This window comes from Phacochoerus africanus, chromosome 13, assembly GCF_016906955.1.
Source record: "Phacochoerus africanus isolate WHEZ1 chromosome 13, ROS_Pafr_v1, whole genome shotgun sequence".
NCBI lineage: Eukaryota > Metazoa > Chordata > Mammalia > Artiodactyla > Suidae > Phacochoerus > Phacochoerus africanus.
Genome location: NC_062556.1, coordinates 7,531,053 through 7,602,319, shown reverse-complemented (window position 1 = coordinate 7,602,319; position 71,267 = coordinate 7,531,053). Strand labels below are relative to the sequence as shown.

General features: G+C 46.0%; 2 protein-coding genes across 5 annotated transcripts; both read right to left on the bottom strand.

Moving 5' to 3' along the window:
• Positions 1-17,742: 17,742 nt before the first annotated feature.
• On the bottom strand, positions 17,743-44,991 carry TEX26 (testis expressed 26). 4 transcript variants are annotated; one of them, XM_047756322.1, is made up of 8 exons: positions 44,880-44,991; positions 44,667-44,788; positions 38,466-38,550; positions 32,808-32,973; positions 31,454-31,610; positions 24,539-24,715; positions 23,655-23,816; positions 17,743-18,057 (listed from the first exon to the last, which is right to left on the bottom strand). In XM_047756322.1, the coding sequence occupies exons 3-8, from the start codon at positions 38,513-38,515 to the stop codon at positions 17,975-17,977; spliced, it is 795 nt and encodes a 264-aa protein (XP_047612278.1). In that variant the 5' UTR covers positions 38,516-38,550; positions 44,667-44,788; positions 44,880-44,991; the 3' UTR covers positions 17,743-17,974. The 4 variants fall into 4 exon arrangements, with proteins under 4 accessions (XP_047612278.1, XP_047612282.1, XP_047612279.1 ...); XM_047756326.1 differs by having other exon boundaries at positions 38,466-38,547; XM_047756323.1 differs by lacking the exon at positions 44,880-44,991 and having other exon boundaries at positions 44,667-44,863.
• A 2,970-nt stretch (positions 44,992-47,961) lies between these two features.
• MEDAG (mesenteric estrogen dependent adipogenesis) lies at positions 47,962-66,694 on the bottom strand. Its single transcript, XM_047755841.1, has 5 exons — positions 65,990-66,694; positions 56,306-56,415; positions 52,770-52,882; positions 51,770-52,055; positions 47,962-49,769 (listed from the first exon to the last, which is right to left on the bottom strand). The coding sequence occupies exons 1-5, from the start codon at positions 66,265-66,267 to the stop codon at positions 49,645-49,647; spliced, it is 912 nt and encodes a 303-aa protein (XP_047611797.1). The 5' UTR covers positions 66,268-66,694; the 3' UTR covers positions 47,962-49,644.
• Between the last annotated feature and the right edge of the window lie 4,573 nt (positions 66,695-71,267).

The window sequence follows — 71,267 nt, the reverse complement described above, 5'->3', positions numbered from 1 at the left end:
AAAAATAGCTGCTGTGTGCCTATTTTCCCACAGCTCACTTAAATGTGTGTCGCCGAAGCCATGCCTTTTACTTTGAAGTGGCACCATCCCACATCCTCCTGCACAGCCTTGATTCTGCACCATCCCACACGCCCTTCGTGCCAGGAACTTCAGATGCTGTCACTATTCCAAGACGGCCATGAGGAGCATGTGGCCTCAGCACGACCCTGCCACACACAGCCCCATCACAAGTAACGAGGCCCGGGTTAGCGCAGTCTCCCAACTGGTCAACCTGATCAGCAAAGGGTCAAGACCCAGACTGGCCTCACCCTCAACTGGGAAACACCCCACATCCTCTGTCAATGACTGACACCTCCTCACTGAAGCCTGAAAGACTGGAAAATGGTTTGATGGGCAAAGCAAAGGTCAGAGTAAAACCTATACGTGTGACCTCTGTATGCACTGTCTTGAGAGGTGACCAGAAACAGATTGTTCGTGAAGGTCTGCAGTGGCTGAAAGTCTCATCACACAGGAACAACTAGTTTCAGACTTTTCTGACCCACTTTACATCATGACTCAACACACACTTAGGTAACAAAGTTTCACCATGCACTGCTTGTGCTTAATCCAGAAGATGCACTCTGAGATGAAGTACTGTCTGTCATTATTTTATTTTATTATTATTTTTTTTTGTCTTTTGTCTTTTTGTTGTTGTTGTTGCTATTTCTTGGGCCGCTTCCGTGGCATATGGAGATTCCCAGGCTAGGGGTCCAGTCGGAGCTGTAGCCACCAGCCTACGCCAGAGCCACAGCAACATGGGATCCGAGCCGCGTCTGCAGCCTACACCACAGCTCACGGCAACGCCGGATCCTTAACCCACTGAGCAAGGGCAGGGACCTAACCCGCAACCTCATGGTTCCTAGTCGGATTCGTTAACCACTGCGCCACGACGGGAACTCCAGTCTGTCATTATTTTAAATGCCAGCCATATTTCAGTAAACCAATCTCCTGATCCATGAATTGATCTCACCCTCTCTATGAAGATCTCTGCTAGGAGGAAAGCTCTTTTTGATATCTTATCTTCAGAGGTTACAATGGCTAAAAGAACAAAATCCACTTCTTAACTCCCCATCATGCATTTCCAGACCTACTGTTCAGCATTCACCCCATTTCTGCTCCTTGGGCCCTGTCTACGTCAATCACTTGTGCGTCTTGGTGCACCTTTTCCTCCTCATGGGGTGGTCTCTACTTGATATATAAGTTTGCAAAAACTCCTAGCCATCCTTGAGGGCACATGCCACTTCCTCCCTGGGGCCTTCCTTGTCCTCAAAGCCAGCAGTAATTCCCCTCCCTTCTCCCCATGAGGAGCACATGTGGATACACATTTCTCTCTCTTGTTGAGCTCCTGCTTTCTAAAAATTAGTTATGAGTCCAGCCTCCGCACAGATTTTTGTCATTTCTGTGTGATTTACTTAATATTTATCTTTAAACACACTTGCTTACTGTACACAGCACCTTCTTTAGCCCTATCCTAAACAACAGTAATCACCAAATCATAGACTTGATGTGCTTGTTAGATTTTCAGTCAACACTAACATATATTATTAAATGTTAAAAAATCTCATTTTGGTATTCTCTAAAACATTTTCTTTGAGGAGAAACTGTGTTGGTTGTATAGAGTCTTGAGGACTTTATTTTCTTTAAATTTGAGTTTTTCTCTAGGGCTCAGTATAGGATATTGCTCCATATATGTTTGCTGAATTAAAATCAAATGAAACAAATTGGAATTTATTCATACCCTTAACATATTAGCACAAACCTGATTTATCCAGAGAGGCAACTGTGACCTTGGAAGGCAAAGGATGAGACTGGAAAGAAGTTGCACTTAGGAAAATGTTGATCGGTATGGAAAGGGGAAGGGGGAGAAACGTGGAGAAGCTGGCCAGGGAGGTTAACAGGCATGCTCAGCGAGGTGTGTGTATGCGGGTGGGGAGTGGAGGGTAGGTAAGGAGCAGCAAAGAGCAGATGGGTCTTCCTCGGGAAGAGGAGGCCACAGCACCTCTGGTATGGACCCCAGCTTTAAACAAGGTGGTAGGCCTCTGGCCCTGATGGATTCCAGTCCAACCCCAAGCCCAGCCCGAGAGCCTGCGTGGCCCACGAAGGTGGTCCGCTTGCCATCCCCTCACCTTTTCCGCACACACGTTCCATGCCATGTCCACGTCGGGGGGCGGCAACCTCCCCTGGTCCAGGTTTTTGGTTCCCACTGATTGGCTGTGTATCCTCCGCTGGATGAGGCAGGCCCGCCGCAGCCAGATGCCAGATGGTGGTGTCCGTGAGCTGCCACGCCTGCTCCCCCAAAGGCTGTGGTCCCATGGGGCAAGTCTGAGCTCGAGGCATTGCCCGCTCCCCCAGGATTGCCACTGCTTTCAGGATGCTGCCGAAAACCCACCCCAAGACACATCCCGGTCAGGAGTCTTGGTAAGGAGACTGAGTCCTTCTCCACCCACTGCCGACAACCCCACATCTAATTCCTTTTGAGAAACTACCTTCTCGGAGGTGACCCCAAAGCGGGAGAATTTTGGGGTGTAGAGAAGCAGGATCTCTGCCTTAACTGACCAAGATGGAAGGCATCAAGCTGAGCCCTTCCCACTATGCTTTAAGAAAAGGAACACAATGGGGAGACAGAAATTTAAAAAAAGAAAACAGACCCCGATATAGCCCCAGAACTACTAGTTTCTTAAATGTTTTCCATTCTGAACAGACAATATAACTAACAAGTAAGCAGTAGACTATTAAGACAAAATGCATGGATGTTAAGGATTGTAATTAAATAAAGCTTACAACAAAGTGAATCTGTCATGATAATTTTTATCATAGCGTGTGGTAATTAGATATAAATGACAAGTTGTTTAAGCAGTAATCCTAACTACTATTAATTTGACAACACTGTTATGGGGGCTGCTCGGGAAGTCCCCAAAGGTGCCTGGGATTGCTGGTTTTTCCGTGTGTTTCCATCTTAAGGAAACAGAGGCAATGACAGATTTGCTTTTTTTCTGAAGTACCGTGCCCTTTTGTATTTGTACTCAGAGTAGCACTTGCTAGACTCTTGCTTAAACTTCCTTGATTTAAAGCTCTTGCTTACTGGATCTTTTTGAAATACAGAGGTTAGGGAGGAACTCATTTCTTTGGCTGCCAAATAAGGCAAAAGAAGTTTGTAATCTCACTTTACCTTATTAAGCCCAAATTAGGGCTCTGGGAAAAGGAACAAAAACATAGGTCAGTTAGCCCATCAGAGGCTCAGAGGTATGCTCTAGGGCAGACTGTGGGTCCTTGTCAGGGTTCAGGATTATTGGATGATTAAGAGGGTCCCCTTCAGAGCATCCTGAGTATTGAGTGTAGGAACTGAGTCTGCAGAGCACATGAAAATCTATGAAGAGTCTCTCGGTGCCCTGAAAATGTTATTTCATTGTGACCAAAATAACATAAAATCTGTCTTGGAGGAAAGGCCCCTGTAATAATGGCAGGCCTTACACGATAAATCAGGCTGTCTGGGGTCAAATGAAGAGAGGGGCAGAGAGCTGGAGGTGATCTGGGTACAGCAGGATTTGGATGACGTGGAGAGGGGAGGAGGATTAGGGACGGTTTGGACCAGGGGGCATTTAAACAAAGCACTTTGGACAAGGAAAATGAGAGCAATGAACCTCTGCAGGGCTGGGAGGGAGCTGAAAGGGAGAGAAGAAGTTAGGATGTAGAAGCACTGCTGACACACAACCTTTTTTCTGGGGTGGTAGAATACAGAAATATAGCTACATGGCTTGTAACATTAAGTTTCCCCAACTGACATGGTTGTAATCATATGCCATTTCATAGAGTGAAAAGTGAAGTAATGAAAAGATGAGCTGGACCAGTGTGAGCCTCTCTCTCTCTGTGTTTAAACTAGGACTTTGGAAAAGGGTTCTGGAAACAGGGAAAATGTCCAGGAAATGGTGGCAGGACAGGACAGACAGAAGCAGAAAGTGGAAAGAGCGGAGTTACACAAAAATGGAGGCTCCAGAACAAAGCCTTTGAGGTCTTGCTCACTGGCTCCCAGCTGGCCTCTGAATCCAAAGCCACTCCTGACTCCAGCCTCATGAAGATCCAGTTCAGAGACAGCTTCTTGTTCTAAGATTTCTATGAAATTCCCTGTCATTCCCTGTGTGTCCCCACCACAGAGCCCCTTGGCTTGAGCCACCTTGAAGGGATTTCTGCCTTGTGATCCAGAAAGTCAAAATGAAAGGATAAATTGTCTCTGATAGAGGGTCCACACATGGTTCCTATTTCCTTTTCTTTGTTTTTCTCTCTATTCTGTATTTTCTACAATGAGCTTATATTATCAATTTATACTATTCTTTTTGAACACTTATTTTGTAACCGGAAAAAAAAAAAAAAGCTTTTTAAAGAAAAGATTTGGCCCACACATTTCCAGCAAACAGAACATCTGTATAGGAAAAACCAATGAACTCTAAGTTGGATCTATGTTCAGTAGCTTTCTCCATATCTGGTCATGTGGCTTGGTCCCTAAAATGAGGAACTGGGCTAAGAAATCTCTAGGTTTCATTTTGGGTCTAAACATAGTTGTTATCCCACTTATTACCCAACTTAGAAGAACCTATATTCCCATATCTGCAGCTAGTCTGAGGATGGCGGCTTTCTCCTGAGTCACACTCAGAGTTCTGGAAAAAGTGACCCTTCAGAACGGGGGTGTGTACGGTGGCACAGAGTTATGAAACTCTTTGTTCATGTATTCACCCATTTTCTCACTTTGATCAGCATTTATCAAGTGCATGACCTATAACATACACTGAGCAGACTATGCAGACAAAACAAGACTCGCAGGTGAGCCAATAATTTTAACACTCTGACAAGTACCAGGTCTGCTGGAGCCTTGTGTGGTACTACACAGGAGAGGAAGCACTTAACTCTGGCTGGAGAGGTCAGCATGGGAGGCTTCTCAAAGAAAAAGCCACTGGGAAGATAAACATTAGTTTTCCAGGCAGACTAGAGGGGCAGGCTTCCATGACTCAGGAGGCTGGGGGAGATGGAAGGTGGCACCCGGATTCTGGATGACAGAAATGGAAAGAGGCTATTAGGAGAACATGGGGAAAGAAAAAAGACCTGCAATTTAAGAGAATCCATTCCAGTGGGGGTATACTGATCTCCTGTTGAGATATCCAGGTGGAGAGGTCCACCCAGCAACTGGAAATAGAGATCTGGAACATAGGAGAGGTCTGGGGACATCACTGCTGGGGTCACTGTAGAGTGAGGGGATCAGGGAAGCCTTGAGTGGAGGGTGCTTTGTTCTCAGAAATGTCAGTGTCACTGAAGTGCATGTTCATAGGGAATGATGGTTAAGGTAAATAATTGAGTGGAAATTGTGCACACAGGTTAATAAAGGATCAGGACTTGGGGTCCATAACAGGAAATATGGATCCAGGGGATTTAAGCAGGAGAGACAGGAGCAGGAGGCAAACTCTGAAGCCAGACCTCTGTGCTCAGCCTCAAATGAGGTTTGGGAGGCAGAGGTGGGGGTCCCTGTGTTCCTAAAAATCCAGGGCAACCTTTGCTGGCCGCAGAATCTCTCCTCTTGACCGTCTTGCTGGCTGCTGGCTCCTGGCCTGCCAAACACCACTCCAGCCTGATTTTCTTGGTTATTACTTCACCTCACGCTCAGAGACTGAAATCCTCTCCGATACTTTCTACTCCCCACTTTCCTGGAAACAGAACCACTCTTTGATCAGCTGCCCAAACTCAGAAGCTGAGTCATTATTTTCTTCCTTTTCCATCCTCCATCCCCTTTACCCATCAGTCACCATGTCGTCGGTTTTCCTGTTACCCTCTGTCATCAGGACCCCCAACCTGGGTGGCTTCTGGGTCTCCCTGACTTTTGCTCCTCTCATCCCAGGTCCCTCTTGACCCAGATCCACTTTCGAGAAGCCTACTTTCCTCAGCCCCTCCCCCCTCCTTGGAGCCCTGAGCTCCCCACTGCCCCACATCTCTACACACCTGCCTCTCTCTGGTTTTCTGACCCTGGACAAATCATTTAACTTAGGTGGATTTAATTTTCATGTCTGTAAAGTGAGGTGATTGGACCAGGTGACCTCCCAGGGAGTTTTTATGACTTCTCTGCTGCACTTTGAGGTCTCTCCTTGTCTCACATCTGTCAGGACGTCTATTTCCAAAAAGATGAGATACAAGGACTGGCAAGGATGCAGAGAAAGGGGGATGCTTGTGCTCTGTTGGTGGGAGTGTAAACTACTACTGCCACTATGGAAAACAGCATGGAGTTTCCTCAAGAAATTAAAAATTAAACGATATAGTGATTCCACTTCTGGAAAAAATACATATATCCAAGGGAAATGAAATCCTTGTCTCAAAGAGGTATCTGTACCCCCTGCTGACAGTAGCATACACACACACACACACACACAGACATATTACATGTATCTTTAATGGATTGTTATTCAGCCTTCAAAAAGAAGAAAATCCTGTCATTTGCAACAAGATGAAAAATGAAACTGGAGGGCATTGTGCTAAGTGAAATAAGCCAGACAGAGAATAACAAATTCGGCGTAGAGTCACTTACATGTGGAATCTAAAACAAAATCAAACTCATAAAAGCACAGAGTGCTGGTGGTGGGAGAAAATAGGGAGAGGCTGGTCAAGTGGTATGAACTTTCAGTTATAAGGCGAATAAGGTCTGAGGATCTGATGCATAACTTGCTGACTATGGTTGACGACGCTGTACTGTGAAACTGAAATTTGCTGAGAGTCGAACGTAAATGTTCTTACCAAAAAAAAAGGTAGGAAAGAAGGACTCTTGGGATGGGTTCCCACCCCAACTCACTCAAACTGAGGCCTCCAGGTCTCTTCACAGTCTAGGAATGCCTGGTACTAGTCTCAGCTAAGACCTTCTGCTCACACTGTCCCCACCCGAGGACCTCCCCATGGTAGTAGGTGTGTAAACTGAAGTAGAGGCCTCAGCTCTAGGTCAAGGAGCATGTCCTGCGGTGGCAGGTGTGGGTCAGCCTAGGTCTATCAGTCTGCTCCATCTGACCAAGACTAGTCAGCCAGGTGGGTTCGCATCATCAAAAATAACCTCATTCTTCATTGTTTTCATGACTCCTGTGAGTATCAGCGGCACTCTCACCAGGAACATCCCATAATTCACAGTTCATGTCCTCTCCCCCTAAACTCATATGTTGAAGCCCTCACTCACAATACGATCATGTTTGGAGATGGGACCTTTGGGAGGGAAGTAATAAGGCCTGTGAGGCTGAGGCCTTCATTTATGGATTAGCGCCTTTATAAAAAGACACACGAGAGCGGCACTCTCTCTTCACAATGTGAGGGTACAAGAAGTCAGCTGATAAACCAGGAAGAGAGCCTCAACGAGGACCCCACCATGTCTGCACCCTGATACCTGGGCCTCTAGACTCCAGAACTGTAAGAAAGAAATGTTTGTTGCCTAAGCCAGTCAGACTGTGGTATCTTGTTATGGCAGCCCAAGCTGACTAAGACAGGCTTTTTTGACAATGAATTTAGGTTTGTATTGACGTGTGTGTGTGTGTGTGTGTGTGTATTTTTTTTTTTTTTTGGCCATGCCACTGCATGCAGAAGTTCCCCAGGCCAGGGATCAAACCCATGCCACGGCTGTAACTATAGCCACAGTAGTGATCACTCAGGATCCTTAAGCCACTGTGTCACAAGGGAACGCCTATGCTGCCATATTTAAGTGAAAAAAATCATTACGGGCCATTCCTGTGTGCCCTCCCTTCTCCCCAGTCCTTTTAATGGGATCTGTCTGCCCTCATCCTACTCCCAGTGTTTGTATTTGTCCAAACCACCTCTTTCCTCTTCATGGCTGCCTACTCCTTTCTCTTGTCTTCCCAACCAACACACATCAGCCCCCAGCAGCTGGTTAGGCCCTCTTTTGAGGAAGACCCATTGGGGCCACTCTTCAGTTGACCAACGGCCTGCTTCCTGACCTCTGACCTGAGCACTGCCTTTTGCTGCTCTGACCTCAGACCATCAGTAGCCTAGGACAGAGTTTCTCATTGCCTGCTCTAGTGCACACAGCTCCGTCACACTGTCCCTACTCCATCCCCCAGCCTGCTAAAGGCAGACACAGAAGGGCTATTGAAGAAGTCCTGTGCAAACACGAGTTTTAAAAAGCTGCACAGTTCAGACAGAACTCATCCAAACCATCACAGGGGTGCATTTGTGTGGCGGCCAGATCAGAGCCAACACTAACATCCTCTGCTCTCTTGGATTCTGTCTGCAGAACGTGCTTACCAGGCTGAGAGACAGCGGCCTGTTTCAGATCACAAGCTGGTATGCCCTGGTTGCCCATGGCAACCCAGCTGCACCGGAGAGTTCACATTTGTAAATGTGTGTGGGCTTAAAATTATATTATTGACTCTGTCTGGAAGACGGCAGTCTGATTTGTATATAGCTCTGAATAAATTACTCATTATCCTTTACAGCCATCAGAGTATGAATCTTCCTCTCTCTCTCCCTTCCTCTCTTTTTTTTTTTTTAATTTTAGAGAGACAGCAAATTGTGTCAGCAGATGTGAAATGAAATGCTTCCCATAACAACCATACTAAGAAATCAACATCCAGGGCACCCGCCCAGCAAGGAGGCTGGGTATTACTGAACAGATAAAAGATGGAACGGATTTGCAAGGGATGGAACCTATGCAGGATAGTCTATTTCAAACTGCACATAAGGTGCAATTTGAATTACAGTGAAGAGCAGACAGGAGCAGAGGGAAATGCAGCCCCACCCTGGCCTTGATCAAGTCAAGCCTAACCCAAGCTTTCTCCTGTTTCCTTTGATGTGTAGCATACATTCAGGCAGACTGAAATATTTTTCCAATTCATCTCCCCTCCCTGACTCCACGCTTTTTGCCCTGTAGCTCTGTAGATCATCCCACAAAAGGCATCTGTACTGTCCTTGACTTTGGGCTTGATCTAATAGCTTGCTTTGACTAATTAGATGAAATGGCAGGGTGCCAGTTCTGAGCCATGGCTTAAGAGGCTTCAAGTATTTCCACTTTCCCTCCTGTGTTTTTTGTCATCACTGTGAGAAGAACTTCCCTTGGGCAGCTGCTGCCCCTTTAGCTGGGACCCAGGAGGAATACATGTAGAAGAATCACCTCCCCCACCCCACCGTCCAACCAGCCAGATCGATGGCTTGAAGCACTACCGCAGAGGAGCCACTTCAGCCACTCTGCAGATGCATGGGAAACAAATGCTCGTTGCCACCAAGATTTTATAGATGCTTGTTATGCAGCAGTAGATGACTGTTAAAATCCTCCATCTTTCCAACATCACAACAATCAATGTCATGGATGTTGGAAAAGTAAAGCACATCATCCCTCAGCTCTCCCGCAGTTTCAATTGTCACTGACCACAAGCCTTCCTGAGAGAAAATGCCGAGCATGCATCACAGTTTCGATTCCCGTTGGGCCCTCACTGTGCCCTGTGCCATCAGAGATGGCATGGCTACCAGCAGCTATAAGGAGGCCAATGCACCTGAGAGAAGCTCCAAGTAAATTGTAAGATTTCATCTCTACTCCTTTGCCGCTCATGGAAGTCCTGTCAAGTGACTGGTGGGGTTGTGTTTGATCTCGGGAGGTGGAGCGGCATTACAGTTCTCAGGAAGCACTGTCAATGTTTCTTTCAGTCAGTCCCCGAGTGAACACCTTTTCCAGAATGCCACATGTCATTACCCTCAAGCTCTTTCTAAACCTCCATGTCTCCACTCTCCAGTCAAGGGATGCACCACACAGGTACACTCAATCATTTTCAACAAATATTTACTGAGCACCTACTGTGGGCTGGATACCTACCATGGGGGTGGCATGCTAGATGCCATGCTGAATGAAAGAACAGCAGTTGTGATGGGCATTTCATGAGAGTCAGGGGCAAGACTGGCTCCCAAACATCTGTTCTGAGACACTGGGCAGATGGAGGTACCATTTACTAAGACGGGAGAGCCTGGGGCAGGGTTGGTTTGGAGGAATACAAAGCACTCGGTTTTTGGACGTACATGTTTGAGATGCTTCTGAGACATGAAAGCAGAGCTGTCAAATGGGAAGTCAGACGTCCAAATACGGAACTCAGAGGAAAGAGGTCTGAGTGGAAGACATCGATAGGGAGGGTTGCCGGCATGTAGATGGCATTTAAAACCACAAGACCGAGCAGAGAGCACACATAGAGAAGAGGAGGGGCCCCTGTTGAGTGCTGAGAAATCCCAGTATTTTGAGGACAGGCACAGGAAAGAGGAATAAACAAGGGGGCTCTAAAGGGAGCTAGGGAGATGGGAAGAAAAACAGAGATGGGCAGTGGAAAACGCTGGTGCTTGCGCATTGTTCTCACCCAGCAGCCATCTCCCCCACCCTCCTCCAGTTAAGGACCTCTGCCTTGCATTGGTCTTGGCGGTCATGCCCTTCAGGAGAGGCAGGGCTTCTACCCAGTCTTGGGGTGGGGGGTGGGAATAGTGGGGTCTAAGACAACCATGGTAACCTGCTCTCCTTGTTGATTTGGGTTTAGTCATGAGCATGTGACACAATGTGGCCCATCGGGGCATGAGTGGAGTCCCTTGGGTAGCTTTGGGAAAGGTTTGCATGCTATTAAAAAGTAAAGGACAGGAGAAAAACTGAGTTCCTCTCCTGCCTCAGATTTGGCTCTGGATGGAGATGCTGCAGCCATCTTGTAACCAAGACCAATGTGAACCCCAAAGCCCAAACAATGAGGTTACAAAGAATATTTGTGTTAAATATTTGTTAATTATCTTTGAATTGTTGAATTAACCAAACTTACAGCATTCTCTACCAACAAATTTATGTTGTCATCAATTTTCTAAACATTTGGGCATTGTGGGTCTTCCATGACCCATACATAGCACTAAGCATCCTAGCTGGTACCTACAGTTTCGAAAGACAGAGAGCAAGGTGACTCATGCCTGTTGGTAACATGTAACATGGTGATATGCAACTGCTAACATGTAACATTATGCCAAGAACTTGAGGGTGATGCTCAGCCTGGAACTTAATGGTCTCCTTTACCTTATTTGTGGAATAGTAATCCCCCCCGCTTTTTTTTTTTTTTTTTTTTACAGCCACACCTGCAGCAGCATATGGAAGTTCCTGGGCTAGCTGCTGACCTACACCACAGCCACGCTGGATTCGAGCTGTACCTGTGACCTACACTGCAGCCTGTGGCAATCCTTAACCCACTGAGCAAAGCCAGGGATCGAACTGGCATTCTCACAGACACTATAATGGGTTCTTAACCTACTGAGCCACAAATGGGAACTCCCTAATTTCACCATCTTTTAAGTGTATTATTTATCAATCTTAATACTAATTTGCTATTATGTTCACAGTTTGTTTCTTCCAACAAAAACCAAACCCTTCTGTCAAGCTAAAAGCATATTTTTATCTCAGCCATCTCAGAAGAAATGAATCACTTTTAATTGTGACATCTTCTCCACCCTTGGCCAACAAGAAGTATGCTGAGAAAGACTGAGTTGGAAATATTCTAGGACTTCTTTTCCAGCTAACATGGAAAAGAAAAGATGCAGGATAGGACCAGGCAGGAAAGAAAAATAGATACCCAAGTGTCAGGACATCACAAAAATGAGCTAGAAACTTAAATATAAATAAAGTACCCTGAAGTCAAAGTGTTTGATCACACTTAGCACCTTAATTCACCAGGTTTTAAGATAATGATTGTATATCTTCAAATGGTTTGGGCTGTCCTTACAGCTCTTTGAATGGTGTTCTTTTTATTCAATTAATGCTTCTGAAAGAGCTTTAATTTTACATTAATCAAAAGCTCTCGTAATATTCTTGGGATTTACTCGGATTAAAGTTTTTTTTTTTTTTTTTTAAGTGCAATTAAGTTATCAAGGCAGAGGCTCTGATTGCAGGGGCAAAATTCCATAGCAACAGCCACTGAACACACTGAGCCGAGTGCACTGCTGCACCCCACATTCGTGCCAGGCCAAGGGGGCCGTGGTCAGGCTCCACAATAATGGGACAAACCTCCCTCTACTTTTCTCCCGAGGAGCAAAACCTTCTTCCTTGACAACGTAAACACTTACCTTATAATGCCCATTTTTATTGCAAACAGTTCTCTACCTCTACCCCAAACAAAAGTCTAGAAAATTCTATGATATTTAAAAAAAAAAAAGCAAAGAACCAAGAGGACATTTTCTTACCTGTTAGCCTGAGATGTTTCCAACCGTCCTAAAGTAGAACCTGCTCCTCTTCCTCTCCAGCTCATGGCATCAGACAGCCAAACCTGCCAGGTACTCTGTACTGATTAGAATTGTGTCTACCTAGACTCCACGAACAATTAGTGATGATAAGAGAGACACCAGGTGAAGAAAATCTTGCTACTTTCCTCTGGGGAGCAGCCAGTGCTGTGGAGCTCTACCCATGGTGGTGGCCTGCCCTTCACTGTGCCAGGATTTGTAACTGGAGAACCTGGGTAGCTTCCTCTCTCGGCTCCTCCCCAGGTACATTCAATCCCATCACATGTGAAGGTAACTGATGCTAACATGAAGCTGGGAGGTGGGGGTGGGGACAAATGCCAGGGAGAGAACAAAGAGGGAAACAACTCTGGTTTTAGAAATGCTCGCTTATCATCTTGCCCTGCCAGGGTGCAATAAATCCACTGTCCAAAACTGAATCTTTGATCCTCTACATACCCTATCTCAGGTAACAACCCCACTTTTCCAATCACTTAGGGAAAACCCTTGGAGTTGTCACTCTCCCCTCTTTTTCTCCCGACACACATTCAGTCCACCAAGAAATCCTATTGGCTGTACCTTTGAAATATCTCCAGAATCCAACCACTCCTCACTTCCTCCACCTCCTCCTCCTAGTCCAAGCCATCCACATCTCTCACCTGGATCGTGGCAGTACCTCCTAACAGGTCTCCCTGTTTCCGTTCCTGCCCACCCCTTCCAACAGATTCTATATGGAGAGTGATCTTTTACAAACAGACGTTGGGCAATGTCCTTGCTTCTCATCTCATTCAAAGTAAAATCCGCACCCTCAGAGGCTTCTCAGAGCTGACCTCATCTCCCACTGTTGATCTCCGACTGTTCTGCCCCCACTGCTCCAGGGTGACATTGACCTCCTCTTAGCGCATTCAGGGCTTCTGCCCTTGTGCCCTCTACCTGGAAGGCCCTTCCTCTGACATCCACAAGGCTCTCCCCTCCCGACTCACTTCCATCAGAGTAAGCTCAGTGCCATCTTAGAGAGGCCTTCCTGGCCACCCCCACTTAAAATAACGACCCCTCATGCCTCTCTGTCCTTAGCCGGCTGTATATTCCTTCAGACTCCTGAACTGAACATCGTGTTATGTCTTTACATGCTGTTATTATATGTATATGAAACCCACGTTAAGTGAAAAGACGTGGATGGGATAAAAGAAATACTGAAGCTAACCCAAAGAACGGAAACAGCTACATTAGTATCAGGCAAAGGAGACCTCCCTCCGAAAATGGAATACTATCAGGGGACATTACTGAGGGACATTATACAATGAAAAAAGGAATTTTCCTCAAACCTGACGTAACCGATATACTCAGGGCAACGACTGACTAGACAGGACGTCCGCAGCCCTCCAGACGAGGCTGGCACCGGCCACAGCGCACCGTCCTCCACGCGCCCTGTGGCCTCACTCCTGGCCCCCTTCCTTCATTTAGGTCACCTGCCCGGCCCCTGTGGGCATTTAGTTTGAGACTCTTGCTTGTGACAAGAGCCTGGCTACAGTGCCGCTGCCACCGGGAAAGAGCTGGGTGGACACGGTTCCAGCAACCTCGCCTGCCCTTCAGGGCGGGTCAGGCGAGCCTCTCAGAAATCCCATCGGGGAGAGACCGGGACAAGATGGCGCAGCCGGGGGAGCAGTCTCAGGAAAACACCCAAATTACAAGCACCTGCTCAACGACCACCAATAAAACAGACTGGAAACCACCGAAGCAGACATCCTGCACCCAAAGGCAAAGAAGACGCCTCATGGGGGGGCGCCCACGCCACAGAGCGGGGAGTCACAGACACAGGAACTCAAGCGGTGGCTCCCTTGGGCGACGCCCGCCTAGCGCTGCACAGGGCGGCCGCCTGCGGCATCTGACACCCTGCTGTCTCACTGGTCCGCCAGCCGCCGCCATGCCAGCGACCCGGCGCACCCTCGCATCTCCCTCTAACCATGGCTCTTCCAGCTGGAGCTTCTGCCCCAAGCTGGGCCTGAGGGGCCAGCCCTGCGCCCCCTTCTTTTGCCACAGCCCACACGCAGCCCCTCCAACAAGCGGGCGCTTGGGGAGGCCCTGTAGTCGCAGGACAGCCCACAAGCCCCTAACGCACGGCCACCCCTCCTCACACAGAGGTGACGGCCAGCTCAGGATTTCCCACAGGCGGCAGCTTCGTAAGCAGGGAGCTCCCCCTCCCAGGCATGTCTCCCTAGGAGCGGAAAGAAGAGTAAGCCTCCGCATCCGCCCGCCGGAATATTAAAGGTCATAGAGAGCTCTGAACAGGGTTCGAGCGGGTGCGAATCCAGGTCTCAACTTCGCACGACTGCCTCACCCGGGTGCCCTGAGGCAGCTTCTAGGGCCCGGCGGGCCAGCGGAGCGCATGCGCAGGCCGAGCGCCCCCAGCAGCCGGAAGTCACGTGGTCTGCATGCCCGCCTCCAAGTACTGATACCGGAAAGAGCATGGAAGAACTGTGAAACAACCAGTCCGAAGCCAAATGAAAGAGGAGTGGGAGGGAAGGATGACACAGGGGCATGAGGAAATTGGGGGGGGGGGGGGGAATATGCGCTTTTCTTAATTTCATGGGTGATCTCTAGATATATATGTGAATATATGTCATATTTATGTCAAATGTATCAAATTGTGCACTTTAAATATGTGCTGTTTATCGAACGTTGACTGTTCCTCAGTAGAGCTATTTTTAATATGAAAAGACCAGTTTTTGACCAAATAACTATTGCTGTGTACTTTAAAATTCCATAACAGCCTTCTCGTGGCTCTGTCATATCTCTCTTCAGAGTTTATTGCAATCTCTTTCTGTGTTAGAATGCTATCGATTGCCAGTGGCGCAAGTCCAGCTCAATCCAGCTTTAGTCAGAGGAGAAATGAATTGGCTCCAGCGGCAGGGTGGAGCTGGACTCAGGCAGTCCAGTCTCATCAGGACCACTGTGATTTTTTTTTTTTGTATTTTCTTTTCAACTTTATTGTGGTCTTCGGTTTAAAGTGATATTTTTCTACTCTTCCATTCGTGTAAGCATTTTTCTAAACAAAAGAGAACAAGTTTAAACCTATGTATAGAACAGTTTTTTTTCAAGGGGTTAAAAACAAGGAGCATGTTTCTAGAAAGCATAGAAGCCTGCTATATGGACTTTTTTGAATTGGATGAGTTTTGAAGGAGGCTAAAGAGAGAATCAAAAGAGCCATCAGGGGATACCACAAGTGCAAAAAAATTTCAGACTCATTATCTGTGTTGAAACAGTGCTCTCTTTGAAATATAATAATGGAGGTAGTAGTGCTACATAATTAACTCACGTCACATTGACTGATCTATCTGGTCTTGACAATCTGCTCTGAAAAAGGAACCATATTAAAGCACTCATTCATATCCTTTGGACATTAAAATAAGCAGCGCCCACTGGCCTCATGAGAATCTTTGAAGTGTTCAATGTTTACAGTGCCTTCACCATTTGGCAGGTTTCAAAATTCAAAAGAACCACAACCATGCTTGCTTTCTTCAAAATCACTTTTTAAACACTACACATTTGTCAGTGGTGATCAGGCTTAATATTTTTAAGAGGGAGGAGTTCCCATATTGGTGCAGTGGAAACAGCTCCGATTAGGAATCATGAGGTTTCAGGTTCAATCCCTGGCCTTGCTCAGTGGGTTAAGGATCTGGTGTTGCCATGAGCTGTGGTGTAGGTTGTAGACTTGGCTCAGATCTGGCATTGCGTGGCTGTGGTGTAGGCTGGCAGCTATAGCTCTGATTAGACCCCTAGACTGGGAACCTCCATATACCTAAGGTGCGGCCCTAAAAAGACAAAAAGACAAAAAAAAAAAAAGGAAAACATATTCTACCAAGCCTTTCATTTTGAGAGTTCCAAAGAAGTCTCATCTGAATAAATACTGGGCCTGCATCAGCTAGCTATTGCTTTATTAATCTCAGTGGAAACAAAAGGCACTTATTTCTCACTTGCACTTTGTGGGTCACTAGGGTAGGTCATCTGGGGTGGCTGTATTTGTCCATTTGAGATGCTATAACAAAATACCATACACTGGATAGTTTATAAGCCACGAACTTTTCTCATGGTTCTGGAGGGTGGAATTCCAAAGTCATGGCACCAATGGATCTGTTGTCCATTGAGAACTTTCTGGTTCAGACGGACATCTCTTCTGTGTCCACACATGGCAGAAGGGAGCTCTGTGGAGTCTCTCTCTCTCTTTTTTTTTTTTTTTGGTCTTTTTGTTTTTTCTAGGATGGGAACTCCTGTGGGGTGTCTTTTATAAGGGCAGTAATCACAATCATAAGGGCTCTGCCTCATCACCTAAATCACCTCCAAAGGCCCGATCTCCTAATATCACCACCTTGGGGATTAGGATTTCAACCTATGAATTTGGGGTGGGGGGAAACACAAACAGACCAGAGCAGTAACTCTCCTCCACATGCCTCTCATCCTCTTCCTGAGACCAGTGGGCTGCCCAGACTTATGTCTGCTAAGATCCCATTGACTAAAGCAAGTCACATGACCAAGCTCACCAGCAAAGGCTGGGGAAGTACTTCCATCTTCAGTAGGAGGGACTGCAAAGTTACACAGACAAGAGTGTGAGAGATGAGGAATCGGGGATAGTAATTCCGTTTACCATGGTGCCTAAAGAAAAAGTCTTTCCAAGAATGCATCCCAACACTGTGTTTATAAATACTATTTCTGGCTCTAGAATGGCAGTCACTTACCTGTTCTACACTTCTGTATGTAGGAAGGCTTTCTATTTCCAGCCAGATGGATGGGAACATTCATTCATAGGCTGTCTGCCTCAAGGCAATGGAGGCTTTTTTTTGGCTGTTCTGCCCTTAGAATACCAAAGCTGTCTCCAAAGAAACTTGGGGGAGGGTCAAATAAGTGAAGCAAGGGAATATTTTAGGGTGCTGAAGCTATTCTGTATGATACCATAATGATAGATATGACACTATGCTTTTGTCAAAACCCACAGAACTTTATAGCACAAAGAGTGAACTTTAATGTACATAAATTAAGAAAAATTTCACTTAAAAGATCAAGGATCCCATTGGGACTCCCAGGGTGTGGAGCCCTCTCCTCTTAGAGGAAGGTGGAAAGCTTAAGATGCAGCCACAACATGCCCTCAGTGATGAAAACACCAGCCCAATACATGTAGCAAAAATCCCAGAAGTATAAGGAGACATTGATAAAAACATTTTTATTGTGGAATGTTTTTAATATTATTGCCTCAGAATTTGACAGTTCAAATATACAATTAAAGCAATGATAGCAGGGACTTGAAAAATACAATAAACTATACACTTTTTCCTCTGATATTCATGTAATACACAAATTAATCTTATACTTGGTGTAGGTTGCCGATACCGCTCAGCTTCCAAGTTGCTGTGGCTGTCGTGTAGATGGGCAGCTGCAGTTCTGAGTCGACCCCCAGCCTGGGAACTTCCATATGCTGCAGATGCGGCCCTAAAAAACAAAATAAAAAGGGGAAAAAACTTATTGGATACAGTTAAAGTTATGTTGGGGGTGGGAGGGGATGATTTGCAGACTTAAACGATCCTATTGTTTAAAAAGAAAACAAAACAAAATTACACAAAGTCATGATGAAATTTTAGAACAATCCGGATCTTATTTTTCCTTGATTATTGAGAAAAATAAGCCAGTTATCTTCAGATTTTCTTCATTTGCACTGTTTTCCTTGTTTATCCATCCCTTTGTCAACATCATAGTGAGAGCAAATAAAGCGATCAAGAATCTGTCTGTCTGAAAATTATGAAGAAAAACAGGATGAAAATTTCCAATTAACTACTTAAGTGCTAAATAGAGAAATTCTAGGAAGGAGGCAAAGGTCCAATAATAGTACTCTATACATGAATTCAATGAGACCAAAATAATCATAGGATAGTACGTCTAATGGCTAAAGAGCACAATGCGTAATTATTGATTAAAAAGAGTGAACAATATTCCAGGGATCAGCAAGCCTTCCTAGAAAGAGCATGGATTTTGGAGTGAAATAGACTCAGGTTCCAGTTCTGGGCTGGCAGGTGTATTTGTCATTTGTTTTCATTTCCTCATCTTTAAATACAGGTATTGGTGCTGACCTAGCACAGTTGTTGGAGTGAATAAGGAATGCTATGTGCAAAGCACCTAGACAGTGTTTGATCCATAAGAGACATCCAATAAATAGCATGGCCTTGCACTTACTGCAGGGTGATGCCAATGATAAACAAAACGATAGAGATTATTGCTCCAAAAGTCTCACGGAAGCCGGGGTTGTTTCTCTGCCCACCAAGGTTGGTAGGCTTCATGATCTTTGCGTGATAACTGACCACAGGAAGGCCCTTCGACTTCCTGGCCTCCATTTCCTCCTCTGGAAATTGTAGGACTCTTGTCTTGTTCTGAACATCTCTGGTTCCCTAATCTTAATGACATATTTTTAAATTGTACATTGAGAAGCTGTAAAAGCTTGGCACTCCTAGCAGTTGCTATCTGTGCAGCCGAAGCTAAGAGAAAGGAAGAATGTGAGTGATACCATGTTATCCTGTTCACGATCCACGTTATCATGCCCAGTGTGATGAGTGCCAGCTGAGGACCAGGGACTGGGGGGAGGGGTGTGCTCCTGGTTGGTTTACTCGCCAATTATGTTTGCATTTGTTTGGTTTTGGGATGTCACGTTTAAGTTTTAACCCCTTGCCCACCTTTCTGGTCTTTCCTGACCTCAGCATTTTTAAGATGAGGTAAACATTTCATAAAGTGAAATCTTTATTGAATCTTGCATGTACAGGTTGATGGGTTGACCCTTGCATACGTGTAATCCATGCCCATAAAACGACAGATTATTTCCACCGCCTCGCAAAGACCTATCACGCTCCTTCACAATCCCCCCTACCCCAGGACAGCCTCTGTTCTGAGTTCCTTCATTATAGAGAACTTCTGCCTGTTGGAGACTTCCAAATAAATGAAATCATACAAAATGTATTATTTTGTGTCTGGCTTCTTTCACTTAGCATAACGTTTTTGAGGTTTATACATTTCGTTGAATACATCAATAATTCATTCTCTTTTTTTTTGCTGAATATACTGCAGTTTGTTTATCCATTCTCCTGCTGATGGGGATTTGGGTTGCATCCAGTTTGTGACTATTAAGAATAAAATGGGAGTTCCCTGGTGGCCTAATGGTTAATGGATCCAGTGTTGCCCAGTGCTGTGACTCAGGTCACTGCTGTGACACAGGTTCGATCCCTGGCCTAGGAACTTCTTCATGCCACTGTTTCAGGGGGAAAAAAAAAGAGTAAAATGGTAAAAACATTCTTGTACAAGTCTTCCTGTGGCCAGTATGTTTTCTTTTCTCTTGGGTAAATATTCAGAAAAGAATTTTGGGGTCATGTAGTAGAATATGTTTAACTTTACTAGAAATTGCCACATCTATTTCCAAAGTGATTGTTCTATTTGATACTCCCACCAGCAATGTACTGTCAAATTTGCTCTTTTCAAGTCTAAAATGTCTCTCTCTCTCTCTCTCTCTCTCTCTCTTTTTTTTTTTTTTTTTTGTCTTTTTGCTATTTCTTTGGGCCGTTCCCTCGGCATATGGAGGTTCCCAGGCTAGGGGTCGAATCGGAGCTATAGCCACCGGCCTACGCCAGAGCCACAGCAACGCGGGATCCGAGCCGCGTCTGCAACCTACACCACAGCTCACGGCAATGCCGGATCGTTCACCCACTGAGCAAGGGCAGGGACCGAACCCGCAACCTCATGGCTCCTAGTCGGATTCGTTAACCACTGCGCCATGACGGGAACTCCGAAAATGTCTCTTTTAAATCTTATACCAAAGAGTTAATTTTAAATAAGCAAAAAAATTTTTTTTTCTGATACCAAAGACGAGCATATAAGATGAATCAGGTTCATCCTGAATTAATAAAAAAGATGAGGTTGTGTCAATTAATGTCAAATTAAATAATTGTTCAAAAAGGTTACCAGTTGTAATACAAGTGTCACTCATATTCTTCACATTTAAAGGCAGATTCATGCCCCCATGTTTTCGTTGACACTGTTTTCTCCACTTAGGAAAGGCCCTGCTTCTCCTCAGCATGCCCATTTGGCCTTGGCTCTTAAAGGAGCCTCCTCTGAGCAGGCTTCCCGAATCCCTGGCGGACGCACAGGGTTGAGAGTACCCCTACGGGCTTCTAACATACCCAGAGACGACTACTTTTTTTATTTTTAAAATTTATTTGTTTGTTCGTCTTTTTAGGGCTACACGTGTGGAATATGGAAGTACCCAGACTAGGGGTCAAATCAGAGCTATAGCTGCTGGCCTATGCCACAGCCACAGCAACGCCAGATCCGAGGCTTGTCTGTGACCTACAGCACAGCTCATGGCCACACAGGTTCCTTAACCCACTGAACGAGGCCAGGGATCGAACCTGCGTCCTCATGGATACTAGTCGGGTTCACCATCACTGAGCCACAATGGGAACTGCTCCAGAGACTACTTCTATTACAAGCTTATGACATTATAACTGCGTCTGTCTCCCACACCCAAAAATGAGCTCCCTGACAAGAAGGATGTTTTATTTATCTTGGTACCAAGTGAGCATTATAGGTATTCAATCGATGAAATTTGTTGAAGGACTGAATAAACATCTTCTTAACAATAATGAATCATACCCGAGGAAGAAATACCCTGTGGATAGCCATACTACTGGGAATTTTAAATGGAGGAAGAGATGGAGTAGTAGCTGAAACTTCTGGAAAACCAGATTTGATAATTTTACCCTTCAAGGGGGAATAGCTGTGGAGATGAGAGTCTTGAGCGATGGATGATAAGCCCAGAGAGGCTGCTGTTGGGTGGTGTGACTCACTTGGAGATAAAACCATTTTGAAAGTTTGAACGGAAAGACAACAAGTTCACTTTCCCCAAATGACAAATACAGAAACTCAGTTCTAAACAGCCACACACACAGAGTTCCTGGAGACAAAGTGTTCACTCTCAGCTACTCCTTCGTCCTTCTCCAGCTTTATTTGTGACTCCCTGGAGCTTCCTCTACCCCCATTTGCCCTATCACCTTCCAGACCTGGACTTAGGCCATTATGCTGGTCCTTCCCCTCTCTCTTTCAAAAGGTACCTGTTCTGGGCTCCCATACCGTGGAAGAGGAATAGCCCTGTAAAATAACGTAAACTGAGGTGATAATAATTCAGCCGACTGTATCAGCCAAGCTTTTCATTCCCCTGCATCCTCACTCAGCCTCCCCACAAATGCACTCCGCTGAGGTTTTCACCAGCTGAAAAGTATTACAGATACTGGAAAGTGACACAAGGTTTCCCACGTGAGAATTCAAGAGGACCCTCGTATTTGCTTGTCAGCCGGGAGCGTTGCTGGCACCATGAGCAGGTGATTCCAACCCGAAGCTGGGAAAGAGAAACTAAAATCCGCAGGAAGCAGATCCCACCTACGCCCAAGTCAGCATAAAATGGTGAGGCTCTGGGGTGAGAGCGGCTGGGTACCTGCCCAGGGCATCCTGAGGGAACCAGCGAAGCAGGGGAGCTCGGAAGAAACCAAAGCTCAGTCTGGCCCTAAAGCGTCCTCGCTAGCTAACAGATCGTGTCGCACCTGTCAGGGACAATGATATGAGGCGAGCAGCTTGCCCTAGGAATCTTGAGAGGGCAGATCCCAGGTGAGCTGTGGCTGCCAGAGCACCCTAAGAGGTCTTGGTGGGTGCACCGCTGAGGCTCAGATTGCAAATGACACACAGACAAGGGGCGGAAGCCCAGCGGCCACCAGGGTGTTCCACGCAGGCGGAGAACGCACAGCTCCATCCGCAATGCGAGTCCCTGGGCAGATGGGAGCATCTGCTTCGGCGAGGCAGAAATACTCTATAGGGTCAGATGTGGCTCCTAAAGGTGAAAAGAACACCTTACAAAATGCAGGCGACAGTTGGGTACGCGTCGGTCCGAGCCGGGCAAAGGGACGACGCAGGCTGGAGCATGCGCACAGTGCCCGCTCTGCCTCGTGAAGGACCGGAGCCACCGACCTCAGGGGGCCTCTGGGTTCCTTTCTCCAGTGTCAGACCCGCCCAGAGGCGTCTGTTGAGCCGATCGAGGTCCCCAGTGGAAACCACAGCCTTGTGCTTTAGAGTGAGGCAAAACGTCCGCGGCGTCAACCTCCTTGAAATCCAACATTCAAGCTCTCCTAAGGGCCTTCGGGCCATCAGCCCGGCGTCTGTGAGGGTGGAAAATACTCCTTTCTCTCAGCTCCCGTGCACATTCCCTCCCTCCCTCCTTTCAGGTTCCCCTACAGTCGGATTTCAGGCTTGTGTGGGCAGGGGGTCCCGGTATAAAAGGGTTTTAGCGAGGGTTTCAGAGGAGCGACCTGGTCAGATTTGGGACAGCAAGGGACAGAGGCTGGGGAGAGAGAAAGCGGGAGGGGAGACAGGGAGCTGGGGGTGGTTACTGGGCACCTGGGGTCCTCCTGGGCTGAGGCTGATGGCCAGGCATTAAAGTAAGTGGTGAGCCCCCCAGAGCATGGAGCACAAAGTGGGATGGAAGGAATATTAGGGTCTCTATTTATATTGTCTTTTCACCCCTTTAGCATTTTGAATGTTTTATAATGTACAGAAAATACTAGTGGTCTACGAATAGATTTTGTATAAATAGATACACCTGCCTTAGGACAGGTGCTAACAAAGGAGGAGCCATAAGGTGGGCGACAGCACCAGCACTGGGTGCTGAGAGGAGGCAGTGGGAAGAGTTGAGTTTCCTCTTGTCCAAGTCTTGTGCTCTCTGAGTGGACATTTTACACACGTGCACACTGACCACCTGCGCCTGAGATGCTCCCAAGTAGATTCTAGACGCTGAACTGGGATAAATCTCTGTGCTGTGGAGTGACCCAACACCATCCTGAATGACATCTATCTTTGAGAATGAGACACGCAGAGATTCTCACACACCCTCAAAAGCCTGTCACAAAAAGTACCACCAAACAGGAAATAAAGATTACAGAAAATAAACCCAAACTGTGAGACAGTACAAACACCCATTGGAAAAATCAATTAATCGTAAGAAAAAGAGAAACCATCCTGGAGCAATTCAGCCACAGCAAAGCAAAATCAGACATGAATGAAAAGCTAGACGTTTCCTTTGTGATATGTGGGGGTATAGTCCTTGGGGCCTCTTTTAAGAAAAATTTATTTTCAATGGGTTGAAGTTTGCTCGAAACTATGGGATGTTTTTTGAGTGTGTATATGTATATATATAGTGAATATATAACTCCAGTGGCTAAAAGTTGGAATGATTTCTATTTGGCATAAAGCAATGTATTACGATCTGTAATTGATTAAGTAGTACACTCAAGAGCTCATCTTACCTTTGTGGGAAACTCTCTGAAGGTACTCTGTGATTTGAGAGGGAGTAAATGAGTTCAAAACTGTTAAGAAATCCAGACAGGCTCTCCCGTAATCACTCTGGTATGTGGTCTGCTTCTTTGTGCGCTCTTGGTTCCTCATGAGGCTGTGCAGCACGGAAGGGACTGGAGGCACGAGGAAAGGGGGGAAAGGAAGATGTCGCTGAGCAAAGACGTCCTGCCCTTGTTTGTGGGACGGGCCTCTGACAGCCCTGAACCCAACTTGGAGCTTAAGTAGCATCTCTAATGGTACTGGAAGGCGACTAGTCTGAAATACTACATGATCCCAACCCAACGTCGTGGCAGGAACAACCATTATCTCAGGCTGACACCAAATTATCCTATTAACCAGAAACTTGGAGGTGGTTTGGTCAGGGAACTTTTAAAAACTTTCCTGCTGGAAACAACAGGAATTGAGATCATAAAAGAACATTCAAGTAGAATGGTGGCTAAATCTGAAGATGCCTGAAGGCTGTGCCACGTGGATATATTTCCAGGGCATAACTGACAAGTCTCATTTGATTTACACCTAACTTTTCTTGGGATTGTTTTATAGCAACTAAATGCATCCTTTTATCTTATAAGGGGGAAATATCTCCCAATTCCAACCACTGTCCCTCCCGGGCAGAGGAAACACTCATTTCAGGGCATAAGCAGTTGGTTCTAAGACTTCTGCACCCCCTGGGTTGGAGCCTGGGGGCCACAGAGTTCCAGCATTGATTCGGTGCAGGGGTCACTGGCATTCTCCATGACTGTCATCAGAGTCACCTACCAGGGTCCTATGTGCTGAGGAATCTTGGAGCAGTAATGGTCTATGACGTTGTTTTAAAAGCTATAGGTGTACTTACCTAGACCCTTAGACGCAATGGGTAGGCTTGAATAGCATCCATATTTGAAACTAAAATCCTGAAGTTCAGGAATTTTAGCTGGAATTTGGTAATTTCGTCGAAATTCAGTGTCTGCAGGATGGGGAAGTAATTTTTTCCATTCCGAAAACATCTGAGAATGTTGCTTAATCTTCTGAGCTGGGGTGGGAGTACAAATGGAAGGCAATAATTACTCCTTGTAAGCTATGTCTAAGTGGCATCATGGTTTCATTCTCTTTTGCTTCGGGCAGTAGCTTCCACTTTACCACACTAAAACCTATTCTTCTTGCATTTAGAGGTACGGTCAATGTACTTTTTTATGAATATTTCAACCAAGAAATAATTTTCTGCTTTTTCTGGCACAGGAAGGATGTGCTCAAAGATGAGAAGTAGTTTCTAATGAGTATATTGTACATCAGTTAGGAGTGTTCTTTTGTTTCTGCTCCATGGACAGAAAAAGCCAGCCTCATTCCAGGAGTCCTGCCTAGTCCCTCGGGCAGGGGTGAGGGAGCAGAGTGAGAGATTTGAGACAAGTATAGCTGCCATAGAAAACATAAGATGCCAGTTAAATTTGAATTTCAGATAAACAATGAATAATTGTCTAGTGTAAGCATGTATAAGTACTCGTTTTTCACCTATTCCATGTCATTATTCAAATGTAACTGGGCATCCTGTATTTTTATTTGCTAGATCGGGCAACCTTAGATGGGGCAGTGCATATCCTCCCCATGGTCTGGAAAAGAACCACTCAAAGGAAAAGATGGAAGGTTTGATGGGAGGTTAGGCAACATCATTGTCATTTGCAGACGACAGCACTTTTATTTTTGGAAATAACTCTGCTAGCAAATATCCATTAGACCTATCATTGAATAGCTCTGAAACACTGGCTAAAACCAGGCTCCACTAGATTAACTGAAGACAGAGTCACAAGTCATTTCACTTAGAATGAGTTCACCCCTAATTCTTGCTACGAAATGTTGATTCAGAGGCATATTGTACAACCCCAACTTTAATCAGGACAAAGATGTTAAAAACATGCCTGTCATGAGCAGCGTCACCATAGTGCTAATTACTACCGACACTGACCTCGATTCTTCTTCCAAAGTCATTTTTCAATAGGTCTTTTCAAAATCAATTCAGATGTACGCTGCATAGCAAACAATATGTGATGTCATCTATTGGCACCCAAGAGCATTTTAATATTGATCTTTTAAAAAATGATCTCTGTCTGGGCCAGCACAGAGCGAAAGGGCTTCACTCCGTGCTGCCTCTTAATTTAGATGACTCAGGAAGAGGGACGTGGGTACTCAGAGGTCCCTGCAATGACCTCATAAACTACCCGAGGAGAAGGCAAGGTTATAGCGAGGGGAAAACACCAGGGCTCAAACATCAGGCTGTTGCTTAAGATATTTTGGAAAGCTGTCAGGTATTGTTCCTAGGAGCTGCATCAATAAACAAATTCCTGTTGAAATACTCCATGCAGATGCCTGTCCTTCTCCCTGAGCCACCACTAAGGAGAAAGTGGTTTCGGTTCCTGTCTGCGTTTTGTGCCAAACTTAGAGATAATTAAAATATTGTCATACCTTTACAACCTCAAACTAGTGTGATTAGAAAGACAGATATGGGACCCACAGACAGGCTATGTGAGATCTTGCAACCATAACCTTGGAACTGTTGTTCTTTTTTCTTTTTTCTTTTGGCCAGACCCACAGCATATGGAAGTTCCCGTGCCAGGGCATGAATACAAGCTGCAGCTGTGACCTCTGCCACAGGTGCAGCAACACTGGATCCTTAAGCTGCTGCACCACACCAGGAACTCTTAGGAACTGTGGTTTTCACATGGAGTTAATGACCTAGGAAAGTTATTCTGAAATATACCAGCTGAACCTCCTCCCAGCCATTGAGAATTTCTAGATGAAGGACCCAGGCACTTGTACTGTGAACAAGCTTCCCAAATGCTTGAAAATCACTGACTCGGAGCTTTGGAGAAGGTGCTGCAGAAGCCCAGAGAGGGTGCAGTGGGCTCTGTTAGAGGCAGGGAAGGAAGACAAAAGTCAAAAGGCAGTCACACTTACACACAAAAAACCCCCACAAGAGTTCCCATCGTGGTGCAGTGGAAACAAATCCAACTAGGAACCATGAGGTTGTGGGTTCGATCCCTGGCCTTGCTCCATGGGTTAAGGATCCGGCATTGCCACGAGCTGTGGTGTAGTTTGCAGATGAGACTTGGATCTGGCATTGCTGTGGCTGTGGCATAGGCCAGCAGCTATACCTCCAATTGGACCCCTAGCGTGGGAACCGCCATATGCCGTGGATGCAGCCCTAGAAAAGACAAAAAGACAAAAAAAAAAAGAAAAGAAAAAAGAAAGAAATAAAAAAAAAAGGCAGTCACAGCAGAAGATGTGTTTTGATGGTGGGTCAACACTGAAGCAAAGAGGCACATGTGTTCTTTAAACGTAGTCTAGTTGGCAGGAGCATGAGGCATGCAGGGCGGGGAGGAGTAGCCAAAGGTGAAGAAGGAAAGTCAGGAACCAGGCTGTGAAGGGTCTTGAGGGGCTGGTCCAGGTGGACCCAGATGGACCAGCTTAGAAGTGGAGCAATTGGAGATGAAGATGCAGAAAAAACAAAGGTCAGGCTCTAGGTTTACTCTGAGTTCCTCTGAAGATAAAGATTAAGCCTTATTCGTCACTGGTCCTTAGTACATATCATCGTAGTGGACCTCATTATTTACTAAATTAATGCATGAACAAAAGAAAAAACAGGAACATAACTGCTATGTATTAGCAATTAATCTGAATGATACTCTAATGACCACCTATGTGAGCTATGCTTAAAGCAACTCAGTTCTTTTCTTTTTTTTCTTTTTAGGGCCACATCTGCGGCATATGGAGGTTCCCAGGCTAGGGGTCAGCCTACGCCAGAGCCACAGCAAAGCGGGATTCCAGCCGCATCTGCGACCTACACCACAGCTCACGGCAATGCCAGATCCTTAACCCACTGAGCGAGGCTATGGATCGAACCTGCAATCTCGTGATCCTAGTCGGGTTTGTTAACTGCTAAGCCACAAAGCTAACTCCTCAACAAATTGTTTTATTATCTTTTTAAATTTTCATGTTTTTTCTAAATGGCCATTCCTGCAGCATATGGAAGTTCCCAGGCTGGGAACTGAACCTGTGCCTCTGCAACAATCTGAGCTGCTGCATTCAGATTCTTAACCCATGGTACCACAGTGGGAACTCCAGCAATGTTTCATGTTAATGAGTTCCTATGGCAGTTTTAAGAGAAGTTCCTTATACAAAAGGACCTGACCAACACCTGAAGTCCCCATAGTGGTACTGAAGTCTGGACAGAGAAGAAAACCTGACCCAAGGCTAACCCCACCTCCAAGACCTGGCATCCTCCTAGGAACCACCTCTGCCCCACGGGAGGTCAGCTCCCACTGGTTTCTTTTCCACTTGATAAAGGTGATACCACAGCAGTTATAGCCTAGAGGGAGAAACTGGCCCTTTAAGATGAGATATGGCATCTGCAGAAAGGTCCCACCCTTTCTACATAATCTATAGCAAGGACTGTTCAAAACCACTAGGACCATGGGCACATAATCCATAGCCAAGTGAGAACCAGCTCTGCTGTCTTTATCTGATGTTTTAATTCGTCAAATTCAAGTTCTCCAAGCCTGGATGTGAAAACAATCACCTTTTAGTGCTTCTCACTCATTTGCCTTAATTAGATTAAGAGGATACAAAGAAAAGACATGGCCCTGTGCTTTGAAGGCTGAAGCTCTCAGAGAAACAGATACGGAAAGGATGATCACAGTATTAGTTGATAAATGCTGCAGAAGAAGAAAGGACAGAATCTACTAAAACATGGAAAGGCCACCGACCCAAACCTGGTGAGTCAGAGGAGACTCCTGGGAGAGAAATGAAGCTTACACTTAGACTAAAATTATGGGACAGACATAGGCTGAAAAAGGGAGGGAGAGGCCGTCCTTGGGGAGGAGGCAGCATGCTGAGGGCACGAAGCTGCAGGGGGCATGGTGAGCTGGCAGGTAGAAGGCAACTGGTCTCGTTATGTGTGTGGGGGCTGGTGAGGGAGGATGCTGGAGTGGTGGGCAAGGGCCAGCCAGACTGTACAATCTCACCCTAAGGCATTAGATTTTATGCTGAGGACCACGGCGGGGAGTGGGGCTGGTCACCGAAAGGCTTTAAGCTGAAAGGTGGAGAACTCACTACGGCTCTAATATGGGCAGTGGGCTGGAGGAGACAAAACTGGAGATGGGGGTGGATTAGAGGTCATCCAAGGGAGAGGCCATGGGAGGCTGAACGGAGGCCATGGCTGGGGAGGGAGAGGAGCAGATGGAGGAGAGAGATTTAGGAGGGAGTCTTGACAGGTCTTGGGTATTTATCCAGTTACCTTGGGAATGGTAATTTGTGCATGTTGAAAGGACAACTCTGATGGGAAGCTCAAAGACACCTTTTCAGCATGCTGACATTTCAGATGTTTCTCTGCAAGTGTGGAGGTCCTCTGACCTACCCATCTAGCTTTAGAGAGTGTGCTTTCCATACACCCTTTATCATTCAGCGAATATTGACAGAGCAGCTCCTGTCCACCAGGACTAGACTACACACACACTGCATAAGGTCCTGGCTGAATAAGGGCCTTTGGGGCACTTACTGGATAGTGGAGGAAGGAATTAAAAAAAAAAACAAAAAACCAACAGAAAACAATCAGTAAACATATGCTCTCACAGGAAAGGTGACATTTAAGCTGGGGAGTGACAAGTGAAAGCACAGAAAGAGCTTTCGGCAGCGCAGATGAGCTGAGCACTGACTGAAGGTGGGATAAAGGCTGGCATCGTAAAGGAATCTTTTAAAGGCTCCTGTAGCTGGAGCCTGGGGAAGGAGAGGGAGGAGCGAGAAGGGAAGGTGAGGAGGTAAGCAAGGGCCAGGCCAGCCTTTAGGGGCCTTATGACTCCAGAGAAGGCCCTGCACTGTGGATGTCAGTCAAAGTGCAAGGAAAGCCAGAGGAAGGAAGCGACAGAGTGATATGACCCAATTTAGACACGTGAAGAGCCTCTGGCCACCACACAATGATGGAAGGGCAGGAATCCTGGCCGTGACGCAGGAAGGCCAGTGCTGGGGAGGGAGAAGGTGATGACTTGGGACCCTCAGGAGACTTCTACTTGGTCCCCAAACCCTCAAAACCCCTCCTGATGAGGGAGGGGCTTGGGGAGGAAAGACTTCAGGACGGTGGATAGTCGCTCTGTAAAGGAGTCAGGAACCCTAAGGAACTCTGTTAGAGGGCAAAGAGGAAAAGACCAGAGGGAAGGAGACAAAGAGGTAGGGAAAACCGTGAGTGTGTGGTGTCTCAGAAGCTCAAAGGAAGTGTGTTTTCAGAAAGAGCAAGCGGCTCCCAGCATTGAATGCTGCTAGGAAAAAAATCCACCTAGGGGTGTTGGGCACCTTGACAAGAGCAGTTCCGATGATGAGATGGGAGCAGAGAGCAGACTGGACGATTAAAAGTGGAGAGGTTGGCAGTGCTTTCCAAGTGCATGGTATCCACGCATATATGACTCCTCCCTCCCCACACTTGACCAGAATAATAGCAGATTAGAGAGGTTAATACCTTTTTAGAACATGAAAACCATGTGGAGATGCGGCAACTGAATGATCAAAGTAGAGGAAGCTGAAACTAAGGGTCTGGGGCCGGGGATAACAAAAAAGTGAGCTAATCCACACTACAGAACTCCAACAGGCTCCAACTTGGAGGTAACTGGTACAGTGGAAGGCTGGTTGTGAGGCCTGGGGCTGAAAGCAAGGGGTCTGGGAAAGAGCTTGGATACAATGTGGTTTGAGTTCCCTGGGTCACCATCTTAACCTCATGCAGTCACATGACTACCCCTTCCAAGCCAGAAGATTACCTGGTGCAAAACTGAACCAAAGAAGCCCTGGGTTCAGGGACACCAGGCACAGCAGAAGGTGGTGCACTGAGATCCTGGATCAGAAAAAAAGGGATTCAGTGTGCTCACCAGGCATACAGGAAACTAAAGTCAATTATTAACTCTTGTTAAAAAAAAACAAAAAAGGAAAAAAGAAAATGGAAAGGAAACGTAGCCATAAAATACCATCTGGCTCAGCAGTAAATGTTTACATAAATCTAATATATCATCATAATCATAATGTAAACGCTAGCAATTGAATTAACCCAAAATTTGGAATATAATTATATTGAGAGAATGGATGGAGGGAGAGTGAGAAAGAATTAGAGGAGGGCTAAATCCTCAATTGCCATAACAGGAAGTAAATAATACTATCTGAAATTGATGAATCGAAGATAGCAGTTGAAGCATATTATTTTAAAATATGGAGCCTCACATAAGACAAAATGGTTGAAAGGATGGAAACTGATTGCCAGCGGGAGTAGGTCCGGGAGTGGAGAGAGGTGGGTCAAGGAACTGCTACTTCAGTGTGAGCCTTTAGGCAACGATTGGATTTAACTATAGGCACATATTAGGTTAATAAAAGTAATTTTAATTTAAATAATTAAAAAATAGTAAACAAGCAGTTCAGAGTCGAAAGCAGCATGTGTACCTTGACCCTGTCATCTTCTCCTGGCTCATCTGTCCTTGTCCTTTGGATCCAGGAAGCCTTTCCTGACCTCCCTCCCCACATCAGACTGGATCTCCTACTGTGTGCCCACAGCTCCCTGCGCTTCCCACAGTGTGCACCTTTTTCCAGGTGCTAACTAGGTCAGTTACTGTTTCCTAAGACGTCTTTTTCCATGTCTCTCTGTCTCTCCTGTGAGTTCCTTGAGGGAACAGACTGCTTCTGTGTTGCTCACCACTGAGGCTCTGACACCTAACACATTATCAGGGAAAGAAGAAAAATAAATGTTTACCTGTCGTTCTGTCCACAAAGTCTCTTCTTGTCTGGGAAGTAAACTGATCTGATATTGCCTTCCTAACCTCGTCCATTGAAGCAGCGATTTTCCAAGGGAAGTAGCTCTTCACTGATGCTGTGGGTGGACCTTGAGGTAGTGTCCAGACAAAGAGGTCCTATCAAGACAAACACAATTTTCAAGAAAACCCATGTGGGTTCATGTCATGGAAGACCGAACATGTGTGTTTTTGTGTACGTATTCTTCTGAGTCCTTTACACCCAGCTGCCACATTGACGTTGCAGGGTATACAGGGAGCTGTCTGCTCACCCAGTTGTAACATGGTACATTGTGATTTCTTTGGCTTTTCATGTTGAACACAAGAAAATGTGACTAGAAGAAGCGGTCCTATTTTGAATATATTTTGTAGGTAAATAAGGTTTCCTGGTGCATAGAATGTGGGGTGTGAAACAAAGAGATGGGCCACGCATGACTCCAGGGATTGAGTTCCAAACAGGTGGAAGGATGGAGTGGCCATGAACTGAAATGCGGAATGGTTTAGACTTAAGAGGACACTCAGGCATTCAGATTGTGGGAATGTGATGTTTGAGCAAACTTCCAACAGGAGCTCTTAAGAAGGTTGTTGAATAAACAAATCTGAGTTGAGGGGAGTGAACTAGGCTGAAGAAAATTTTGGAAGTCATGTCTTATAGTTGAAATAAAATACGACTGGATGAGATCACCAAGCTAGAAACTAGAAGAGCCTTGAGGATTAAACAATTAAGAGGTCAACGATAAGTGGGAGAAGCAGCAAAAGAGACTGAGAGGGAGTGGGCAGTTCTGAAGGAGAAATTCCAAGACAATGTGTTGTACTAGAAGCCAAGTGAGAAAGCAAAGGAGAAAGGACTCCTCATTGTGTGAAATGCTGGTGACAGGTCAGGAGAGATGAGGATAGAGATCTGGCCATTGGATTTAGCAGAATGGATTTCACTGATGACCCTTAAACGGGCAGTTTTGGTAGACTGTAGGGAGGAATGACAGATTCACGTGAGATGGAGGGCTTCTTGGAAACATGGCAGGAAATGTACAAGAATGGCTGGCAATAAATACTGTGTGCTTGAATGAATGAGTAAAAGGTAGAACATATAACCATTCACTGCTTGAAGGCTTTGCCCTGCAGTCACTGCTAAGCCCAAGTAAACTGGTTTTCTCCAAGACACTGAGTGGAAATTGCCCTGAGAAGGTGAGGGAAAAAATAGTCTAAGAAGGACCATAGCTGTAGATGATGAAAGCTCTTTGGGATATATCCAAACTCTCACTCTTAAGGATGACCAACACCATTTTCAATTCAAAGGGCATACAGCTATTATCTTACTTGACTGGGGTGAAATTTCTGCCTCTTGACGCCTCTTGAAGTCCTAGTGTTGACTGAATCTTCTTTCGAATATGCTTTCCAAACATACTCATCGTTGTACTGTGTCTGATTGGGAATGGGATCACTAAGTGAGTATGCATATCCAAATCTTCTGGTACTTTTTTGACTGTAAGAAACGAGTGGAGACTAGAATAAGGGTTTTAAATACCCAGTCCCACAACAGTATATATTGTACACATGGTTGGCTTAAGACCTGATATCAGAAAATAATTTAATTTCCAGATTTTCCCAAAGAGAAACAATCCTATACCTTAGGATGGTCCTTAACATAGAGGATGGAGTTCCCATTGTGGCACAGTGGAAATGAATCCTATTAGTATCCATGAGGATGTGGGTTTGATCCCTGGCTTTGCTTAGTGGGTCAGGGATCCGGTGTTGCCGTGAGCTGTGGTGTAAGTCGCAGACTCACGGATCTGGTGTTACTGTGGCTATGGGGTAGGCTGGCAGCTGTGCTCCAATTAGACCCCTAGCCTGGGAACTTACATATGCTGTGAGTGCAGCCCTAAAAAGAAAAAAAAAAAAGTAGGGGAGTCCAAATACGAAGTTTAAAGGAATCATTCGAAATTCATTAATTTTTTAAATTAATTTTTTAAAGAGCTGAGTACTCTTCTGTATAAACAGTACTTCAGTGTAACCACATACTTGGTGAAAAATAAATATTCCAGTCAATAAAAGGAAGAAATACAAGAATTGGGATACCATTGGTTTGCAAGTCCCTAATGAAATAATGCATCTAGGCTGTGATCAGCACGTGGCACTCTGAATACACATGCACACCACCACCTATAAATATTGTTGTCAAAATATCCAACCCGAATCAGATGAAATCTTTGGAATATCACACTATAGGGAATACATGAAAAAAAAAAGGATATTTTTTAATGACAAGATTGGGTTGGAATCAGAAAAATCCAGAACCACGGTCTGTTTCTTCAAAAAAGAAATTCTTGGGAGAAAAGTGGAAGAACCTGTAGATTAAATGAAGTAAGAGAATGCAATGCATAGATCTTGTCTGGATTCAATTTCTAACCAACTGTTTACTTTTTAAAAAAAACATGAGACTGGAGTTCCCACTGTGACGAAATGGGATAGGTGGCATCTTGGAAGCACTGGGACACAGGTTTGATCCCTGGCCTGGCACAGTGGGTTAAGGAACCAGTGTTGCCACAGCTGCGGCTTAGGTTGCAACTGTGGATTGGATCCGATCCCCGGCCCAGGAACTCCACGTGCCGCTTGGCAGCCAAAAAAGAGAAAACAAACAAACAAACATAAAAATGAGACAATTGGAGGAAATTTGATTGCTGATTGGCAATTGGATATTAAGCAATTGCTTTTTTAGGTGAGATAATGGTATCGTTATATATTTTTAAAGAGTCCTTATCTTTCAGAGATACATAAAAACATATTTAGAATTGACACGATATAATGTTGAATTTGCTTCAACATTATCCAGTGGGAAGGCTGGGTAGAGGATGTACATTAAAAAATGTCCATGTGTTGTTGATTACTGTAGCTGGATAATAGCTTGAAATTTATTATATATTCTTTTGCGTATGTCTAAATATTTCACATTGACCTTTTTTAAAAAGGGGGGAGGAGCAAGGTTAGATTCAGGTTATGTCTGTAAGAAACCAAACATCTGGAATGTGGGATACTTCTGGATGCTGGACTCTTTCACTTGTCGTTCAGATGTGCAGATTCAAGTAAGACAGTGGCCCTCAATCAAACTGAAGTCATCAAAGGTGCATGAAGATTTTCCAAAGGGAACAAAGTACAAACTGCTTTAAAAGAACTGATTTTCACATTTGCATTTGTCAGAATACGCTTTCCTAACGTGTGTGTTTGCCGGGAACAAAGCTGCACATCTGTGTGGGTCTTTTCCTTCCCTCATCCCTTTCGCCCTTTCCCACTTCGCCACAGGATCTTAAGAGGTGCATTACACCCCGGGGCCGAAGTCTCCCACAGTGAGAAGGGTGCCTGAGGAAGGGAAACTTTGTTACGGTGATTCAGGGCACGCCCTGGTAGCCCCAATTCCATGCACTTGCCTAGGGCTTGCGATTCTAGGTCAGGAGTGAAAGGCGGGGCTATAAGCAGAGCACTTGGCCTGTGTGGGGATATTCTGAACAGAGGTATACTGCAGAGTAACGACGAGTTAATCCTCCTCTGTTAGGAAACGTTCATCCCTCTTTAAAGAGAGCAGAGAATATAGATGCTTAGCATGGCTCTTTCCCCCACATATTTAAAGGAAAGCATTTTTCCAGCTTTTAAAAGGTCCCTAGGACATGTCCTTAGCTGGAAAGAAGAGCATCTCTTTGTAGATGAAGCAGTACAGGCTGAATGCTGACTCTTCAATGTACCTGGCATCTCTCTAAGACTATCAAAATTTTAAAGATTCACTGGATAAAAATGGTACTTAAAAAATCTTGTGATCTTTCTTCAGATTTCTATATTTATCATTCAATAAAGTATTTAAATCTTTTTTTTAATTGTCGCACCCGCAGTATATGGAAGTTCCTGGGCCAGGGACTGAATCTAAACCACAGCTGCAGCAATGCTGGATCCTTTAACCCACTGTACTGGGCCAGGAATGGAACCCACACCTCCACAGTGACCTGAGCTGTTGCAGTTGGATTTTTAACCCACTATGCCATAGTAGGAACTCTTAAATCTAATTTTTAACCCAAACAAATTATGAAATATTTACTTCAATACAGCCAGTCCTCCTTTTATTTTATGATATAAACTATTTAACAATACATCAAAGCATATGCTGACTTGTCAGACTATTATTTTTGACTATATATAACTTTCTCTTTCACTAAATGCATGGTAAATGTTTGATTTGGTGTCTAAAATAACCAATGGAATTGTTTCTGATTTTTATGTATGGTATTATTTAATGATTCCCCAAAGTCAAGCACCAGAGTTCTACACACATGAGAACATACTGAAATAAGGAACCTCATTTTTTCAAATTATACTCCTCACTTCATAGATAACTTACATTTTTAGCTGCATATTTCATTGCATAATTTTTATTACTTGGAATAATTAATCATATTAGACCTGAATCTTTTTACCCTTCCCCTAACTTTTAATAATCTTCCCAAAAATATGTTTTTCATAATTTATCAGTAATTTTCATAATATTCGTCAAGGCATGTATTAATGTACTAACATTTATTTGAACTGGAAGTGTAGTCAGATTTTATTTTGACAGGAAGTAAACCTAATTTCACTTGTTGGTTGGACAAGCTAGGCAAACATGGCCTAATCTGTATGAGTTAAATCTTTAGCTCAAAGATTTTGATAAAACTATATTTAAAGTATGTAATGACAAAAGCATTTGTATAATAAGATGATTGTATTGGTAAACATTTATTGAAATTAATATTCCTATTTTCCAAGTCTTTTTTGAGTAAATGGTATTAAACAAGTTTCTTCCAAGTGAAGGAGTAACAGATGTAATTTAACAGTCATTTGTGAAGACGTGTCTTTTTGGTATACGTCTCAGAAAATGTGATATGGAATGACTCAATAACTGGATGACAAATCATCTAATTATTTGCTTTCAGTAAACTTGAAGGAGCACCCAACCAAGCTGTCAGTCGATCAATCACTAAAAATCGTCTTGTGATTTTTGGCACATAACTCAAAAAGAGTTCAGAGTACTGAACGACAATGCAACACTAAAACTCCTTTCATTCACATCTACTTAATTATGTGAACAAGGTTTCTCAACAATAGCGTTTATAAATTGGAAAAAAAAAAAGCAGCAGGAAAAATTGATGCTGAATGCGGTTTCATTCCAGAAATAATAACGCTCGAGTCCTGAGACATAAGGTAATTGAAAACAAAAGAGCCCCGTTTATCTCATTTAGATGCAATTCCAAAAAATTTACTTTTGGTGTTTAGTAATTACTAACATTTGTTATGTATAAATTGCTTTGAGCAATTCTGTACTAAAAATAATTGCGATAACTCAATACTTAGGGTCAGATAACATGTTTAAAAATTAATTTCAATTAATATACTGAAATAGTTGCAAAGAGGTATAATGGAGTGATCAATAAGTTGCTTTCAAACACAAAACATATTAGAGCAGGGTAAAATCTATGGAGGAAGTAGAGTGGGAGTAAGAGGTCAAGAAGGAAAGAGAATGAAATAATTGCCTCTTAAAGGAGAGCTTGTTTCTATATATTTTTTAAAGTATCAGAGTGTACCCATTGGCTAAGGTGGTTAGATTACCCACTGGTTCTTGTTAAGGAAATGATTTGATGCTTTTGTTTTAAAATGTCGATACTGGGGATGGGTTGGAAGGCTTATCTTTTACAACCATTTTAACTTATGGTAACAACTTTTCTGTGAGCTTAAAAAATATGCGAATTGGAAGATCACTGACCTAGACTCTGTAACTACCCATTTGGTTGTGGCTTTCACCCAAACTTTTCTTCTTCAGACAACTGTCCTTGACTGGGGAGCTGGTGTAATTGTTACTGTCAGATGCTAAATCTCCTGGTGAGGGGACATAATATGACTCAGCGGGATAGCCAGGAACTCGGAAATCAGGATTCCCGCAGCCCTACACTTTTTGGAAGTCTGTCATTTATTAGGCTGGAGAAAAAAAGAATGAAAAAACTGGGGGCGACTTCTTCGTACTAGTCACCGGACTGGTGCTTTCATTTTATCCGCAAGAACCACCTCAGGCGGGATCATCCTTCCAGCCTAAGGTGGTAGTTCAGAGGACAAAATAAATTGCCAACTGTCTAACCGAGTCATGGATGGCTTGCTACTCGCTTAAGAGGGCACAGAGAATAAGGGTTAGAGCCGGAGGCTGAGGTTGGAGCCCATTTCTGCCTGCCAACACCACCGTGATCTTGCCAATACTCTGCCTTCTCAACAAGGTGAACTTTTAAGGTGGAAAGGGCCTCTATTCGAAGCAATTTACAGCGTAAACAGGAGCAGTCGAAGGTCCTGCATGCTGATTTCCCACCTACCCCCAGTGCAATGAAAGATGGCAGGGCTTTCCCAGCCCCACCCTATCTCACCTACCAACGAGCTCAGAGAGGCAGCTGATGGAGAGAAATTCCCATCACCCTCAGCTCAGGTCAAATTGGAGGAGAAGTTGCAAGCCAACCAACGTGGCTTTAGGAAGCAAGAGGAGGAGGGGAGAAGGTAAGAGTAAGGGAACTGTGGTCTTGTTCTAGCTTCCAAGACTAGTATTGGGTGGAAGTGCTAACAATTATTCACTTATCCATTCATTCGGCTGTCACTGCCTGCCTACTATATACCAGGTAGTGGACTCAGTTCATGCTCCATGTTTAGGTAGCACAATTCTATCAGCTATATACTGGCATGATACACGGTGGCTTTACAAAGGACCCATGTGTTAATTTTCTTAATTTTCCAGGGATGCTGTTTGAAGGGGGAAAGCCTCTGTGATGCCTGGAGGAGACCTGTCCGTGCAGTGGGTCTTGTCTGAGTACATTTTCTAGAAGCCTTCTCTGATGACTCTCTTTGGGTTTTGGATTCTGAATAACTGAAGACAGGGGAACAAACTGAAGTACGTCTGTTGCTCTGATTCAAATAGGGATGTACCGAATTAAAGCAGGCACCTCTCCCATCTTGGGTGTGAAGGCGGTCCTCATCGTGGTGGCGTAAGAATCCCAACTGATACCACCTGCTAGAACACAATACAAACAGTTTGACATGTGGCCAACCAGCATATTTTGACCAAGTGTTGTTTCTAATAATTAGAATAATTTTGTAAGAGACAAACATTTTTGGGGGGGAAGTTCTATGCATTTTATTTTTTTCCCTTATTTTTATTACTCAAATGAATTTATCACATCTGTAGTTGTATAATGATCATCACAATCCAATTTCACAGGATTTCCATCCCATAACCCAAGCACATCCCCCCTACCCCCCAAACTGTCTCCTCCGGAGACCATAAGTTTTTCAGTGTCTGTGAGTCAGCATCTGTTCTGCAAAGAAGTTCAGTCTGTCCTTTTTTCAGATTCTTCATGTCAGTGAAAGCATTTGATGTTGGTGTCTCATTGTATGGCTGACTTCACTTAGCATAATAATTTCTAGGTCCATCCATGTTGCATTTTTAGCAACACGGAGACAAACATTTTGGACGGTAATTTAGTCTAAAGGAAGATCCACTTGTGACCTCTATGAGGGAAGAGGGAAGGCTCAATTTGACTATCTGAGTTTCTCCCTAAATAAAAAAATAGACCTATTGTTTGTCTGGAGAATTCACATTATGTTATTTTGAAGAATTCAAGCAATACAGAAAAATGTAAAGAAGATAGTTCATTTGAAACTCTCTCATCTTAAGACACTCACCATGGCTGTTTCAGTGCCTGGCTTTTCATGCATCATACTAGATACACCTGTAAAGGCATGAACTGATTTTACACCATGGGGGGCATCGTTTTACACGTCAGGTTCTCTCCCAGACCTCTCCTTTTTTGCTCCTTCCCGTCTCGGCTTGTCATCACACTCATCCCGCCCCTCCTCCCAGGTAGCCCATGCTAGCAACTAACTGTGCCTTTTTCTTTCCAGACTTTTTTTGTCTTTTTGCCTTTTCTAGGGCCACTCCAGCGGCATATGGAGGTTCCCAGACTAGGGGTCAAATCGGAGCTGTAGCCGCTGGCCTACGCCAGAGCCACAGCAACTCGGGATCCAAGCAGCGTCTGCAACCTACACCACAGCTCACGGCAATGCTGGATCCTTAACCCACTGAGCAAGGCCAGGGATCGAACTCACAACCTCATGGTTCCTAGTCAGATTTGTTAACCACTGAGCCACGACGGGAACTCCTCTTTCCAGACTTTTATACGTGCTGATCTAATCATATATAGATTGATATATACGTATATAAATATATTAACATATTGGGTTTTAGTCCTTATCTTTTTTTTTTTTTTTGGACAAAAAGGGCTCGCATTACACGTGTCCTTCACGTGTTATATGGGAAACCCCTCTGACTTGCCTGGTGTGGCTGCTAATTCATTCTTTGTGATGACTGTGCTGGATTCTTCGATATAGACGTTCCCTAAAGCTGTGACAGTAGGTGAGTTCAGCAGGAGAGGGGGTGCCATTAGAGGAGGTGATGTCCAAAGGCTAAAGTCCAGACCCTCCCAGTGTCAGAAGGTTGGGGAGACTAGGAGGAGCAGGTGAAGAGGCTGAGCAGAGCAGTCAGTGAGGTAAGTGGAGGCCCAGGAGGCCTGGAGTCCTGACAGCCGTAGGAAGAACGTGTTTCCAGGGGCAGGGAGGGACCAGCTACAAGGGCAAATAGGCCCAGGAGGGTGAGGCCGGAGAGGTCACTGTTGGGCAAACAGGAGAATGGCTCTGCCCCAGCCTCCCACTGTCAACGAGTACCACCAAATTACTTGGAAATCTACTTTTAAAATGTAATTCAGTCATTCTCTCCTTCATATCTGTGCAGTTACCTGTGGCTTCTTACATTTCACCAGCACCTGCGTGGAAAGGATCCTTCAATATTTAAAAGATGCTAGCTGGGGTCCAGCACCTCAATTCCCACACAGTGCAGACACCTTAAGGCCTGGATCTGTTCCTAGTCACGCATCCTAAGTACAGTTGCTGTAAAGCACCTTTCTCAAAGGTGTCTTCAATTTCCAAACTGTCCTAAAGTCTAGATGTCACCGCCTATACACAAAGCCCTGAAGAAGCATTTAGTTTTTGCCATTTAGTGCATCTATAACTATGCACCTGCTGCCTTCGCCCTGGTTGAGCTTCACCTCCGCCTGGAGGCTTCTTGCCCAGTCTAACTTAAGCCTTAGCCTCTGCCTGTCACACTCTGTCCCTCTGCTCCCAGACGGCTGTGTGGTGTCTATGCTCAGATTCCATTATGCTAGAAATGACATCATCCTTTGATGCACCTGCTTTAGAGGGAATCTCTGTAGACATTAAGCATTCTCTTCCGATCGCTGAATTCAGTGTTCTTTGTTAAGAGAATTTCAAGTAGGGACAAGTAGGTGGGGAGAAACCGTGAGGTGGTGTGGCTTTTAAAAGCAGCCGTCACTTAACATGATCCGAAACTCTAAGCTCGACTCTTAGAAGGATCAGGAGGGATCCTCTGCACAGAGACCTTCTTTTTCCTAAGCAGGCAACACCAGCCTAGGCCCAACCACTCTTTGTAAGATGCAGGGAAGGATCTGAGAGAGGAACATCCTGGATTACCAGCTGGGCCCTAAATGCAATTTCAACATCCTCATAGGAGAGCGGCAGAGAGAGATCAGCCACAGACGTGAAGGCCATGTGAGCACGGAGGCCGAGACTGGAGTGATGGGGCTGCAGGTCCAGGATGCCAACAGCCCCCAGGAGCCGGAAGACGCAGGAAGGAGTCTCCCTGAGAACCGTCCTCAGGAGTGCAGCCGTGCCAATCCCTTGATTTTGGGCTTCTGGCCTCCACCACGTGAGAAAATAAATTTCTGCTGTTTTTTCAGCCACCAGTTTGTGGTAATTTACGACAGCCCTTGGAATGAAGACAGCACTTAAGAGCCTAGTCGATAGCACGAGTTCGATAGCTATTAGCTCATGGTCGTCATCGCCAACCTCGTCCTATTTTGAGACCAAAGCTGGGCAGTGACCCATTAGGCCTCCCTTTTGGAGGGTGACCCTTCCAGCGGCGGAGGATGGAGCAGCAGCGTGGCTACTGGAGACGAGGCTGGGATGAGAAGGGGCAGCCGCCACCCCCACCAGAGGAGGAGGAGCTTGGAGGTAGAATCAGTGAGATTTGGTGGTCAAACTGGGGTGTCAGCGAAGCTGCCCTTCCTTCTCCTCTGAGCAGCTGGGACCCTCCTTGCACAGTTTCTAAAGTCTAGGAGACCAAGGAGTGCAATTATGCATATACGGAGTTTGAAGATATCCTGTGACTTCCAAATGCAGACAGATGGATATTCTGGTCTCAGATTTAGGAGCATCTGAGTTAAAGACTAGTGACGCATTGACTGGCACCTTTATGTAGCCTTGAAGCCCCGTGGCAGGAGATGGCCACTGACTTCGAGGATATAAACCAAAAAGGATAAAGAGTAGAGGATCTCAACATCTCCAGACAAGAGTGGGGAGAGCAGAGAGTGAAAGAAACTGAGACAGGGCTTCTAGAAAGGAGAAGGAGATTGAAGGCGAGTAAAGAGGGGGGCCTGGGGAGAAGCCTCTCCCTCCCCGCCTCTCCTCTTCACCTTGACACTGAAGAGAAACTTGGTGTCATAAGGATTTTTGTATTGAGGATTTTCATTCGCTCTTCTTAATTTACAAAGGGGCGAATGGGAGAAGAGTACCCATTCCATTCATTCTCTTGGGACTACACTTCTAGAGAATTTGCAGTTGAACAGCCCCCACTGCTCTGTAGCCGCCAGGGAACCACAACTTCCCAGCTAGAGGGCTGCAGTGCGTTATTATTGCCATGAGAAAGGCCAGGATGGAGCTGACTACACAGTAATCATGCCACTAGCATCACAGCTAGAGTGGCTCTCCCTCTACTGACACAAAAAGCTGACTTAGTAAACCCGCTTCATTTGCATTGCACAATTCAGATTAAAAGCACTGCCAGGGTTTGATACAAAATCACTTTGAAGGAAAAATTAGCGAAGGTTAGCAGTGACAGCTGAATGCCATAGCTCTCAGGCTCTGCCGCAGGTCACATGGGGGCCGCTAAGCAGATCCACTTGGGGGAGGGGCACTTCTCTGCATTCTGCCCCTGCCAGAGCCTGGCCAGAATCTGGTGGGACCCCACTGAGTCTACTCTCCTCAGAAACCCCCCACCTCTGTCCCTTCTTTGCCTTTGGCCTTGTTCTCCTGAAAGCACTACTGCTCCCGTTTCCTGTCCCCTCCTGGACATTTTGTGGGGGTGTTCAAACACCTGAGCATTTTGGGAGGGGTTTGGCAGAAAGAATGGAGAGCTGGAAAGGGGCAAGGTCATGAACACCCTTTCATTCTCCCTGACTCCCAGTCTCTCCTTAAATTGAGGCCCACCCATGACAAAGGCACAAACGCTTGAAGCCCCAGGCAGCCTTCCCTCTGGGCCCCCCCAGCTCCAGGAGAGACCCCGCCCCCGCCCCCGCCGGCTCCGCCGTCTTACTTGGCCGGATCTTGTGGCCATTTTGAGGGCACGGAGCCTCGAGCCCAGGCTCTGCCATTCTTGCTGGAAGAGGCTGCAGTGGGGACCCTTCCACCAGCTGGACTGGGTGCTGCGCCGCTGCTTTGTGACGCGTCTCCATGGAGACGCGGGTAAGGTTCCCAGCGGCTCAGCCAGGGCTGGAGAGGCGTAGGGCGCTCACCCAGGCTGGCTGGGGGCCACGTGCTAAAGCAAAAAAAGATGTGTTTCTAGTAATGTGGACACCTTACTTTTGTGTATTTGAATAGTTCACACAGCGAGCTTTCCTGAGCATCGTCTTGTATATTTGGGGATAGGAGCAAAAGGGGATTAGACTGAAGAGGAAGTAATGTTGTCAGATTTTCAACTGCAAATTTTCATCTATGCATAGCTTTCAGCTTAGGTCAATGAAGGCAAAGTTGTCAGGGATACAGCCATCACTGGGAACTGAGCATGAGGACAAAATCACAAATAATCTTGTGGAAGCAGAACTAGAACTGCTTTTTGAGACAGTTTCATGCTATCGGCCTGGTCAACCTGGCACAGGAATTGGGAGATGGCAGGAAGGTGAAAGACAAGTGTGCCTGGACAGAGGAGTGAATAGGGATGTGAGTGACAACTTTTTTTTTTTTGCCTTTTCTAGGTCCGCTCCTGTGGCATATGGAGGTTCCCAGGCTAAGGGTCGAATCAGAGCTATAGCCACCAGCCTATGCCAGAGCGACAGCAACGTGAGATCTGAGCTGCGTCTGCAACCTACAGCACAGTTCATGGCAACGCCGGATCCTTAACCCACTGAGCAAGGCCAGGGATCAAACCTGCAACCTCATAGTTCCTAGTCAGATTCATTAACCACGCCACGACGGGAACTCCGTGAGTGACAACTTTGCCTTCATCAAGCTACATTCCCAGCACCAAAAAATATGTTTTGTGATTGTCAATTTAATTGTTTTTCTGTCCCCAGAGATTAAACTGTGTCTCTCACCCCTACATATGTTACAGTTTTCCCAGTATGTGGAGGGTCTTTTATATTCAGGTGATTGGCAACTCCCAAGTAATTTGGCACAGAGCAGGTGCTTAGTAAAATACTGAATGCCTCCAGGTTAGGACACAGCTTTCGCCCACTTAAGTACAAAGAGAAAACAGTAAATATGCATGGAGACAGCCAGCACCATGTTTAGAGAGCAATTTATAACTGTCCCTTATCTTTTAAAGGGGTTATTCTAGCATAGACCTTAGGTGAACAGTGAAGTAACCAAAGGGAGTTTATCAAAGGCGCAGAACAGTCATCAGAGTAAGGATCCCATGTATGTGTATATATATATATACATATATGCAAGGAATTTCTTAAAAATGAAGCGCTAAACCAGAATTCCCTGAGAGTAGAGTCCCATCAGGTAATAGAATGAACATAACACATTTAGACTCTCAAATGTATAGCAGTGAGTAGCAGGACACATTAGAAGGCACAGACTTCTGTTGATGTTATTAGAAGGAATGTCTAAATTAGGATTTAGTAGTGGAGTCTAAACTAGGAAAGTAACACGCAATAACAAATTACTGTCTGGAAATAGTAGAGCTAATTAGCATGGCACAATTTAAGAGAAATATAGTTTAAAAATAGAGCAGTGAGTATATAGAATTTTAAAAGTGAATTTTTATTAATATCTTACGTTTGTCTCGTCTTGGGCAAGATGCTTGGGTACCCACTTCACGGAGGGCCAGAAGATCTGTCACTTTCTACCTGGGGGCCTTGGCAGGAAGCAGATACTCCTCCGAGCCCCAGCTTCCTTATCTGTAAAATGAGTATATGAGTACCTACCTCACCAGGCTGCAAAGGCGAAAAATTCTAATGCTAAGTTTGTAAGTCGTAAAGCCACACGCACCTGAGGTATTGCGCTCTTGTCTTCTGATCGTTCTTTTCCTAGTCTTTCATTTCTGCTTGAGAACGATGGTTGGCAAGGGTGTGGGGTTTTTTGTTGGTTTTTTTTTTTTTTTGCTTTTTAGGGCCACACCCGTGGCATATGGAATTCCCAGGCTAGTGGTCGGATTGGAGCTGCAGCCACAGCCACAGCAATGCCGTGGGATCTGTGACCTACACTGCAGCTCACAGCAATGCCAGAGTGAGGCCAGGGATCAAACGAAGGCCTCACAGTTGGGTTTGTTACTGCTGAGCCGTGATGGGAACTTCCAGGGATCTGTTTTATTGTGAGCAGTATAGCACTCTTCCTGCCTTTGAATTTGGGTTCCTTGAGAAAACTCCATTCAATGATTAAGTAGAATATTTCTTCCTTTCTTCTTGCCCTCAACAAATCCTGATTGAGCAGCTAAATGGGCCACATAATGACTCTAGGCCAGTGCCCGGGGTATTATGGGAGCAGGGGTGGGTGATGGTTGTCCTGGAAGAGGAATTGCCTAAAGCAGGTTTTCAAGGGTGCTCGGGAGGCAACCAGGTGAAGAGGGAGAGGTCCCACAAGACTGAGCAAGGGCCCAGGGGCAGGGGACAGCCTGTGTCCTCCGAAGCCCCTGCGAGCTTGGCATTGCCACACCGTGAAGGGTGAGGGGGAAGCTGAGCACGAGGCCCTGCAACCATTCGAGCAGCGTGGACTCCACCTAAACAAGAGAAGAATGCACTGAAGTGGCTTAGACAACTGTGAGGGGTCAAGCCTGCAGTAAATCCTCTTTTCTAGGAGTAAGAGAGGCAAGGTTCCATATCACCTGCTAGATTAAGTCAATCATCCAGAAACTACGACATCTAGATTGCCAATATACATTTTATAGTGCTTAGAATTAACCAAAACCCATTGAGAGTAGTTGTGTTGAATGGGTTAAATGTTTTGTTTTGTTGGCTGTGCCTACAGCATGCAGAACTTCCCAGGCCAGGGACTGAACCCTCACCACAGCAGCAACCAACCCTCACCACAGCAGTTACAATGCCGGATCCTGAACCTGCTGTACCACCAGGGAACTCCTGAATGGATTAAATGTTAATTGGTTGTTATATTTGGGCAAGAGACTTTCTATCACTGGTGATATGTAATGCTCTCATTCAAGTGTCTTCATATAAAAAAAAATGTTGCCTTTCTCTTTGTTTTAGCTGATTGATTAACTCATAAAACATTTTCTCAATTTCTGTGATGGACTCTATTATTAAGAGTTCTCTAGAGAAACGAAACCAATGCAGTGTGTGTGGAGAAAGAAAGAGATTTAGTTTATGAAATTGGCTCACACAATTGTGGGGCCTGACAAGTCCTTTATGTGCAAGGTTGGCCAGCAGTCCAGAGGCCCAGGGCAGCCCGGGGCAGATTTGACGTTGCAGTTCAAGTCTGAAGGTCATCTCTGCGGAATTTTGTCTTGCTCAGGGGAGCTCAGACTTTTGTTCTCATCAGGCCTTCTCATTGCAGAGGGCAACCTGTTTCACTTAGAGTCCACTGACTTAAACGTTAGCCTCCTGCACAAACACCCTCATAGAAACATCAAGAAGAATGTCTGCTGAAACATCGGGACCCTTGGCCCAGCCAAACTGACACATAAAATTAACCATCAGAGATCCAGGCCTTCCTGAGGTCATCGGGTTCACATTTGCCACTAAGAGGGTTGTGGTTTGGCAGTGCAGGAATGATTGCTATCCTTTTATTGAAAAATCCAGAAAAGCAAATTCTGTAATCGTCTTGATTTTAGTAGATCAGTCTCATTTAATAGGGTGAATCCCAAGCTCTGCCTCTAATTTGCCAATCACCAAATTTACATCTTATCCAAATAAAGCCATAACAGCAAGTTCAGACGGTTGATTCTATCAAACCTTGTCAATCCCGTATAAATGTCGCCTCCCTCCTGGGCCATCTCTACTCTCTCTGCTTCTTGTGTGTTTTTCTCTTCTCTGAATTCTTAGCAGTAATTACTAATGCTTTGCATCATTAGTTCTCTTAAGTTTATTCAAGCCGTGAATATCAAGTGTGAAGAGTCATTTTAAATCTGTTAAACCAGCCTTTATCCACCCAAATGAATGTTCTCTTCTTCAAAGTAGTCACTTATTCTAATGACATTGCCATTGCTTAAAGCATTTCTGAAATTCTTTAGAAACTCCCTTCAGAAATTGATGCACATTCTTTTGAATTTCTTAAACAAGGGCGGGTGTAACTTTGCTCTTTGAAGACAGACTGGGTATTTGAAACAGTAAGAAGACATTGGAGCTGATAATTGAGGTACGCAATCAAGTTGGGCAATGTTATCTTTTGGTCAAAAATCAAAGTCTAACCATGAGGTATTAATAAAAATAAAACAAAACAAAACAAAAAAACAAAAAACCTCTCATTCTGTAGTAATGCCTGGATTCGCATTCTTATTGGAACAAATTAATAGCTTCCAAGGTGACTCTTTTCACTGAGTTTCGGTAAATCAGTCACTTGGATAAATCGATCCTTAAATGTTTGTATTAAAACTAAAATTTACAGTTCTACTTCATTAATTTTTATCTCTGAAACTGGATCATAAGCATTTCAGATGCTTTTCTTTTTGAATCTCTCCCATAGCACTTATTTTATCCTTACAGCTTGTGCATCTGGCTTTTACGAGACTGGAAGCTCACTGGAATCAAGGGCCATGTTTTAGGCACCTTTATACCAGCCTCAGTGCACTGCACAGAGTGGGCATTCAATCAAATGTGGTGTGTGAATGAATGAATGACTTGAATGGATGGATGAGCACGTAGGCCGTTCTTGTTCTACAGCTTTCTACTGATCTTGAACTGTTAAGGTATCTGAATTAGGCCAAATAAATATCCAGACTGAGGTCTCTCTTATCCAGGAAGATCTGTCCCAATAGACTTTTCACCAATTTTAAAGATTTCCAATATCACTTTTGTGACATTTGCTAATGAAATACATGACCACAGTCTGTATTTCCTTAGAGGCTGTCCATAAACGTTGCTGAGTGAGTATCGAACGACTGAACGCATTTGGGTTTGAGTCGACTGCAAACAAATTTTTATTGATAAAAGAAACCTTCTGGATCTTTAGTCCATTCCTGGAGTGATTACCGATGGTCTCAACTACTTTCAAAAAATCTACTTTGTCAGTTTTTGTGAATAGAGTTTCTATTTCTTGTGGGGAGCCTATAATATTTGACATCCATTTAAGTTTTCTTTGCTCTTGTATAAAACTTTATTGTTCGTATTCTTCACTTTGCACTGCGTTCAATAACAGATGTGTGTCCTCTTCTGTTATTAAGGAACACTCCCCTTTTCTGAAACATTAATATCAATTTTTTTTCTACAAATACTTCATAGATCTGTTCTTCAAAATGCTCTTCTTCATTTTTTTTGGTCTGCACTTGGGGTGTATGGAAGTTTCCCAGGCCAGGGACTGAACCTGAGCCTCAGAAGTGACCTGAATCACTCCAGATGCTTAACCCGTTGCACCATAGAAGGAATTCCCAAAAGGCTCTCCTTGAGAAAGGAGCTATAAAACCACAATTCTTATTCTAAGTTAGTAAGTTACAGGGCCAACATACCCCCAGCAGAACACAGTGGAAAGATCACACATACTTGATCACAAATTTAATCAATTCTATATTGAATGTGAAGGAAAAAATGTAATCGCACAACCAGGGTACATGCCATTTCAAATATAAATGAAAGGACAATCAGTAGTGCTATCGAAATGTATAATCCAGGAACATTTTTTAAAAGGATAGAAAAATTATACTCAGGATCTTTCTCATTATAAGCCCATGTAGCAATTCACTCATGCAGGTTTTTTATATGTAAATAGGATGATTTTTTTCTTCTTTTGAAGAACTCCACTGTAGCTATGAGATGAAAAATGTATTGATGTAACAATGTATTATGGTAATGGTATAGCTTTCTTCTATTTTGCTTTTAGTGTTAGGACAGCTAAAAGCTTATAAAATACCCAACTGACATAACATGCTTTTAATAAAGAAGACAATGCCGTATATATTATCCTTCTCCTGTCATGTTCAGTATCACATCACCTGGCCTCGTTCTACACAGGCCACTATGTTAGGAGGGAGGCCAAGGGAGTTCAAATTTCAGGCAGCGGGTGGCAGGGTTACCGTCCTATCATCCTGGCCAGTCCTCCAGCAACCTTCACCTTGAGGGTTTCTCCTAAGGTGTCCTGGGGGCAGGATGAAAAACGTACTTGCCTTCCCGTGAAAGATGTCCTGGGCTTTTTGCTCAGCCAGGTTTGCAAGAGAACAGCATTGTTAACCCCATCCTTGCTGGGTCTGCATTCAAAGAAGTCCCAAGAGGAGGCCAAACCCAGCTTTATGAAGCACCAAAAGGCAAAGCCCAGGTCAGACAGCTCTCACAGAGGCTGCCTGGGATGCTTCCAGGGCACCAGGGCATTAGCCAAGCATTCAGGCTGGCAGGACTCTGCCACTCCCTCTGCCTTTTTGGAGAAGCGTTAAAAGGAGAAGAACCCCACCCCCCTGCCTGCAGGCCATGGGGCCAAGACCTCCCACCCTGAAGTCAGCTGCATTGGACCTGCCAAGCCATCGCCCAGGGAAATGGCAGAGAGGGGTCTCTGTAGGGTCATAGGGCAGAGGGACCTGCCCCCCACCTCTCCTGTGTCCCCTTAACCTTCTGGTACCACCTGGGGTGTAGGAGGAACTGCAAAACGTTCAATCCAATCAGATGAATTGGTTGGGTATCTCTTCAGATTCCAGCACACATGGAAATGGTAATTCTGCCAAAAGAGGCTCTGTCAGAGATGATCTGGGTGACAGGTTGCAGTTAAAAACTTCATCTATTGAGCCTGAAGAAAGTAAACAGGGCCTGCATTATTACCATCTCTGGAAAAACAAAGCCCAAACCCAAAAGTGCCTTTAAAACCCATACAACATCCAACGTAACCATTTCGATAATGAATAGAGAATCCTGGCTTCCCCAGAAACACTCAGAAAGCTGACAGAAACGCTTTGTTTTCTGTTTACCAAGAGGACATGGATTGTCCCTTGTTTCTCCATGGGCTCAAACTGCAGGTACCCTTTCTCATTTGATGACAAAAGGCCCACAGTGGGAGAGAAACACCGAGGACAAAGGTTGGTTTTTGAGGAGATTGAGCTGGCATCACGGCTGGGCCATCTGTGGTGCATAATGATGGCTCAGGTGGGCCTTGAAGAATCCTTCCCACTGCTCTGGAGTGGAAATGGCCCCAGGGCTGGCTCTGAGTAAGCTTGCAAGGAAGCACTGCCTAACCCCACGTGCCTCTCGCTGTGCCCAGGATTCCAGTGGACACCTGGGCAGCCTACACAACAGAGGGGGAAGCTATGGTGAAACAGTGAGACCCTGCCAGGCGGCTATGGCCAGTGAGTGAGGCTGGGGCATGTCCTGGGAAGGACCAGGCACCTGGGATGGCTACAACCAGGCAAGGTCATCTTCCCCCAAAAGGATGAGCATACAACCCACATGGCTGCAGTGGAGCAGAGCACAAAGGCGTCTTTGTAAGGAACATGCAGACAGAGAGAGCTAAGCCACATGGAAGGAAGGAGGAGGAGGGAAGGAGTGGGGAGGGGAAGACAGACGCAGAGAGAGACAGAGAGAAGCTACTTCCAGGAGAAGAAAGAGCTGGGAATAAGCATTTTTGCTAGAAGCATTCAAAGAAAGCAATCAATAAATACAATGAATGAAGCCTCTGTTTTCGTTTTGTTTTGTTTTGTTTTTGAACTTTGGGAAAACCGCAGGTTCATAGACACTGGTATTTTTTCATTTGCTTGTTTTTCTTTGTTTGTTTGCAATTAGCAGTAAGAGTCCTGGTTCAAGGAGTTTGCCTTCCAAGCACGGACTAACAGAGGACAAATCCAGACAAGACTTGATTGATGTCACTGCCTCAGCCACACCAGACTGAAAAGGTGGTGCTGGGTATTAAAATCTAGAATGACCAGATGAGATCTGTAGTTTGCTTCTTTTTTACAGCTGCACCTGCATCATATGGAAGTTCCCAGGCTAGGGGTCAAATCAAAGCTATAGCTGAGGCCTACACCACCTCAACAGCAACACCAGATCTGAGCCAAATCTGCCAACTACACCACAGCTTGCAGCAACACCAGATTCTTAACCCACTGAGTGAGGCCAGAGATTGAACCTGAATTCTCAGGGAGACAATGTTGGGTCCTCAACTCCCTGAGCCACAGGGGGAACTCCCACACTTTTTTTTTTTTTTGGTCTTTTTAAGGCCACACGCAGGACATATGGAAGTTCCCAGGCGAGGGGTCAAATTGGAGCTACAGCTGCCCGCCACAGCCACAGCCACAGCATGCCAGATCCTTATCCCACTGAGCAAGGGCAGGGATCGAACCTGTGTCCTCATGGATACGAGTCAGATTCGTTTCCGCTGAGCCACGAGGGGAACGCCTCCCATCAACATTTTTAAAGATAGTCATCTCTACCGTACAGCTTCCTCCCCAACTGACACTTTTCCTTAACATTCTTTTGCCCCGAATATGCACATCAGGAAAGCATCACTCTTTTATATTTATTTTAAATATATTAAAATATATTTTAAAATCCTTTTCTGGGTGTGCTGTACAATATAACCGCTATGTCAGAAAAGTTTAAGGAGCCTAAAAGGAAAAAGTCACTATATTTCTTTTCCGTAGTAAACATTTTTCTCTTCTTACTCTGAAATATGTGATATTATATTTCCCCTTTATCAAGACAGCTTACCTGTTCAATTCATTGATGCCCTCGCCCATGCCATCATTCTACACTTTTATTTACGTACCTTCCTCAAGTACTTGAGAATTTTTAACATACCTCTGGAAGTGACACTGAATTTTCGGTCAGAGAAACTGCTCCTTCGGATTAAAGGTTCGCTCATTTTTTCCAGAAATAATTTAATGGTCTCCTTCTTTTCTGGACTTGTACTTGACAAATTCAGAACTTTTCCATTCACTTCGACAGTGGAATTGCTGAGCCCGAACCAATAGAAGAAATCAAATAATGCATCAGCTTTGAATTCATACGCAAAGCTCAAATTTTCTCCGTTGACCACCTTGTTTCCCGGAGGGAAAAAATTCTTTACTGCCTCTTGAAAATCAAACTGGAAGAGAAAGAAGCATTCAATCAATTTCATGGATATAACTACAATGTTGTATTACAGACTTAGATTTCACCATAAAATTAACAACGGGGGAGTTCCCGTCGTGGCGCAGTGGTTAATGAATCCGACTAGGAACCATGAGGTTGCGGGTTTGGTCCCTGCCCTTGCTCAGTGGGTTAAGGATCCGGCGTTGCCGTGAGCTGTGGTGTAGGTCGCAGACGCGGCTCGGACCCTGCGTTGCTGTGGCTCTGACGTAGGCCGGTGGCTACAGCTCCGATTCAACCCCTAGCCTGGGAACCTCCATATGCCGCGGGAGCGGCCCAAGAAATAGCAACAACAACAACAACAACAACAACAACAAAATAATAAAAATAAATAAATAAATAAATAAAATTAACAACGGCCCAAGTGGCCAAAATATCACACCCCTTGTTTCTCTTTCATTCTGACATAAACAGTTGCCTTTATTTACTTATTTTTTTTCAAAAGCAGACCTTCGCTTTTGCATCCATGTAGAGATCTTGAACTGCTTGGTCCTACTGACGTTTAATCTTACTCCATTTCTAAGAAGTGTCTAGAAACTAAACTCATGGATTGGTGGTGATAATGAAACAACAGAAAACATCTCTGTCTGGATTCAACAAACTGAGAGTTAAGCTCCCTGGCCTGAGAGGCCCAGTGCCCCTTCTGTGTGTCCGCACAGGCCGGGCTCACCTGAAGCCGGTAGCTCTCCCCGATCACGGAGGAAATGACCGCGTCCATCCCCTGCTCTATCTGTCTTCTTATCTTGGGGTGCCTTGTGTTCACAAGGAATGCATACGTTCTTTCTAGAAATTAGGAAGCAGAGGTCAAAAAGAAGGGTGCAGGTGGGATCTAAATGCACTTCTTGGTATTTGACAAAGCAGTGAGTCCCACGGTGTTTGGTGGTTTTGCTGCTTTGTAACCCTCCCCCCAGTGCCCCCATGAGACCCTCCCTGCGAAGCCTGACTGGATTTCTAGAGACGCTTCCAGGATGTCGGCACATGGGAAGGAAGTTTCCGGACGCTGTCCAAGCAGGTTAGAGAGTCAGCGCCTCCCCGGCTGCGCTGTGCCACTCTTATCTCAGAAATCCAAAGTTCCCCGCCATAACGACCTCAATGAGAACAGTCTCCGCTGCACGCACCCAGCACGGGAGCCAAAGTGGAAGCTGGAGGTGGCTGGTTTTCACGTCACAGCCTTGCTGGATCCCACCAGCATCTCCCCATTTGCAGAGCAGAAAACGAGGAATTGGCACAGTCCAGGGAAGCGGGCTGCCCCATGCCTTGCCCCTCCCGGCCCTTTCCTGCCCTCCCTCGGAGACCTGGCTCTCCAGCTGCCGAAGGGCTAGCCTAGGGGTCTGAGGACCAAGGCCATTTGAGACTGGTTTTCCTCCACGCCCCTGCCCCGCACGAGGCCAATGGGAAAGTCCGTCCTGTCTGGCAGACCGTTGTTTTTGCTGATGTTTATTGGCTGGGCCTGGTTTGGTAACCCCTGAAATCCAGTTTTGTCCAATTCCACATCATCTAAGCCAAGGGATGGTTGTTTACACGCTACAAAGTTTAAAATATTTTTAACCAATAATCGCTTATTCTCCTAGTCCCTGGAATCAAGCTCAATCGAGTGGCCTTCATCACTCAAGCCCCTGTTTAAAGGCTACTGACTGGCCGTCATGCGATTCGGGGAACTAAACGTCCTGCACTGGCTTTGAGCATCAAACCCGAGGTTCACTCACAGCAAGTGTTATGTCCTTGGGGAACACATTTTGAACTAATCTTTGCACTAACTCTATTCATCTTATTTTTCCTGCCCCTCTTTTCCTTCCTCCAAAATTATTTTGAGGAGTTCCCCTTGTGGCTCACTGGTTAATGAATCCAACTAGGAACCATGAGGCTTCGGGTTCGATCCCTGGTCTTGCTTAGTGGGTTAAGGGTCTGGCATTGCTGTGAACTGTGGTGTAGGTTGCAGAAGCGGCTCGCATCTAGCATTGCTGTGGCTGTGGGGTAGGCTGGCGGCTACAGCTCCAATTAGACCCCTGGCCTGGGAACGTCCACATGCCACAGGTGTGTAGCCCTCAAAAGACCAAAAAAAAAAAAAAAAAAAGCCAGCTATTTGATACCTTGAATCAACTTTCACATAAACCAAACCAAGACCTTTGGGCTCATAAGATACTCAGGGCCACCACCCTCCACGGCTATGTGGGTTGGGCAGGTTGGCACTCTAGAGAATGCCAATCACTTCCACAGGGTCTAGCTGTGTATTTATTATGACAAGCCTCTGGGAAGAATTAGTAAATTGTCTGGAGTTGACAGTGGCTTTTTATTTTTTATTTTTTTGTCTTTTTTGTTGTTGTTGTTGTTGCTATTTCTTGGGCCTCTCCCACGGCATATGGAGGTTCCCAGGCTAGGGGTTGAATCGGAGCTGTAGCCACCGGCCTACGTCAGAGCCACAGCAACGCGGGATCCGAGCCGCATCTGCAACCTACACCACAGCTCACGGCAACGCCGGATCGTTAACCCACTGAGCAAGGGCAGGGACCGAACCCGCAACCTCATGGTTCCTAGTCGGATTCGTTAACCACTGCGCCACGAAGGAAACTCCCTGACAGTGGCTTTTTAAAAATTTGCTCAAAAGTACAGTTTAGGATAGCAGCAGGACTGGACATGTTGCCTTAATCGCAATTTTCATAATTTAAATTTGGCCATTTTAAGCTTCCTGTCACAGAATCTCTTCATTTCATGGCTTTCCTCACAAGTAGCCAGGACTGGGTTTCTGTACCTCCTTCCACAGAGTTACACAACCATGTATCTGGAGTTCCCGTTGTGGCTTAGTGGGTTAAGAATCTGATTAGAATCCATGAGGATGCAGGTTTGATCCTTGGCCTTGCTCAGTGGGTTAAGGATCCAGTGTTTCTGTGAGCTTCGATGTAGGCCACAGATAAGGCTCAGATCTGGGTTGCTGTGGCTGTGGTGTAGCCTGGCAGCTGCAGCTCTGATTCAACCTTGAGCCTGGGAACTTCCATACGCTGCAGGTACAGCCCTTAAAAAAAAAAAAAAAAAAAAGGTATCTTCTGTGGGCTACCCACATGTATCTCCTCATACCACTCCCTGTACTTTCATTAAAACGTTAAAATGGAGAAGTCTCTTATTCTGTCTTGAGAGTCCTCCTGAGAGGTCAGCACGGGAGCTGTACTTGATGTCTCTGTGAGTTACATTCTTAGAGAACTCGCCGGCCTTCTGGTCATCAAGCCAAAGAACGTTAGGAGCTCACAGGCTCTAAGGAGCGTTGCTTGTTAGAGTGTGATCTGTTCCTTGCTCCTCCTGCAGAGCAGGGCATCGTGACTTTGAAGTACAAAGCGAGCAGGGAATCTGAATGACTCTGAATGAGACGAGCAGAGAACCAGCTCCATGGATCTGAACGAGGAAGGACACCAAACAAGACTGTTTGGAATCTGTAGATCAATTCTTATTCCCTTAGACTCATTGTAAGAATGTTGTTTAGAAGTACGCTTAAGAAATTCTACCTCGATCACAGAACTTAATGCCCACATGTCACTCAGAGCAAAGGAAGAAGGAAAAGCTGAGATCTTCTCATACCAGAATTTGAGTTAATATAATTGTTATCAGTCTGATTTCCTGGAAGAAACAATAAGGAAATATCTTCACAGAGTTCCCACTGTGGCCCAGCAGAAATGAATCTGACTAGTGTCCGTGAGGATACGGGTCTGATTCCTGGCCTTGCTCAGGGAGTCAGCCATCCGGCATTGCCATGAGCTGTCGCGTAGGTCACAGATGCAGCTCCGATTGAACTCCTAAGCTGGGAACTTCCACATGCCCCAAGTGTGGCCCTAAAAAGAAAAGAAATGTTCTCCTTTGGCTGATCTGCACCACAGGGCCATTGGCCCACCACTGACATTAGAGCGGGCCTCACACAAGTGTTCGACGCCTGGCAGACAGTGTTACACACCATCGTGGTCATCACTCCAGGCGCTTCTGCGACTCACGCAGGCCCAGAGGTCACTTCCTGCTGAGAGGGGAAGTACAAAAGAAAACTCAGAGACGGATGGCTTCTGCCGTAGGACTATTTAAAGGTTGGCGTCTCAGGCTTGTGTGCGCTTCCAGCCTTGCCCAAGCTGACATTCACCCCACCTCTCCACACCCCACTTCTACCTCATCAGCAGGCCACAGTCCAGAGCCCAGCAAAGCAGAACCGGACCCAAACATTTACACACCTACCTTTCGAGGTGTCCTTTTCGGTCTGGACATTAATGAAGAACAGCAATGGTTTGCTCAGTATAGTTTCCCTGTAGTCTTTATAATCGCAGTAGTTGGTCAATTCCACATACCTATGAACAAAGCAGAGATGATTCCAAATGCGGTGTGCCTTCCCATCGATCAGGAAGGGGACGTCCTGAACAGGCGCCTGCAAGAGGGCCTTGGAGGGAAGTCCCCTAAATTGTGTCCTCAGGGAGGCAGCCATCTCTTGTACCATATACATAAATCCCCCTGCCCTGTTGCTGACAGATCAGCATGCAGCCCAAAGGTGGCCATGGTCCTGGGGGTGCCTGGCATCAACACTCAGCTCTCAGGGCAGCCTTGACCAGATGACAAGCAATACCGTCTATCTTAGAAGCTCCTGGGGCGACACGTCTCCCTACATAGCTGAGATTGAGAATGAATTATACTCAATGAGCGGAATTCGCTGGGTCTTCACCACTGCAGTCACCCAGTCTAACGGGTGGGCCTGAAGTTTTCCTTTCCCTCCTCTCCCCTGTCCCTTCTCTAATCTCATGATAAACCCAGCCCCTCCAGAGATCAATCATCCAACATTCAGGTGAACTAATTCACATCTTGACGGTGAACGTGTGCAATTAAAGCAAAACAAAACAAAAACTCATGTTGGATTTCTGCCCAGGACCCCGTTACATTTAGCCTCCTTGGTTTTGGTTCATTATTCCAGCCCTGGAAGATCGTTTTGCTTTTTGACTCTGTCCCCCAGCATGTCCGCTTTCTCTCCCCACTCGACACATTTTCCAAGCAGTCTTTCTGTGTCTCTACCTGAGCTGTTGGTAAAAAAGACAGATGCAAGTGCCAAGTGGCTTCCTGAAGGAAGATGGTTAATTTTCTAACCAAACCCAAGCTCAGAAGTGGCGTGGACACAGGAATGGCATCCAGCAGGCTGAGGGATGCGACTGCCACAGTCCTTCTGCAGGTCAAAGTGGTCCCCGCTGACAGGCACCGCCCTGAGGTCGCACGCAGAGTGAACAGGCTGCTTTCGCTATGCGCCGGCACTGGCTTCTTACATCCAGTCACCACAGAAACCCCCGAGTTTCTTTCTGGCTTGTTGTCTTTCCAGAGGCTGACATGAAAATCACAGCCTTGGGGAGCGCCTGCAGCGGGAACTGTGGCCACGGAGTCCCCTCAGCCTCTTTTTCCATCACCCACTCCCCTCGGCCCACTTAGAGGGGCTGGAGCACGAGGCGGGGCCCCGGGTGCGGGTCAGGAGTGGTGGGAGAATATCCACCCCTGAGTCCCAACAACAATGCGGCTTGGAGGCCTGCCTCCCGGGAGGTGTCTTAGAAACCTGCGGCATTCTCTTTTATCTAGGATTGTCAGATCTGGTTTTGAGACCGTTTAAAAACCTGACCCTTTGATGGGGCATCTAAAATGCTCCCTGCCTTCTATTTCACCAGGCTTTTAATGTTGTCACCACCTCCCAACCCTGGACCCCCCGGGGGCAGAGGGGGGGGGGCTGGAGGCTGGCCCTGTGGTGGGGAGGGGGACACAGGCTGTGCATCTAGGGAAGGAAAGGGGGGGCAGGTATTGAAGTTTGGGGTGTGGGTGTGGAGGGCAGGGGAAGAGGGTGGGGATGGAGAAGGGCAGGGGGTGGCAGTGGAATGGACTGGGTAAGAGGACATGACACAGACTGGAGACTTGGAGTGGCTCTTCCTTGTGCCTCCCCCACCCCCACCTCACCTGGTCAGGACAGTGTGGAGTGAGGGTGGGGTGAGGGGCACCTGAAGGGGAGCATCACTGCATCCCTATCAGCAGTGGAGAAGTTTCCTGTTCTTCTTGGCCCTAACCCACCAACTGCCAAAAGGTACTGGAGAAGAAGCCAAGGAGAAGGAAGGAGAAAGGGAACCACCATTTGCTGGGTTCATTCACTTTCATTCATTCATTCATTCATTCATTCAGCAGCATTCACTACAAGCCAACTGTGTGCTGACATGTACCTTACACATCTGAGGGGCTCAGCGCCCAGGAAGAGGGTGTTGGTAGCAGGGCGGCAGTAGAGGGGTCTCTCTGTGCTCCCCCACCCCCTCTGCCATCCATCTGTTCAGCTGCCAAGGACCTGGCACAAGTGGATTAGAGTGACCTGGGCAGTGGGTGCTAAATAACTGGCCCGTGTGATCTGTGGTGTGAAGAGGGCAGAGGGAGAAAGCAGAAAGCAAAGACTTGTCCCCAAACAAGAAAAGGGCAAGTCTGATGGGAGGAAACATCAAAGAGATAAGACAGCCTGGGGCCAGGAGTCCAGTACCACCTGCCATCCATCCAAAGCGATTTTCGTTCATTCGTAGTCATTTAAGCCCTTAATGTCTTCCTCAAGGAGAGTCCTCTGCTCTCTCAATATCCATGGTCATTCTCTAGGGTGTACGAGTGTGTGTGTGTGTGTGGACATCCAGATAATCTGCAGTTTGGTTACTATTCTGATGACCCAAATGACAGTGCAATACTTGTCTCTGCCTACAAAATTGACTGACATCTCACTGGAGGGATCATCAGCAGGAAAAAAAGAGGAAATTCTCAACTTGGAAATGATCACTGGTTGGGAAAGTAATCAGTTTTCCCCAGAACTCTGTAGAAGGCTTTTCTGAATGCTGTAAGGCTCAAGGAGCTGTTACTTTCCTTGATCAAAGACGAGGGACTGGGCTGGGGGAGGAGGAGGGGATCCTCAATAGTCACATACTGAGGTTAATGCATAACCTACACATAAGTCACCTCTTTTGGAGTTGGAATTTAATAAGATATTCTGAATAATAAGACTATGCTCAACATAATTTAATCCTCCTTTGATGATTTAGAGGCACTTTTCGGATCTTAAGGGGGCTGTAAACATCATCACAGAGCATGCCAGTTATCACTGTACCACAGATGTGGAAAAATGCTGCTCACGTGAGGGCTCTGGTAACAGAATTTACAGACGAGACTGTGGCAAGATCCCTACTTAACTCTCTATTTAAACCAGGTCACAAATAAGAAATACCTCCTTAATTCCTCCATTCCCAGAGTCCCCGTTACGGTCCACTTGTTAAACACCTGAAAACTGCAGTGAAATAAATATACGTGGGCATCTCTTTGGAATTCACTGGTATGAAATCTGAATATGTAAGCCACTCAAATACAAAAAGGTTGAGGACCTAGATGTTAGGTCTCGCAGGTCTCTGGGTTCCTGACTTTCAACCACTGGTTTTATTTTAAGAGGAGCCTGACTAGACTACATTAGGGGACTAGTTATCTCACCTTTAACCATGCACATTTCTGAATTACTAATCCAAATATTGCTTCCAGGTCCCGGGTATTTATTATATTTGCTGAAGTTATCATCACGGATGAGATGCAAGGTAAGACAGTTCCTTCGAACTTTCATTTCTTTCTTGCATTTATTCTGGTCCCCAAATGCTGCTAGGCTGAAACGTTCTAGACGTGGCTTTAATCCATAGATTGAAATGCAGAACAATGTGGTGGAAAGCGTAGTGATTTGAAATAAGAAGAGCTAACTCATGTCCTGACCAACTGGCTGTGTGAACTCAGTTCCAGAGCCATAACCCACCATGACCTCGAGTGAGTTACTTAACCCATCTGAACTTGTTCCTTCATCTGTAAGAGAGATATAACAGTTACGCCCTCCATCTGATGGTTTAATGCAGTGCCAGTAACACAGACATGTGTACTTCAGCTCATAGTAAATGCTCAACACTATCGGTGCCTTTAACTCTGGCCAACGCCTCTGGCCTTAGGGTGAAGTTCTCTAAGTTTCGGACACACAACCAGGGCTGTGTTCATGTGAGTTACCAGGCAAGGAGGACTTTGAGTATCTGAAGAATAAATGAGGAAGACTTTCTCCGGCCTTGCTCCAGTTTCTTTCCTCGCTTTTTTAGTTTGGAAGGCTAAAGGGAACAGCTTAACGAAGGCAATCTGTGAAAGATGGAACCAAGAAAGATTTGCTTCTAGCAAATAAATCAAGAGTAGCTGAAAGACCACCCATCCTCTAAGATGACAACCCTTCTCCAGAGTGGCCTTCAAATTGTACATCATCTCTAGCATAATTTGAAAAGCTGCTCCAAATTTCCCTGGCCCCTGACAATTTAATGCTCAAAGACAAATAGGAATTCAAACCTATGGCTTCCATCTGTGTATGTGTGTGTTCATTTTCAAAAAGGCGAAGAGAGGAAAAGAGAAAAGAAGACTGTATTGGAATAGTACCTGTGTAAAAGGCCCCCAAATTGCTAATAACTTCCATAGTCTTTTGCTTATGGAAAGGTGACTAAGCGAAAGCTTGCAGGACCTCCTCCCCAATGTTAACTTGTTAGATTTATGCAAAGCCTCCCCTGTACATGCAAACAGTTCCTCCTGTTCACTCCTTCATCTCCTTCTTCTGCCCCAGCTTTAGTGAAATAAGCAAAATTTTCAACTTTATCACCTAATGACTGTGACTCTAATCAATGGTACGCACTTTCATTCACTTATGCAATAAACATTTCCTAAGCATCTACTATGTGCTGGGCACTGAGGACACAAGATGAAAAAGGAAACAGGCTTGCTTTTAGAAGCATACGGTCTACTGGGGAGGAGAACAGGAAAACGTAGCATTTCAACACGAAACGACAGATGTCTAAGACTCTGTTGCTTAAAGTCTGATCTCTGGACCAACAGCACTGGCATCACATGGGAGCCAGTAAAGCTGAAGAATCCTGGGCCCCTCTCCAGTTTTATTCCATCTAAAATCTGTGTTCTAACAAGATCCTCAGGAGACTTACAAGCTTATTTAAAGTCTGAGAAGCTCTGGTGTAAGACATGGTCCCTGATATCTGGAGGCTTACAGCTAGTTTATCATTCAAACATACACATGCCAGAGGAATGGACAAGTCTCTGCATTCCCATGTCCACAGGGCCAGGCCTACGCAGGTGAACAAGGAGCACAGCAGAGGGGCCTAGAATCAGAACCGTTTGCTGAGCTTAAACAGGTACAGATGGAGAACTGTTCTGTAAGGACAAGAGGCAGCTCATGGGCGGGCAGGAGGAGGAGATGGGACCCCGGGGGGTGTCAAGGCTTGGATAAGCCTTGGGGACTGTGGGTGGCTGCATCTAGGCCACAGGCAGGCATCTGGCAAGGACGAGTGGCTGGAAGGGCAAAGCAAGGCTTTGAGGAAGGATGCAGCAATGGCTCGTGGCTTTTAAACCACCTGATTCGGGTTTGACTTCTGTCTCTGTGACTTCAGCAAGTTTTTTTTTTTAATTTTATGGCCACACCCACAGCATATGGAAGTTTCCAGGCCAGGTAATGAATCCAAGCCACAGCTGTAACCTATGCCGCAGCTGCGGAAATGCTTTAACCCACTGCACCAGGCTGAGGTTTGAACCTGCACCTCTGCGGCGACTCGGGCCACTGCAGTCAGATTCTTAACCCACTGTGCCACAGCAAGAACTCCTTCAGCAATTTCTTTAACCTGCTAAGATACATTTCCTCACCTGGAAAATATGGCTGACAAGAGGTACCCCATGAGGTGACTGAAAGATTAAGTATTGTGAATGTGAGCTGACATTCATCCAGTGATTAATACGTGCCAATGGCTATTTTGAGGACTTCATGAATTTTAATTCTGAACAATACCCTTATAAAGTTGTTGACGTCATCATTCCCAGTTACAGCTGGGGAAACTGAGTCCCAGAGATTAAGTAACTTTCCCTGGTGCCTCAGCTAGTAAGTAGCAGAACTAGGATTCACACACAGCAGCCTGGCCCCGGTGCTCATGCTCGTCCACACGTACTCTCGACTGAACCCCATGAAAATCATAGCTGGGCGCAGGAGAGAGGATTTCTTCATTCGTACCGCTCTGCGCCCTGCTGAAGGGGCTGCTGTCCTGGGCAGGTTACCAAATCCGAGGCTCAGACATGGGGACCCAGTGCTTCTGAGAGGTGAGTGTGGGTCACAGACAGAGTCCCAGCACTTCCCACTGGGGGTGGGGGGGGAGGTGACACCCCCCACCCCCCGACCCCCAGTGAAAATCTATGTCTCACCCAGCCCTGGCTCATCGTCACTTAACTCCTGTGCTCCCTGCCCCAGGCGACTGACCCCAGGTGGGTATGACCGTTAACAGCTGCTCAGACCTGGGCAGAAGCAGGTCATATCACTGCTTTTAGCAGCTTCCTGCACACCACTGAACTTCCTTTCTCTTTTAGGCTGATTATAGAAGACGCGTATTGGCTCACGGAATTTCAGTTGATTTACTGAAGTTTGGGAAATCTGTGAGAAAGCTGCTGCAGCCCGCAGGAAGCCAGAACTGTTCCAGGCTCCAGGCAGTTTGTGGACAGCACTGGCTGCAGAGTTAGATGATGCTGTGGAGATGCCCTGGTCCTACTAATTTTCTCATCTGTAAAAAGAGGAAAGCAAAAAATGGTGCCAACTTTGTCAGCTTCTGAGAGACAATAGCTGCAAAATACTTTGCACCACGGGGCTGGTCCTCAGGTTAAACATTCGTAACCACTATCACTATCGTTATTCTTATTTTTATTTTTCAAGCAGCCTCTTTCATGCTAGGGGACCCCCAAAATCAAGGGATTAGAGCTCCTCTTTGTCAAATGTCTGCCATTTATATCCCACCAAAAGGCTGTATTATAGCGAAAAGGAAGGGCTGTGTGTGTGTGAAAGTTAATGGTAATTCACACCTGGTATCTTGACCAATTTTTGTTTGCAACATGGATAGAAATCCTGAACTTAGGAAAAAAAAAAAAACCCCACAATAAAGCTCTTGCCATAAATCCCCTGAAGGAGGATACATAATTTTACAGCAGGCCCCCAGGACCTGGTGCCACCACTAGATCTTCCCACAGCCTAGTTTTCCTGGGGCTGATTTAGCAAGTACAGGGAACTAGCAAATTCTCTTCTTACTCTGAGTGAGTAACTCGTATGAGTGGCAGGGACAGGGCCTCTTAGCCTCTCAGGGCTCTATGGGAAAGGACCTTGAGAAAGTTATAGAACACAAGCCTCTTGGGGTTCCTTGGGAAAGGACCCTGCGAAAGTCACAGAACACACTTCTGAGGCCGAGAAAAGAAATTCTGTGTACACTGTGGGCTTATCCCACACCAAAATAGCTGCTGAATCATTAAAAAAAAAAAAAAAACCACCTAAGTAACAGAGCAAAGAGTCTTAGCCTGGATCCAAGCATCTCATAACCCCTCCGCATGGTCAGCAACACTGGGTATAAGGTCTACAATTCTGGGGAGAAGGTCCACCTACGGGTCTCGAAAGCTCAAAGGTCCCACATGCTATCACTCTGCCTTCACTTTGCCGTCACTGCTGTCACTCGGCTGTCACTCTGCCATCTTGGCAGATGCTCTTGGTTGGGGCACCATCCCACATCTAAGGCAGGAATACGGCGGCCATGAAGAAGATGAAAAAGCCAGTGGAGTTCATCAATTCTCAGCCCCAAGCTATTGCAAAAAGTAGAAAGTACATGCTGGGGTACAAGCTGATCCTGAAGATGACAGACTAGGAAGGACAAAGCAAAGCTGGGCATCGTCACCAATACCTGCCCGACCTTAAATAAATACACCATGTCGGCCAAAACTGGCATCCAGGACCACAGGGGCAATGACACTGAATTGGGCGCAGCAAGAAATATGACGGAGTATATATCGGGCTATCACTGATCCATGTGATTCTGAGATCTTTAGAAGCCTGCCAGAAAGTCAATCTGGCAAACTTATGTAGTGAAACTGGCTAGAGTTTACAGAAGGAAGGAAGGAAGGAAGGAAGGAGAGGAAGAAGTGAATTACTGCTCTAGAGCACTATCCTGAGAGAAGTTGTGTGCCATCTCCAAACCAAAGATAAGCGAGTAAATCTGCCCCATTTGAGGCGCAATGACTTCAGACATCTAAACTCCTATAATGTGCCCCACTCGGGATCCACTGTGGCAGAACCTCTCACTGCTGTCCACATCACGTCTGAGTCTTTCTAGGAGACTCCGACCAGGTTCCCTTTGAGTCATTCTCCAGACAGCACACCCAGTTACAAGAGGCTGCTCTCCCTGCCACAGCATGTCCCCTGAGAGAAAGACAGGTTGTCCCCTCCACCTCCCCAATTATTCTCAGCTGTGCCTTGCTATTCCCAAGGTACAAAAGCTCTCACACAACTGCTTAGACAATGAGAACTTAGACAATATTTGCCAATTCCTGTTTGTACCCTGGTCTGTATCACCTGGTCATTGTTTCTTCTGGATTCTAAACTGCCAGAGGACCACTGCTATTTAATTTTCTTTTGTGTAGGACGTGTTCAGAGCAAGAATTTAACAACCGGACTTCAAAATCATTTTATGGTTTTGCAGCACTGTTTGCTGAGACTGGGGGAGCTGGCTCTGTCAAAGGCCTAATTTATGGCTCCAATTAATTCTGAACCCTTTTATTTTTCATACTCTGTTCTTGAATTCAACGGTTATCTTCTTTTTAAATCTTTGCAAATCTGATTTCTAACTCAGTTCCTCCCACGGTCCCCTGCTTGACTTGGTATTTTCAAGTTACTAAGAAAGGGAGGAATTCTTGCTGGGGAATGGTTTTTCAGACACTCAAAGCCCTCACTGTCTTTGTGTGGAAAAGCAAGGTTTTTCCAAGCCGCTTTGAAGAAAGCATTTGAAATATCTCATTTTGTTTGCTGCCCCTCTTGGCTCCATCGCACCCATATGGTGCCACAGCTCTGTCCTTCCCCAGAGCAAAGGGGCTTTCTATCTTACTAGCTGGCCAGCTTACTCATGTCTGAATCAAACTCTAGACTGCGCTGCCCGCTTCCTGCCACTCAGCTCTGCCACACAAATATAACCCCCCTCCAGCTCCCACATTGGGTGACCTCTGGTAGCTAGAGGCCCTGCAGAATCCAGCATGCAGCTCCCTCCTCCTTTACCCCATCAAAGCCTGCTTCAGATTACAGCCCTGCTGGCTTCAGGTCTGCTAGGAAGTGCTTCTGGCACTTTGGCCACCACGGTTCAGCATCCTGTGACCCTCTATCGAGTTAGGTTTGGCCCAAGCTCTGCCCCGGGATCCTGGAAGCTAAACTCATTCCACGTATTTTTCCAGAACTTAACTGCCCACTCGAGGGCCCACACCACCTTAGGTTGGACTTCACAGGGCTTTGGTCCCTTCCCAGGCACTGAAAACTAAGCAAGGCCGAAGATGGGAAACTTTAAACTTTTGCACGCTTCTCCACTGGGTCTCCTTGCTGGGTAAAGCCTGTATCGCACGCAAGTCTAAAGCCAGGGCGTGAGCTTCCCCTGCCCTCCAGTCTAAGGCCAAGGCATGAGCCTCTCCTTGGCAAACATCCCCCAAAGGGTGTGCCCCAACTGGAGCTCATCTGACCCAGTGAAGGAGCCAGAAAGGGAGAATCACACCAGTTCCCGCTCCCCCTGCCCCGACGCGCCTGCCCTGATGCCCTTCTGGGCGGCCTGGACAGCTGCAAAACGCCAGTGCAAAGGGCAGGAAAAGCCAGGCCAGGGGGAACACTGCACCTCCGCCGATGTTAGCAACGAGAAAAATCTACAAGTGTGACGAAGGAAGGTCCGGACTGGATCTTGGGAAGGGAGGCCAGGGGACAGGGACCGGCAGCGGGGTCCAGGCGGCAGGACGGGGTGGGGGCGCGGCGAGGCCACCCACCTCCTCATGTAGCTGCTGAGGCGGTAGAGTTGCCCGTCGAAGCGCACGAGGCCGTCGCTGAAGACGTTGAAGCCGCCGCGTGCGGCCGCAGGGTCCGCGGGGCCGGGCACCACGAGCTGGTCGGCGCGCAGCTGGAAAGCGCCGGGCTGCAGGCGCAGGAGCTGGGCCAGCGGCAGCAGGGCCAGCTCGCAGTCGCACGTCCACAGGCTGCGCAGCTCCCCTGACGAGATGGAGCTCAGGCTAGGCCTGGCCGCCGGCGCGCCCGCCGCCCCCGCCATGGCCCGGCCAGAGCTCCTGGCGTCCGTCGAGGGTTCGGGAGAGGGTCGGCCGCCCACCCGGCGGAGGAGTGAAGCGCGGCCCGCAGCGCGGGAAGAAAGCGGTCCCGACCCAGCGCGGCTCTTTTATCCGCAGCCGCGCCCCTTCCGGCCCCCGGGCACGACCCCAGACGCTCCGGGCGCGTTACGGCATCTCGGGGTTTGGCACGCGCCCGCCGGGCCGCGCCCGCGCGCAGCCCAGGGTTACTCATCCCTCTGGGGTCCGCCGCTCCACGCCTGGGCTGGGCCCGCCCCGGCCTGGATACTGCCAGGGGAGGCGGTGGAGGGGACCCTGCCTGGGGGACGTTGCCCGGGCGGGTGGTGGCCCTCCCGGGGTGCCAGGTCTGGCCTGAGGTGGGAACGAGGGCGCGCCGCAACTACAGACCCCGCACCTCCGCGCACGGGTTGGAGGGAGGCGCGCGTCCCTCTCCCCGCAGCCCCCGCCCCAGGTCCGGGCGTCGTCGGGGCCGTGCGGACCTCTGCTCTCCACTCCCACGCCCCGCCCCAAATGGGAGTCAGTCGCCAACCACTGCCTCCTAGCCCCGGTTTTCTGCTTTTTTGCCTCCAGACTAGTCCCTGCATTTCTCCCCCTCTCAGCCTTTCCTCGCACGGCTCCTTCCCCTGGCTTCCCCTCCAGGCAGAATTCCCACCGATTATGGTGTCACTTTTCCAGAATGGCTTCGTAAATCCCGCGTAGATTTCATCACTTTGCTCTGCTTGCTTCTCCTGCACGGTGGACCACAGGCTCAGTGTGCCCAGCGTGGGGACAGAAGGGACCCAGCGGTGCTCCCCCTCCACCAAAGCTGAGCCCCTGGAGTCCTGGAACACGGTCATGTGTTCACTCTGTGGTTATCTGAGAGGCAACTGTGGCCCATTCTGTGGACAAACTGACGTGCCTGGTCTCCTTGGTATGAAAGGAGGACTTTTCCTATTCGATTTAATTAAAAAATATGTCCAAAAATCCACTAGGAGACAGGAAGCTAAATTCTGAGAAGAGTAGAATGAATAAACACAAGTCCTGCCTTGCCTAACTTCCCAGCTCATAGAGGGGTGGACGAGCCTTCCAGCGATTCTAATGCACCGAATAGATGTCTACGCTGAGCATACACCTGGATCTATGGGAGGGGAGTCAGCCCAGCGCTGAGGAGCTGGGGAGGCTTCCTCAAGTACTGTCATTTAGGACTGACTCCAAGCTAGATCCTAAAAGTTGAGTAGAACTTAAAGAATATCTTTAATTTGCCTTTGTGTGCCCCTACCCAGACCCTGCATAGGTTTAATCACATGCAATGAAGCAGTTTTTCTGTTACATCTCATCAAAACTCAAAATATAAATGAGCTCCACTCACTGCCTTCTCCAGCCATGGGTCCCTTTGCCGCAGGATCCATCCCCATGGCTGAGTCTTTCTAACCAAATCTAACGTGCCCAGCCTGCATTGATAATGAATCCATCTTTTGGGGCAAGAAGGGGGAGTCTGCCTGTGAAATAAGCATCCAAGGGGATTCTTTCACAGAACGAAGCCTGAGGATGACTGCACAGAGGGTAGGTGTGGGGTGGGTGGAGGCTGTGGGTGAGACCCAGAGGCCAGGGCTGTGTTCACAAGGACAGAGGTGATACCAGGAGCAGACCCATCACAACCTACTCAGGTGTTCATTCTCACTCCAGACACTGACATAGTCACTGCTGCCCACCAGGCACCATCTTAAGCTCCGAGGTACAAAAAAACACCCAATTAAGATGAGAGCTATAGCAGAGGTATGGGCTAAGCACTACGAGAGCAAGGTCAAGGGAGTGGTTAGTTCTACCTAGGAGGCCCCAGGATGGGTTCTCAGAGGTGGTGATAAATGGGATGGACTGGATACAGGGTAGAAGCACCGTCAATATGTTGGGAGAGAAGATTCTAGACCAACCTGTGCAAAGAGAGAAAGTATGGTCTATTTGGGGAGGAGTAGAAAATGCTGTATGGACAAAGCAGGCAATGAGAGGGTGAGAGGGTGAGTTTTCTAAGGAATGAGACCAGGAAAAGCTGGAACAGATTGACAGGCTCTCTGAGTTGTCTAAGAATTCAAAATCTGGAGCTCCTGTTGTAGCTCAGTGGGTCAGCATAGTGTCTGTGAGAATGTGAATTCTTTCCCTGATCTCACTCAGTGGGTTAGGGATCAGCGCTGCTGCAGCAGAAAAAAACAGCATTCGTTGTAAGGCCAGCCATTGCTAATCAGCGGAGAGCCACTGAGATATTTTCATGTGCTATTTCTTTTTCATTATCAAAGTATTAACCAGGCAAGCATATTCAAGACTAGTTAAGATATTTTTAGTCTTTTTTTTATATTGTTGGCTTGTTTATACAGTTGTTTAAATATATTGGAAGATTTTCATTCTGCTTTTCTCATTTAAGACTAGGTATACACATTATATTTCAGAAATTGTCTTTGTAAGTATTATTTTAAGCTACTGTATTATTTCCCATCAAGTTGATGTACTATTGTTTGCCTAGACATTTCTTTGCTCTTGAAACAAATATCTTTCTTGGACATTGTTTCCAGTTTCTCTTTATTATAAACAATGCTGCAGTGAACATCTTTGCACTTTAATTTTTTTAAGATATTTATTTATTTATTTATCTTTTTAGGGCTGCGCCTGCAGCATATGGAAATTGTCAGGCTAGCGGTTAAATCAGAGCTGTAGCTGCTGGCCTACACCACACCAAAGCCGGATCCTTAACCCACTGAACGAGGCCAAGGATCGAACTTGAGTCCTTGTGGATACTCATCAGATTCGTTACCCCTGAGCCACAACAGGAACTCCTGCACTTTAATTTTTTAATCCAGATTCTCAGAAATGGAATTATTGGTGCATGTATCTTTTTGGTTGTAGTTTCGTTCAGATATATGTCCAGGAGTGGGACTGCTGGACCATATGGCAGTTCTATATTTAGTTTTCTGAGGAACCTCCATACTGTTTTCCATGGTTGTTATACCAATTTACAGTCCCACCAACAATGTAGGAGGGTTCCCTTTTCTCCACACCTTCATAGCAGCACTATTCACAATAGCCAAGACATGGAAACAACCTAAATGTCCCTCGACAGATGAATGGATTAGGATGTGGTATATGTTCACAATGGAATACTACTCAGCCATAAAAAAGAATGAAATAATGCCATTTGCAGCAAAATGGATGCAAGTAGAGATTCTCATACTAAGTGAAGTCAGAAAGAGAAAAGCAAATACCATATGATATCACTTATACATGGAATCTAAAATATGGCACAAATGATCCTACCTACAGAGCAGAAAGAGACTCACAGACACGGAACAGACTTGTGGTTGCCAAGGGGCAAGAGGAATGGGATATGGACTGGGAGTCTGGGGATAGTAGATGCAAACTATTACATTTAGAATGAATAAGCAATGAGGTCCTGCTGAATAGCACAGACAACTATATCCAACCACTTGGGTAGACCATGATGGAAGATAAAATGAGAAAAAGAATGTATATATATGTATGACTGGGTCACTTTGCTGTATAGCAGAAATTGACAGAACATTGTAAATCAACTACATTTTAATTAAAAAAAATTTTAAGTAATGGAATTAGTGAGACAAGTAATATGATAATACACAAGGCTCTTGAAACATGCACCTTTGTTTTCCAAAAGAATTGCACCAAACTGTCTTTTCACCAGCCGTGAATGCTCATGGTTTTGAGTCTTTGGCATGAGAGGGGTATGGTACCTCATAGCTATTTGCATTTGTATTTCTTAGATTACAAGTGAAGATAGCAGTTTCACTGTGATGCCGTTGAAATTGAGAGGCTGTTCATAGCAGAACAATCATCCATGGTGAGTCTGTGGTTATGGTTGCAGCTACAGCAAGACAATCAAGTGTTTGCCATCCTCATGTGCTCCCTTTGGGGTGACTGTGCTTTGGTGACATCACCAGCTTACCAGCTCAGTTACTCAGTTTTGGAGGTTTAAGTCAGGGCCCAGAGACCCTGATTCCAGTTAATCTAACTCACAGCAGACTGAAGGTCACCACTACCCCCTATCTCCTGTCAACATACAAATAATTGCAAGTTTCTCCTTTTTAAACAACAAAATAATTTTGAACATTTTTATACCCCACCTCTCTTTTCAGCTGCTCTCCCGTCTCTGGCCTTCTCTCTATAGCCCAACTCCCCAGAAGGCCCATCTAAATTCCTGGCTTGCCTTTCCCTCTTCAAGACTTTCTAACCCAAATTCTGTCACGTCGCACCACTGAAACAGACCTTCCCAAGTCCCAGTGGCCTTTCTCATCTCCAAAATCAGTGCATGAGTTCCCGCTGTGGTGCAATGGGATCGGCTGCGTCTCTGCAGTGCCAGGACGCAGGTTCTATCCCCAGCCTGGCACAGTGGGTTAAAGGATCTTGCATTTCCACAGCTGGTGGTGTAAGCTATGATCTGATTCCTGGCCTGGGAACCCTGTATGCCAAAAAATAAAAATAAAAATAAAAATAAAATAAAATAAACAGTGCAGTGCTGGCTGAGGCAGATTAGCAGTGAGGCTCCAAGCTCAGACGTTGGTGCCTAACACCTGGATTCTAATTCCAAGTCTAGCTCTGTGATTTTAAGCACACGGCCCCAGTGTGCTGCAGCTCCCTCACGTGTAAACGGTGGGGCTTTGTGAGCATTTGATGAGCTACCTGTGTGCCTGACACAGAGTAAGTGTCTCTAAGTGCTAGCTTTAGGCCTACAACTGGGGACTTCTGTAAAGTCACAGGAGATGTCACCGCATCTAGTGCAGTGCTTGGCACATAGCAGGTCCTCATCTAGTCAGTGCCAGCTCTCTGTCTTCTGCTCTTTCTCCCCCTTCTCAGCCCACTCCTTTTCTGGAGTCCCAGGGTTCTTTTTTCAGCCACCTTCTCTTCCCCTGGGTGACTTTGTTCAAATCCCCGGCCCCTTGTTAGCTGGTGATTCTGGAAACACTAG

Coding starts and splice junctions, on each gene's coding strand:
- TEX26 (XM_047756321.1), bottom strand. CDS start 43,120: ATGGAGACGCGTCACAAAGCAGCGGCGCAGCACCCAGTCCAGCTGGTG. Junction 32,974..38,465: donor GAGGTGCCTGCTTTAATTCG/GTACATCCCTAT, acceptor CGTTTCTTACAG/TCAAAAAAGTACCAGAAGAT. Junction 24,716..31,453: donor CTTTGTGGACAGAACGACAG/GTAAACATTTAT, acceptor CTCCCACCCCAG/CTCAGAAGATTAAGCAACAT.
- MEDAG (XM_047755841.1), bottom strand. CDS start 66,267: ATGGCGGGGGCGGCGGGCGCGCCGGCGGCCAGGCCTAGCCTGAGCTCC. Junction 52,883..56,305: donor CGAAAAGGACACCTCGAAAG/GTAGGTGTGTAA, acceptor CCTAATTTCTAG/AAAGAACGTATGCATTCCTT. Junction 49,770..51,769: donor ATTCAGTGTCACTTCCAGAG/GTATGTTAAAAA, acceptor TACTTTCTTCAG/GCTCAATAGATGAAGTTTTT.